The sequence below is a fragment of the Ailuropoda melanoleuca genome, chromosome 7 (assembly GCF_002007445.2).
Source record: "Ailuropoda melanoleuca isolate Jingjing chromosome 7, ASM200744v2, whole genome shotgun sequence".
Classification (NCBI taxonomy): domain Eukaryota; kingdom Metazoa; phylum Chordata; class Mammalia; order Carnivora; family Ursidae; genus Ailuropoda; species Ailuropoda melanoleuca.
The window spans coordinates 31,233,620-31,304,420 of NC_048224.1; the positions used below are offsets into that span (position 1 = coordinate 31,233,620).

The window sequence follows — 70,801 nt, forward strand, 5'->3', positions numbered from 1 at the left end:
AAATCAAAATCTAAGCCAAATTAAATAATTATTAATATCTCTATGTGTTCCCATCTCTCTCATTTTGTGGTGTGTGTGTGTGTGTGTGTGTGTGGTGTGTGTGTAACAGGACGCTTTGGCTGTTTGAGGCCAGCAGAGACCTCACTGCAATTTCCCACCATTGTGTATTTGCATTCATTGCAATGCTGAGGCTTTTATTTTGGAACTATAGAACATTTGGGTCGGAGGCAGGGTGAACAAAGACAAGGAAAAACTAAAGGGAACAGGATGGCGTGTGTCTCATCCTACCCGCTGAATGGGGAAGAGACTCTGTGATTAGAGTCGGAAATAGAACAGATGATTTGCAGGGAAGTCAGGTCTCCACCATTTCCCTCATTGCTTTTCACTAATGGGGGCATATATAAACAATTTCAATTGGGAAATCAGTCCCCAAAATAACCGGGGGATATTTCCACTGGGACTGTTTCTGCTTTGGGGAAGGGTGGCTCAAAACACCATATTTGGACATACATATAAAATAATGATATTTTAAATTCATTCAATCCTCCAACTGATTCTTTGAGTGCTGTATTAGTTTCCTATTGCTGTTGTAACAAATTACCACAAACTTAAAACAACACAAATGTATTATCTTATAATTCTGAAGGTCGGAAGTCTGCCTTATGGACTGAAATCAAGATGTTAGTGGAGCTGATTATTTCTGGGGGTTTTAAGGAAGAATCTGCTTCCTCATCTTTTCCAGGTTCTGGAGGCTGCCCACCTTCTTGGCTCATGGCCCTGCTTCACATCACCTTTACTTCCCTTTCTTCCATCATCCCGTCATTTTCTTCCTCCTTTAACCTTCCTGCCTCCCTCTTATTAAGGACCCTTGTGATTACGTTCAGGGCTCACCTGGGTAATCCAGGATAATCTTCCTGTTTCGGTCTGTTGGGTTTGTTGTAACAAAATGCCATAGACTAATGGCTTATAGACAACAAACATTTATTTCTGACAGTTCTGGAGGCTGGGAAGTCCAACATCACAGTGCTAGCAAATTTGGTGTCTGGTGAGGGCCAGCTTCCTCGTTGTTGGCCATCTTCTCACTGTAACCTCAGATGGCAGAGGGGCAAGCCAGCTCTCTGCCATCTCTTTGATAAGGGCACTAATCCCAACTGTAAGGGTTCTACCCTCATGACCTAATCACCTCCCAAAGGCCCCACCTCCTAATATCATCACCTTCGGGGTTAGGATTTCAACATATGAATTTGGGGGGCACACAAAAATTCAGATCTCCCCATCTCAAGATCCTTGAGTTAATTACATCTTTGCTATATAAAGTAACATATTTATAGGTTCCAGGGATTAGGATGTGGCCATCCTTGGGGGCCATTATTCAGCCTACTACAAGTGCCTACTATTTGCCAGGCACAACTGTTTAAGTTCCAGAGAGATAGCAGTGATTAAAATAAGAAAGTTCTGAGCCTCAACAGAGTTGGAACCTAATGAATAGGTGAGGAAAGTGATCAGACTGTGCAAATCTTATAAACCATAGTCACGTGATTAGATTTTATTCCAAGTGCAAGGGAAAGCCAGGAGGTAGCATTATTCAGTTTGTGTTTTTAAAAGATCGCTCTAGGGGCACCTGGGTAGCTCAGTTGGTTAAGAATCCCACTCTTGATTTTGGCTCAGGTCATGATCTCAGGGTCGTGAGATCGAGCCCCACTTTGGGCTCTGTGTTGAGCTTGGAGCCCACTTAAGATTCTCTCTCTCCCTCTCTCTCTGCCACTTCCCCCGCAGCCGCATGCACATTCTTTCTCTTTAAAATAAATAAATAAATAATAAAAGATCACTCTAATTGCTATAAAGTGAATGAAAGTTACTGGAAGGGTCCCCTTCACTATCTACCCTTTATAGCCAGCTGAGTGCTTAGGGTCCTCTAACATTTAGGGTTGGGTCATGGTGGAGGAAGCAAGCAAGTGAGCCTTAAAAGAATGAGTCTGTGAGGCAGGAAGAAAAGTGGGACATTGTGATGGTATCATAGGAACCAAGAGAAAATTCTTCAAGAAGGGATTAATCAGTTGTGTCAAAGTGTTAGAGATGAGGACACCATGTGGGTGAGCAACAAGGCTGGAGTCTATTGAGATGCTACAGACAGCAGTTTCTCAGTGGGGAGTTGAGGGCAGAAGCCAGACTGGAGAAGGTTAAGGAGCAAGTGGAATAAAGGCAATGTCAGTAAACGGAGGAGTGAGTGAGGAGGTAAGAGCAACTGAATGTTGGAGAATGGAAAGCAGCTGGAAGGAGGGGAGAGTGGAGATGGGCTAGGTGTAGGTTCTGCTGTGGTTCCAACCAGGGCAATGGTTGGTTCTGCTGGCTCCCTCCGTTGAGAAAAATCCTGGAGGCAGCAAGAACTAGAGAAACACCTGTGGTGGGATGGGAGGCTGGCTTTTCCTGGGGTGTGTGTGGGGAGTGAGGACTTTGAACTAGGCACAGGAGGTAGCCAGGCATTGCGGTGGGAGGATGAAGTAGGACAAAAGCTGTGGGAATCCTGTCCTTGCTTCTCCCATCACTTTGAGACAAACTGCCTTGTGTCTCTACCTGCAATAACTCAGAGCTCAGGCCCAGATGTCGATATCACACAGTAGGGCTGGAGTCTTATGTGTATAAGGAGTTAAGGAAATAGATGGGATTGACTCACTCTGGGCAATAACTTTCTCACCCTTCCCCTTCCAAACTCCAGGACTGGTGAGCAACATTTTTGGAAGTATCACTCCCAAATGTTCTCCCTGGAAGGAAAAAATTGAAGTCTTGACCTGAGAAATTATTTTGAAAGGTGACTGTGATTAACTTAGTTGTTTTTTTTTTGTTTGTTTGTTTTTTGTTTTTTTGGTTCCTGGTCTCTCCACTTAAGGCCTCATTCATCATAACCAGGAGCTGACATGAGGGCTGGCCTTTCCCCTAATATATTGCCTTATATGTGTGCAGGCAAATCTAAGCCCACTGGCCAAAATAACATGACATTTGAGAAGAAGAACTATTTCAAAAGAGAGACAATATACTAGGTTATAAATTCCATCAGAAGGTAATAGAACAAATAGACCAGTAATTTTAAAGTAGGTAGAATAAACATACTAAAAGAGATAAGACAGGATGTTAATAATATCAAATAACAAGAAAATGTAAAAAAAAAAAAAGAATTAGAGAGAAATATTATATACAAAAAAATAGGTGAAATAGCAGAATGGATAAAGTTGAGGAAGACCAGATTGAAGAGTTTTCCAGAAACAAATAAGAATGGACAATATAAAAGAGAAGCTGAAAGATACAGAGGTTAGAAGTAAGAGTTCCAGAAAGACAGAGAGGGAAAAAAACAAGAAAGGAGAATATATTGAAAAAAATAAAAGATAAATTGTTTTTAAAGATAAATTTTTGAAATAAAAAAAGATGAAAAGTCATGTCAAAGAGAAGAGGTAAATAAAACCCCACAATATAATATATTTTAGGGACATTTAAGAAGAATATAAAAGGCAAAGAAAAATTCTAAAAGCTTATAGGGATGAACGGATCTTATACAAAGGAACAAATATCAGGCTGCCATGGGATTTTTCAATAGCAATCATGGAAGCAATCAGACAATGCAGTAGGATTTCAAATGATTAAAGGAAGAAAAGTTAGAATCCCGATTTTATATCCAGCGAACCATTGTTCAGATAGCTGGGCATGACAAAACTCTTCTCAAGTACAGGCAGTCCTCACTTCGCGCAAAAGTGCCGGACCACAAGAACGTTTGTGCAAGTGGGAGCCACACGGAACTAAATTTAATAATCAGAAAAGTTATGATTGCTTCATGACCTTAAGCATTTTTGCCAAGGGGCGCCTGGGTGGCTCAGTCGGTTAAGTGTCTGCCTGCGGCTCAGGTCATGATCTCAGGGTCCTGGGATCCAGCCCCACACCAGGCTCCTTGCTCAGCAGGGAGCCTCCTTCTCCCTCTCCCTCTGCCTATCACTCCCCCTGCTTGTGCTCTCTCTCTGTCAAATAAATAAACAAAATCTTTTAAAAACATTTGCCAAAACACTAAAAACTGTCTTACCATTGGTTGGGAATGTATGGGGAAATGAAAAACACAAACTAATATTTATTTAGTGCACTGTAATGTAAATGTTAGAAACATTGAGAATTAAATATTTAATTTCTTTGTAAAAAAAAGTATCAAAAGTTGTTTGATTAGTGCTTACCTTTTTCTTTTCTTCATATAAATTATGATATAGAGGAGTTCATCTGTCTTCAACTCTTGATTGGCCACTTTGAGATTTTCTGTCTTCCCTTGCATAAATTCTTGTTGGTGTTGCCTTTGAGAAAGGTTTTCCTCATCACCAAATACTATGGCCTAATCGTCATAACCACCTGGGTGTCCTGATTTCCTGACTCTGACCTTAAACAACACTTAAGATTTCTTCATGTCCTCCTAGCATGACCATGCAGCTTTCTAGCAAGTCAGCCACAAACAAGTGAGTATATGCAATGAAATGGAATGTAAGTTTCCAGTAACCAATCATAACAGAAAACGATGTACTCATTCATTCATGCTTCATAAACTGAGCTGTAACTACTGAGAGCTGAACTTCCTAACCACCTTCCCTAGGAAGTCTCTCTGTTCTGGAACAACATGTTTCTTGCTCAATAAAAGAGTCATATTAAGTGAAGTGCTCTGAATGTTCTTTTGGCAGAAACAATGAGTGGGATGGGGGGAATACTGTGTGGTTGAGTGTGAAGTTCTTGTCGAGGTCCTTGTTTTGTTTGGGGAGGTTTGCCATCCAGCCCAATGACAGCCATGAGCAATGTGTTTCCCAGGACTCACCTCTGACTCTCCTCGAAGCTATTAAATCAATTCTGTGAGGAGGCCGCTAGACTGATGTGGCTCTCATGCTGTGGTGGTCTACTTAAGCAGACCAAAATCTAAGCCTGTGAATGCCCCAAGCTTCCGGAAATGAAAAAGCTAAGGGCCACCGATCACAAACAGCCAACTGGGCTTTTAGCTACAGCCAATCAGTAATTTCCTTACTTTGCTTACTCCTTTTCTCTATAATAATCTTTCTGCCAGTTCTTCTTGGTAGAGCACTCCTAACTGCTTGCAGTTTGACACTGCCTGATCGGAATAGATTTTTGCTCAAATAAACTCTTACAGTTTTTAAAAAAGATTTATTTATTTATTTGAGAGAGAGAGAAAGAGAGAGAGAGCGCGGGTTGGGGGGCAGAGGGAGAGGGAGAGAGAAAGAGTCTTAAACAGACTCCGTGCTGAGTGCAGAGCCAGAAGCAGGGGTTCGACCTCATGACCCTGAGATCATGACCTGAGCAAAACCAAGAATCAGATGCTTAACCCACTGCACCACCCAGGTGCCCTACTCTTACAGCTTTTAATATGTCTCAGTTTTTTTTAACAAAGCGTAAGCCAGGCTCTATTCAGCTCCTTGTTGTAGGAGGAGAGAAAGTCTTTTAACAATGGCAACAATGCTCTCTCTTGCAATAGGTAGGTTTGTGCTTGCTCAGTATTCAAACCCTTTCATATTATTTGTATATAAATAGCTGCTAAATAAAACATTTGATTTAGAAATTGGAGTGAATGGTAAATGCTGTGGAAACAGAAAGAGGTGTAACTCCTCACCTGGTAGCACCTTGGTTTTAAATGTTTCTCATTTCTTATAAAAGTGGATACTCTACACATTGTCCTGTAATCTGTGTACTCCGTTCAGCAGCACGTTGTAACCGTACTTCATATGAAGAAATGCAGCTCTATATCACAATGTTAATGGCTATAGAGAATTCTATATTATGGACATCCCATCATGTATTTAGATTGATTCTAAAATTTTGAAATTACAAATAATGCTGTGATAAACATTTCTGTATAGTCATATGTAAACAATTATTTGCTTTTATTTATTTTTTAGAATACCTTATTAGAATTATGCGTTCTAATTGTTGGGTCACTGGGTATGACTTACATTTTAAACTTTTAATACAAGTTGACAGATTGGCAATCATTTTAAAAAGTAGGACAGTCTTCACAAGAACAAAAAATATATATAAAACAAGATGTTCTTCAGATACTTTAGCATTTAGTAGCAGCTTGAAACCACACATCTCTGCTGTTATTCTACATGTTAAGGCCACATTTCAAATAACCTGATCAAATTAGGCTTGGTGATCACTCAGGGGTAAATGTCCACACACATCATTATTAGCTTAATAAAAATAAACACAAGCCAAAAAAAGACCATACTATATAGGTCATAGAGGGAACTAGTCTTCAAGGTCAACTGACATTTGAAATGTCAATACAATGTCAAAATGTTCTCCATGGCTTAGACATGTTCAAGGAACAATATCTTTATCGCTATACTTTTGAAATGCCTATTACCCTGGCATCCAATTACTTTTAAAGCCTTATGCAATTACAGGCTGCAAATAAATCCAGCTTCTAGGCTGGTACATAAATTGTAATTTGAGGTTTGGGTTCCATAACGAAAGCATAGTGACTTAATCTATTGTGAAGGGAAAATGTTACCAGCCAGGATTATGCTTAGTAGAAAAGATAGGGAAGGGATGTTCCCTCCCACCTGCTCCAAATGAAATCACGTGTCTCCTGCTTTGTGACTCCCTTCAACAGGAAATGATACCACCATCCTGCAGTAAAGATCAAGCTAGCTTCAAATTCTAAGAGCTACCTGTGAGAGGTAACACATCGACTTAAATTCACAGTAGTCAGTGTGTCTGTGTGTGTGTGTAAGGTCAGAGTGTTTCCTGAGGTTCTGAGAGTGACAAAGGGGGAGTTGGCAGAGTGCCAGAAGTCTCAGGAGGCGATGTGGCTGATGTTGGCCGGGAAGACTTTACATGAGCTGAGGTGCTTGGGGCAGTCTCTGTTGACTTCACAACTATAGAAAACTGTATAATTGCACTCATCATCGGTGTAGTCAGCCTTATTATTCCTCTGAGGTGGGGAAGCGGTGTTCAAGGGCAAGATTGAAACATATAGTTCTGCCGCAAGACCTTCTTTTTTTTTTTTTTAAAGTAGGTCCCAAAAGGGGTCTTGAACTCACAACCCTGAGACCAAGCATCCCATGCCTAACCAAATGAGCCACCCAGGCACCCCAAGACCTCCTTTTAACTGGATTGGCTGCTATGCCTTCAGGCACTAGAAATTCATAACTGAATGTATTGGAATGAATGTGAGTAACATCTTAATACGTGTAGTTTGTTAGGGTCAATGAAGGTTTAAATTGATACACTATGTCTGTTATATTGGTATGAATTCTTCTTTACTGATCTCAGAATTATTTAAAAGCTAGACATACATAATCATTATGAGCCACACAGGACAGCACATGTACAAAATAAATAATAAATAATAAATAATAAATAATAAATAATAAATAATAATAAATAATAAATAATAATAATAAATAATAAATAATAATAAATAATAAATAATAAATAATAATAAATAATAAATAATAATAAATAATAAATAATAAATAATAATAAATAATAAATAATAATAATAAATAATAAATAATATTTTTCAAACTTAAGTAACTTAAGTAATGTACAGGCCCCTCTCTAAAGGACAACAAATTTCTCATGGACCACCTCGTGCTTACATAAACTATTTTTATTATAATGTTAGTTAAAACACGTATAAACATACTCGTGGTATAAATGCCTGTGCTCCTATAGCTACACAAATCAGAACATATACAAATTAAACATAAAGAAAATCAAATAAGCTTCACATGAACAATATTGGACATGAGGCTTGATGTTGCTTTGCTGACATTAAGACCATATTTGTACTGTGAACCTGGTGTGATATAGATTCTTTGGAGTTCATCGACCCAGCTCACCACTCTTGACTGCCCTCTGGGGAAGATGCCCGATACCTGTTCATGTGGATTCTTTTGGGACTTCTATAAACTCCAAGGGTGAGGGAGAGTGTGCCTGGAAACCTGACTGTCCAAATTTGTGCTCAGAGGGATTGAACTGGACAAGCACAATTATCCTGGCCTGGGATAATGATTATTTGTGTGTGTGTGTGTGAGAACATTTAAGTTCTATGTCTCTTAGCAAATTTTGATTATACAATACAGTTTAATTTTAAAAATGAAAATGGGATCATCCTATTCATGATGTCATGGTGCTCGTGTTAGCACTAGAAAGTTAGACACATTTTCCATTGTGAAGCCGTTCCATAACTTCAGCCGGCTCTTCTTGATAGGTCCCATCAAGATTAAAATAATATCTCTACTCTTGCTCGTTTTGATTCCAGATTACGAAGTAGCATTCTGATTATTTATAAATGTGGTTTTATGCACAGACCAGCTACAAGGAACATAAATGTCTTGGTCTTGTTGAAATAATTAACAAATCGGCATTTTGGCTATAACATTGCATATAAGTTTGGATAATGCATGTTTTATTTAGTCCCTGATCACCCTCGGGAGTTCCTAAAATTGTAATCAGTTTTGTGTACTTGCCCTGGAGTGGGAAATAGGTGACTTCACCTATATAATACCACTTGGGGAGGAAACTTTATACTGATCAGCCAGGCTTCTCTAGGGATGCCTCCTCCTTCCATTGTATTTCAAGTTTTAACACTACCTTCATCGTCAGAGCTAATGGGTTTGAGCAACAAGAGCTGGGACATAATCTGGCAAGTCTTAGTCAAAGGAATAGAGACTTGAATTGGACCTTAAAAGACAGATATGATTTAGATGGTTGACCTAGGTGGGTCAGTCACCTGTTCACTTCTGAAAGACATTATTGCAAGATGCTACTCAGTACAACCATCAGGAAGCTTTGAAAAAAGAAAGATTTATTTCTTCCTGGGTTACTCTACAACATATTGGAAAGGCAGCAAAAAAACTATCCTTATTTGCAGATGCTAGGATTGTCCTCCACCCTCTGCCCTTCCCCCATATCCAGGAGACTCAACATAAAGTTTTCTAAGATAATAAGTCAAGTGCAAAAAAAATATACAGCTGTCCTATATAGCACTTATAAACAATTGGAAAAATATAATGTAAAAAGTCTTATTATTGAAAGCAACAAAACCTGGGGACTATCTAGCTATAAACTTGATAAGTGACTTGAAAGACTTATAAGAAGAAAGCCATAAAATCTTACTAAAACAGAAAGGAAGACCAGAAATAATGGAGAGGTATGATGTGTTTCTGGTTGGGAAGACTAAATATTAGAACATTTCATTTCTCCCTAAATTATTCTATAAATAGAATGCACTATATCAACATCTCAGTGGAATTTTGTTTGTAAAGTTTACAGACTGTTTTGATTCCCTGATCCTTCCATAGGCCCTATCCCCAAATACCATCACATTGGGGGAGACATATGAGTTTGGGGGGTACACAATTCAGTCCATGGCATTGGGTTTTTGAAAGAATTGGGAAATGAGGTCTTCTTCCATTCTCCCCTCTGCAGGAGAAAACACAGCCCATAACTTTGGAGTAAAATAAAATGACCTCTTTACAAATTGCCATCTGAAGCATCAAGAGAGTGCCTGTGTGCTGGGAATAGGACCACCTTCCAGCAAGACTCCATGTTCATTTGCAGGAGTCAGGTGGGAGCCCAGACCTCTGTGTCCCTTAGCGAGACTCCAAAGTGGCATTCTTGGGGCACCTGGGTGGCTCAGTCGTTAAGCGTCTGCCTTCAGCCCAGGGAGTGATCCCGGGGTCCTGGGATCGAGCCCCGCGTCAGGTTCCCTGCTCTGCTGGGAGCCTGCTTTTTCCTCTCCCACTCCCCCTGCTTGTGTTCCCTCTCTCACTGGCTGTCTCTCTCTCTCTGTCAAATAAATAAATAGCACACAGTACAACACAAAGTGACATTCTTTGAACTCTCAGTTTTGGGACCTCTAGCACCAGTTATCACTATGCTTTGGTCGTCCAGTGGGTGCTGTGGTGTGCTGTAGACATAATGGAAATCAAAATCATAAAAATATTAGTAACCTAAACATAGCATAAAAATGTAAAAGATCAATTCTATGACTCTACCACAGACACAATGTAGTTTTTGAGGAGAGCATTAAATGAAGGGTGGCTTCTTTGACAGTTTGTGACTATATCAGCTCTCATGCTTCCTGGCTCCCTGGACTAAAGTGACAAACACGATCCACAGAAATCATACAAAGAGGGCATAACATAGTGCACCTGGTGATCTGGGGAGAAGGAGGCAGGGATGTGGGGAAGAAGAAAGATGTGTGGCAATGGTGAATGTCAACGAGTGAGGGGAAGCTGAGAACAAGAGGAGTGGGCTGGTTTCTGCAGAATGCTCTCAATCAGGCAGACCTGCATATCGTCACTTAGAGCAGTGTTCCTCAAACCTGTACAAAAGGGGAGGGCATAATTAACAAAAGTAAGATCTTGGATTTCCAGAAAATTTTCCTCTGGAGATTCTGATTCACTAAGTCTGGAACAGGGGTCATGGAACCTATATGTTTATATTTAACAAGTGATAGTCGGGCTAGAAAAAATACAACTTGACTGAAAGTAAGGATAGATAAAGGAATTATGTTTAGCACACAAATAGCCCAATCTAGAGTTCTAGGAATATTTGAATGCATGGAGATATAACAATAATCTTACAACAGAACATTTGTAAGGAGCATAGACAAAATGGTAAACAAAAATCCAGAGCATCTTAACCTTGTCCTTTAGGAGAGCATTAAGCCCACCCTAAATAGCTGGCCAGATTTCTAAGAGTTAAATTGAAGACCTGACAGAAGACTGCAGTACTCTGCAACCAAAGCTTTAGGAGAACTGGGGATGAAAGCATGTCACCTGCTGCCACCTCGTGGCTGAATTGTGTAGTTAATAAAGACCTGTCGCAAGCCGGAATAGCAAATGCTGGTCTACTATTGATGAGGACCAAACTTCTGTTTCTATCCTTTTTTCTTTGGATTACGATGTTGAACAGGAGGTAGCTGGCTGTCAGATATAGGGAATATGTTCAATGTCATCCTCCCCTTGGTCTATTCCATTTCCCCAATATTTAGGGTGAGACTACCTCTTTGAACCAGACAGGCTATGTCAGAGGTAATATGAAATGTCTTATTCTCAAGGTGTCAGACGGCTGACTGGGGCTTTCAGAAAAGATAGATCTCACCAGTAGCTGGAGAATATGGTCTTCTACATGATGAGAACTGAAAGGCTCTATAAAGATGTGCTCTCTTCTCAATTTTTGTCTGAGCATGGGTTGAAGTTAGGGTTGAAGTTAGCACTCTGAAGTGTGGGTTGAAGTTAGGGGTGTCCTCACCATTTCCCTGAGACTCTTTTAGTTCTGCCCAGCTCTGTGTTGGCTTCATTATCAAGCTGGTTGGCAAGAAGTTTCCAGCAGTTTCAGTCCTCACACAAAAAATTTAGAAGATAAGTAAATTGCTTCAATTGTAGTATTCCAAGCAATTAACCCTGATCAAATAGTTCATTGTTAAGACCAGGACTTTGCTTGGGGAATGAGACTTACTATTTATATTAAGACAATCTTTAGAGATGAAAGTGAAGTTAGCTTCACCTAAGATGTAGGGAATAAAAGGGGCTAAATGGATACTTGAATAAAATCCTGGTTGTGTTCTGTTAGGAAAGCAAGGGGAGGAGGGATGGATGTTGGGTAGGCAACCAAAAATGTTCATTTAGTGTTAGTGATTGATTTGTCACAGTACACCACACAGGTGATGATACTCAAATGAAACTCAACTAGTGTGAGGGAACTGATATTAGTGGGGATTATAGTAAACAGAAGAGGAAGCACTACTCGGTTCTAGGCAATGTGACCATGCAAGAATATAAGAATATACGAACATGTTAGAACTTAAACATTTTCAAGAGGAGTTGATAATCTGAATTTTTATGTCAAATTTCCTATTTTTTGTTTTGTTTTCTTTTGTTTTAAAGATTTTATTTATTTGTCAGAGAGAGAGCAGGGGCAGCAGCAGGCAGAGGAAGAAGCAGGCTCCCCACTGAACAGGGAGCCCGACGTGGGATTCGATCCCAGGATCCTGGGACCATGACCTGAGCTGAAGGCAGATGCTTAACCAACTGACCTGCCCAGGCATCCCTCAAATATCCTATTTTAAATGTTGGAAACTAAGTTGGTTTTTGTTTTTAACCACAAAGGGCATACAGTACTGTCCAAAATAAACAAAGCTTGCCCGTTGACGAAATACAGCCTGTGAAACTCTAGTTTACAAACTTCAGGCTAGAAGAACCATTGCTTGTCATTCAGTGGTCCTGTGGGTGCAAGGCTTACCAAGAGCAAAGCAGCCAGAGGAGAGAGATCAGAGTTAGTGTCATTATCTTATCCAATACATTTCAGCAGGTAGGTCTGATGCCAGCAGGCCAGGTCAAGGGAACCAGAGGGGTTCCGCAGGACCAGCCAAGAGGATGCTTGGCTTCATGAAGGATGGAAATCAAACTTCAGCCAGCAGCAAGTGAGAGCAGGGTTTATTGAGGAGAGAGAGCAGATAGAGAAGGAACATCCCGGAAACCCAGAAAGGAAAGGAACATGAGTCTTGTCTCTGTTTGGGGCCTGGGGCTTTATTGAGGATGGTGGTCTAGTGTATGTATCTTCTCAGGCATCCAGTTACCGGTTAGAACAAAGACAAGGGCCCAGGTGTTATTTTTTAGAACCAGGGGTCTTGGCATTGAGATGTCTAGCTCCAGTTGTCTGGAATACTCATATGAGAGCTTCCTCCAGTCATTCTCAGCGGGTCCTTCCTTAGATGCTATCTGTACTAGAGAAATCATTAACTCCTTGTCCTTTACAAGGAAGACATACAGTATTTGCATTACAAGGCATGTGAAAAGTGGGGTGGGGTGCAGATCCTAGCAAGAATAGAAGCAGGAAAAGGAACGAAAAGCAGATTTTCATAGAGTCCTAAAGTTTCCCTATCTCAGGTCCCTATAACGCAGTTCTCAGGCTTCTGCTTCACCTAACAAAATCTGAATTCCACTGGAGCCAGTTACTCCTTTCCTGACTAGGTAAACTACTCTGATATCCCGAACCACAAACACCTGTTTGCCTTACTTCATGAACAGGTAAGACCCAGTGGGTACGGGAACCAAGCTCTATACTACCAGAAATCCAGTGTGGCCTAGGTTTGACCCTTTTTTCAAAGCTGCCTAAGTTCCATTGGTTCTTTATCTTTTCTTAAGATACAGCCATCATTCTTGCATCTCTGGACCCCTATCTGATGTCATCAGGTAGTTTTTCATAGTTGTGTGAGGCATGCAGTTTTTTATTGATAAGTTAGATTGACCACCTTCCTATCATTAAAACATAGGCATTTAGTTTAATTGAATGGAAAATAGCAGTTATTGACTAAAAATCAATGCCTAATTAGCTTAAAATAGACTAATGTTGAGATCAGAAACTACTTATTGATTTATGTTTCTTATCTTTTCCCTGGTCAATTTCTTGTTCCAAAGAAGCAAAAACGCAGTAACAGTCAATCCTGTTTGCACCCTAGAATCTCGGAGGTGGAAGAGCGATAGAGGACGGCTTTCTAAAAAATGCCCATGCCAGGCTCTACACTTGGACCAAAACTCCCCCAAATAATTCTAATGTGTTGGCAGGGCTGTATATAGTTCCCTGTAAGAAAAACCTACAAGCCCCGAAACCCATCAAATCTTTTGGATTTTCCGCAGAACCCTTCATTTCAGCACTAATGGGCCCCGTGTAACAACTTCCTGAGGTGCCTGAGGCTAGGTCTTTCCGCCCGGAGATTGACGGGACCATCAGCCAATCGGCAGTCTGAACGAGTCTCCTTAGCATTTTTTTCAGTAGGAAAACTAGGCCGCAGTAACAGGCCAACGAGCCGAAAAAGCCAGGGGTGCTCTCGCCAGCGATAACGGGGAGGGGGGTGCACGTTGAGGTCAGCTGCTTCCCGTTGCTAGAGAGACGACACTTGCTTCCGGGCGTTGGGCGCCCTCGCGGGGCGTCACTTCCGCCCGGCCGCACTGAGGCACCTTCCTCTTTTCTTTCCCTTCTTCCTTTCCTTGGTCCCGCCTCCCGGAAGCTTCGATGGGACCTCGCCTGCGGGTCAGGGTTGAGAAGTGGAGCGCTGAGCGGACCTTGGTGAATAACTGCCCGAGTTCCGCTCCCCAGCGGCGCGAGTTGTTAGAACCCAGGTTAGATCTCGGCCAAGGGCGCTGCGGGACTGTGCGGGCCCTCGGGAATCTCCACCCTCTCCGGCTCCGGGGCTTCCCTCTCTTGGGCCTGTAATTGGCGGCGCGGGAGGCTGGGGTTCTTGCCCCTTCGCGAGTCGGGGTACGGCCCTAGTCTTGCTCCTCTGTGTCCTCTCTCCTGGCGAGCTCCGACTCAGGTTACTGCCGCCAATAACCCCTTCTCCTGGAGCTTGAATCGGAAGCAGGTTAGTGTGTAGTCTGGGTGATGGCAGGGCTGCTTTCTAAATCAGCAAAGTGCTTTAGCATCCATTTCTCCTCCTTTGAGCTCCGAAACCCTGGGAGGCAGTTTAGGCAGTCAGAATATTTGTTCGCCTCCACTGTATGTATGAGGAAACCGAAGCTCTTGGAGAACTCCTTCAAGGCAACACGGCTCCCTGAGAGGTAGAATTGTGATTCACTGACAGGTCGGGGCTCCCTAGGGTTGCACGAAATCCTGAGGGGAACGTTTGGAAATAGGAGAGAAACTGCAAATATAAGAAAGGGAGCCAATATTTCTAAGTGCGTTCTTCGTGTTAGGCATTATGCTATGTTCTTTCTACACGTATTTATTCCTTGAAAGGGGCATAGTAATTATACACGCGTATTCCTGGCTTAGGAAATTGAACCCCAGTGATGATACACGACTTGTTCAAATTAATGATTTAGTAGACATTTCTGAGATCTCTTTCTGCTTTGTGATTTTTTTTTCCCAACACAATAGAATTAGTTCCTGTCCCAATCAAACTAATTTTCTGATTCTGGCATTTTAGGAAGTGAGATTTCTCTGACATTTTTCGTGGTGCCTTCATCTTTTGCTCATTGTCTTATTTCTTACCAGCATCCTATTTAGAAATTGGTGGTTGTGTAAATTCAGCCCTGATTCTTACTCCAGTTTACTTTTTTTCTTTCCAAGAGGAATTTGGGGATTGTGTTACTTGGTATGTCGTTAATGGATTTCGGTTAAAAGGCTGGCCAGAAAAATTGCTAGTTTTTACATTTTAGGTGATCTCTTTATTGTTGCTCTTCTTGCATATATTACCTAAGTTTCTGGGGTTTTTTTCCCCCTCCAGGAAGACTGCCATCATCTGGTGCCAAGATGTCAGGAATTGGAAACAAAAGAGCAGCTGGAGAGCCTGGCACATCCATGCCTCCGGAGAAGAAGACAGCTGTCGAAGATTCAGGGACCACAGTGGAGACAATTAAGCTCGGGGGTGTCTCTTCAACGGTATGTGGAAACAGAGCTGTGAGGGTTTGCTTTTCTTTTCTCAATTGCAACCTGAAAGTAAGACTTTATGGAAGCCTTCTGGTGTGAGAGAAATTTGTTTGAAAAGAGGGAAATAAAACAGCCAGACGTAGGTGAAATGATCTAGTGGTCAGTTCAGAAAAGAGTATATTGACATTTGATCTTTATTTTCAAAGATATGTTTCTAATCTCTGGAGAGTGTGGTGCCTGATACTCATTAATTATAGGCATTTAGCAGTGGGAAACTGTACATTCATTTTTCATTCACTGAAAAGTTAGGTGCTAGGTACTAAGAGGCAGTGTAGCAAAATCACTGAGAGAGTGATGAAGCGTCAGAGTCTGAGGCCAGACTACCTGGAATTTACTCTCAGCACTATGACTTCCTAGCTGCATACCCTTTTGTTTTCCTCCCTCTGCCTCTTCTCCTTGTGTATAAAATGTAATTATCTCATTGGGTTGTTGAGAGGATAAAACTAAAGAGCCCCTGTTAAGGCTTAAAACATTACCTTTAATATGGTAAGTATGCAATATGTGTGAGCTATTAATAATTATTATTGGGCTTGATATTATGAATATAATGGTGAATAAAATAGACTCTCTCCTTGCTATTACAGAGTTGACAGTTTCCTTAGACTGTTATACACCGGAAGCTTAGAGTAATGTTATGTGTTCGTTAGACATCAGAAGCTCACTGTAATGGGTTTGGATCTAGATCAGAGTCTGTGTTCTAGAGCTCAGCCATGGCGATATGGTGTTAAAATGCTTTACATTTGTATAGCTTATAAAACCACGTCTCTTATTTATTTGAATTAGGCTCAGGATCAGAGAGAATAATGGGAACATTCAGAGTAAATTGTTGATGAAGTGTCATTTCTGAGTCGCCCTGGGGTTCTGCTACTCCGTACTCTGCCAGGAGGTGATTTTGTCGTAACACTGAATCACATCATGCATCCCAAGGACATTTGCTAACTCAGTAAATATAAATATTTGTTGAGCATCTGTTATTTGCCGGATACTCTGCTTTACACTGAAGACAGCCCCTGGACTTCAGTTTGTAAGGTGGCACTGCCAAGGGAACAGATTGTTCTAATAGTTATGAGTGGGAGATGTGCTGCTCATAGGGATAAATAGCCCCATGCTCTAAGGGAAGCAGAGAGGCTACATCCCAGTTTGGACTTTATCCACAAGGTAGTGAGGAGCCATTGGAAGGTCTTTAAGCAGGAGAGTAACATGCTCTGACTTATACTTGGAGAACAGGTTGTAGAGGAGCAAGGTATATGAGTTCAGTTAACAAAGTTGTTCCCTTATTCCTTGTACCTCTTCTTTCAATTTCATCTCTTTAAGAGTGGGGAGCTAGGGCATATATCCACTGATTCCTACCCCAGTTGGTTGAAGTTTGCCCTTAAAGGCAATATCTCTTTCTCTGCACTTCAGGGCTGCTGTAGTGAGCCAGCTGAGGTTGTGGAACAAAAAATGAAAAGACTCAGGGCAGCTTGAGGTGGGAACGCTGGCAGTGTGGATGGAGCTGTCCACCATGGCTGTGCTGAAGTCTGGTAGGCTAGCAGGACATGGCATGGGGCACGGAAGTGTCCACTACAGGAGGCTGTTGCAGTAATCTTGATGAGGGATCATGGTGGCTTGGGTCACTGTGGAGGTAGTGTTGACAAGATTTGCTGATGGATTGGATAGTTTATGAGATCCGAGAATTTTGGCAGTGCAGACTGTTCACTTACTGAGCTGGGGAGAAGTATGAGAGGAGCAGATTTTTTGGGAAGCTGTGGAGGATAAGGCAGGACTTTGATTTTGGACATGCAAATTTGGGATACTTATTAGACAGCTGAGCGGGTAGGTGGTTGGATACCATAATCTGCAGTCTGAGGAGAGGTCTGGGCTAACGCTGTGCATTTGGGAGTCATCATCTTGTAGGAGTTATTTAAGTCAATGAGACTGGAGGTGAGTGTAGATAAGGAAGGGGTTTGACTGACAACAGAGCCCTGAAGCACTGTGATATTTTCATGTCAAGGTGATGAGATGAGACTAACCAAAGAGACAGAAAATGAAGCAGGAGGAGAACAAGAGAAAGTGGGGAGTCAGAAACCAAATGAAGAGAGTGTTTCAGGAAGGAGTTGTTCAGGTGCTGCGGCTGGTTTGAGTAAGGAAAGCACTGAGTGAGGGGAGCACTGAGACATTAGGTTTAGCAGTAGAAGGTTCTCGGGAGCCTTGATGAGAACTGTGTTCATGGAGTGATGGTGCTTTCTAGCACCTGATCACAGTGAGCTGAAGAGAAGAGAGAGGAATTAGGGAAAAGAGAAACCATGCTTTGCAAGAGTATTGATATAAAGCAAAATATATAAAATGGGGCATTAGCCAGAGGGAAGTGTGGGGTTGAGGGAAGGTGGTTTTGTTTTTAAAGTAGGAGCTATTACAGCATGTTGATTGAAATGATTTGGTAGAAATGATAAAATTGATGAAGTAGCAGAAAGAGTAGATGGTTGTTGGTGTGATTTCCACGAATAGGGGAGAGAGCATGTGATTCAACGTACAAGTGGGGGATTGGCCTTAACTAGGAGCAGAGACAGTCGATCCGTAGCAACAAAGAGGAAGGCTGTGGTTATGAGTTCAGATGTCGGTAGGTTGGTAGCTGCAGGTATGGGAGATAGATGTGGACATTCTCTTCTGATTGCTTCTGTTTTTTTTTCAGTGAAATCAGAGGCGACTCATCTGAGAGTGAGGATGGGGGAGGAAGTGTTGGAGGTTTGAAGAGACAGGAGAAGGTATGAAGTAGTCATCTTGAAGAGGGCATGTACTAGAGAGATCAAGTATTGTTGCTGGGCAGCACTGAGGACCTTCTTGACTCTATGATCATGACTTAAAAGTGAGCCCAGGCAGCGTGGTACTTTATGTTTTGTGGTCACATTCAGCTGCATGGATGTAGGCCTGGAGGAGTGGAGAGTTGGATGTTACAAGGGGTGAGGTTTTTACCAGGTAAGTGTGAAGAAGGAGCAAGGAAGGAGGAGGTCAGAAAAGGGCGTAATTATGACTGATCGCAGAATTTAAGTTCAGTAAAGAAGGGAGTGAGGAAGTGAGAGAAATAAAGGATGGGAAAGGTATAGAACTAATGGATTGTAGATCCTGGAGGAGGTGAAGAAGTGTAGGAGTCAGGAAACTAGAGAGAGTGAGCTGGAAAAGTAGATGGTAATTGTGGAGAGTGGAGTGTTTGAAATTGAGCTTATAGAGAGCATACACGTACAGCCAAGACTAAGAATAACTGGGAGTTTGGTGGCTGAGGGAGGAGGACAGGATCATTGGAGGAAAAGAAGTCAGTGACTTGTTGATTTGAGATAGAGGAAAGATCATCTATATGGGAATTGAAATCAGTAAGAACTGTGACAGGAGTAGCTTTGGAGAGTGTTATAAGCTAGGTGCTAAAGCTTCAGGAAATGTGGGGAAGTGATCTGGGCATTTATAGACCGTGCAGGAAGGCAGGGTGCCAGGTGGTGCAGACCAGTGGCATGAGCTGCAAAGCAAGGAGGTTTCAGGGAGGCAGGCCTGGAAGTGGCAGTGGAGAATAAGGAGGATGCCTGCCCGTCTCCAGGCCCAGGGCAGTGCTGGGCAACAGTATTCTCATCCAGGTTTCAGTTAAAGCAAGACAGGGAAAGGAAGGCTCAGAGAAGAGGTTGAGGATTTCATTTATTAATAGTATTAATAAGCTGTACATTTGGGAAACTCTTGACTAACCAAAATGGAAGAAAGAAAATAAAAGCAACACAAGAAATTGGTGCTCTGATAAACAGTTCTTATTTTAAAATATTTATGAATTTCAGGTAAAGTAAAAATGTAATCCTTTCCAATCCTGTTTCTTTGCCTGGGATACTTCCCCCACCCTTCCTTTTTAAAAATTTTTTTTTAACTTTATTTTTTAAAGATTTTATTTATTTATTTGACAGAGAGAGAGACAGCCAGTGAGAAAGGGAACACAGGCAGGGGGAGTGGGGGAGAAAGAAGCAGGCTTCCAGCGCAGAGCATGGAGCCTGATATGGGGCTGGATCCCAGGACCCTGGGATCACACTCTGAGCCGAAGGCAGACACTTAACGACTGAGCCACCCAGGCGCCCCTCCCCCCACCCTTCCCACCTCTAGCCCCTGCCTTGTCCTATGGAAGGAATTAGGGAGAAGAGTGAAAGATATTGAGAGAGGTGTGGAATTACTGATGAAGTGATATTTTTGCAGAAACAGAAAAGAATGAGATCCTGAGTACAAGTTGAAGTCGGGGTATGGAAGATAGTGGAGACAGAAGGGACTGACAAGGAAAAAGAGAATTCAAGGTTCTGGGAGATCTAGATGAGGATCGGTATATGGGGATAAGGGCACGAGGTACCTGGAAGAATAAGGTTTTATTCAAGGAATTTAAGATCTCATTTGTGGTACAGTTCCGGATAATGACAGGAGTCCAAGCTGTGACTTTTGAAATGTGTGGCCTAAGCACAGTGGGGGAGATACTCACTGGAGTTAAGGAATTCAGAACGCAGCCTAGACGCTGGAAGATTCGATGGTTGTCCATGTGTGTATTGTGCTCACTGGATACGTTGGCAGGGACTGGGGCAGAGAAGGACTCAGGTGCCAAGGTTCTTGAATGAGTGAGGGGCAGTGCTGAGGAGATAGATGGCAGGCTGGATGGTGGAGCCTCACAGGACTTTGTGAGTGTCCATGAGAAGAGACCAGTGAGATGGGTGAGCTCTAACTTCTAGTATATTAGTGTCATTCTTTCTTCCCCTCATCGTAGATTCTTTCCTTCCCCAGTTCCTACTTATCCAGTTATTTGTTGTAAGATTTTTAAAAATGAATAGCTTTAGTCATAGGAAATTACTAATTAATATGACCCTGTTGAGTTTAACAGCTGATTTGCCTGATTTCTTTGTGGAGACTAATAAGATTGGCTTCCCGGGGCAGGAGGAGCTAGACATTCGAACACTGCAAACCAAAAATCGCAAGCTGGCAGAAATGCTGGATCAGCGGCAAGCCATTGAAGATGAACTCCGTGAGCACATTGAAAAACTGGAACGAAGACAGGCCACTGATGATGCCTCACTGCTGATCGTCAACCGGTACTGGAGTCAGGTAGCTTTATATGCTCGGATTTTTGTTTGAGCATTTTAGTTCGCCTTAGCACTCTCTTCATTTCCCAAGTTGTGTTCTTTTGTTTTTTCATAACTGTGCCCACCCTTCTCCAGTTTGATGAAAACATCCGAATCATCCTTAAACGTTACGATCTGGAGCAGGGTTTGGGAGATCTCCTCACAGAACGAAAAGCCCTTGTTGTGCCGGAACCAGAACCGGACTCTGATAGCAATCAGGAGCGGAAAGATGACCGAGAGAGAGGTGAGTATGCGTGGTGTGTGCTACCACCACATGCTACGGTGGGTTTTCGAAGTAGAGCTTTGCATTTAGGATTGCCATTTGAAGAAAGAAAGATTTTGATATTTCCAGTTTTATAACGTTGACAGCTTCTTTTTTTCCCCCGGTATCCTCAGGGGAAGGGCAAGAGCCAGCTTTCTCTTTCCTTGCTACTTTGGCCAGCAGTTCCAGTGAAGAAATGGAATCTCAGCTGCAGGAGCGTGTGGAGTCCTCCCGCCGCGCTGTGTCCCAGATCGTGACTGTCTATGATAAATTACAGGAGAAAGTGGAGCTCTTATCGCGGAAGCTGAGCAGTGGAGGTGAGGCAGGAGCCAGGAGACTGGGAGAAAAGGGGGAGGAATAAGAGCTCACCTTTACATGCTCATTTGTAGTTTGCAGACTTATGTATTTATTTTTGATTAAATTCCTTGGAATCCAATCTCCAGTATTGCCAGTAATACTAGTAATGTCGTTGCTATGGCATGTTAATATTTTACAAGTGCTTCGTAGTTTGAGCCACATGATGGTCCTGTAAGAAGCTGAGGAAAGCCCCATTCTGATACGCTCTTCTAATTAAACACTTTTTTAAGTAGCAAAATTAATTTTATTGTTTAAGGAGTAGCTCTGTTTCTGGATATTTATGTAGTATTGGCCATTGATTTATTAGTGATAATAATTTATTTTGAATATTTTATTTTAAGTATTGGCAATTATATTTTAAAAAGTTTTGTTTATTAGATACTGAACTGTGACTTCAAAGAATCAGTTTTTTTAAAAAGATTTATTTATTTATTTAAAGATTTATTTATTTATTTATGTATTTGGGAGAGGGAGAGTGAGCAAGACAGAGAGCACAATAGGGGGAGGGAAAGAGGGAGAAGCAGGCTCCCCACTGAGCAGGGAGCTGACACAGGGCTCGATCCCAGGACCCTGGGATTATCACCTGAGCCGAAGGCAGGCGCTTAACCAACTGAGCCAATGGGGCACTCCTAAAGGTAATTATTTACTTGAGAGAGAGAGGTGGAGGGGAAGAGAATGGGAAGGACAGAGGGAGGGAGAGAATCTTAGGCCCCATGCCCAGTGTAGAGCCAGACCTAGGGCTCAGTGTCACAACCCTGAGATCATGACCTGAGCTGAAATCAAGAGTCAGACACTTAATCGAATGAGCCACACAGCTGTCCCCAGAGTCAGTTTTAATATGTCGTTTTTGGTTTATCTGATATCTCTAACATTTTCAGAAAGAATTGGCTCAGGTTTTAGAGTTGTTAGATGGTCTCGGTGTTTAAAAAGATAAACGGAGGGCAGCTGGGTAGCTCAGTTGGTTAAGCGTCCAACTCTTGATTTTTGGCTCAGGTTATGAGATCGAGCCCTGCCTTGGGCTCTGTGCTGGGCATGGAGCTTGCTTTAGATTCTTTTACTCCCTCTCCCTATGCCCCTCCCCCCTCTCAAAAAATAAAAAGATTAAAGAAAATATTATATGGATAGAGAAGTGTCTATTTGAAATAATTATGTTACTAGTCAGTGTTAATGGAGAAACTTGCACAGTATAGTAAAGTATTTATGTAGCTAGGTTGCATCTTCTTAAATGCCCTGATTTCACATTTTTAATAATAATAATGGTCTAGTTGTAATACCATAATTTCTCTGATTATTATTGAGATGTTTAACCTTTTGGGGCACCTGGCTGGCTTAGTGGAGCATGTAACTCTTGATCTCAGGGTAATGAGTTCAAGCCCCCCATTGGGTATGGAGCCTACTTAAAAAAAAAAAAAAGATGTTTAACCTTTTATTTCTGAAAGTAATAGGTTGAATGTAATGAGCCACTGGGTGGGCAAATAAGAATTTTATTACTCTGTACTTTTCTTTAAAGACTTTATTTGAGAGAGAGAGAGCACAAGTTTGGGGCAGAGGGAGAAGCAGACTCCCAACTGAGGAGGGAGCCCGGTGCCGGGGCTCCATTCCTGAGCCACCCAGGTGCCCCCATCTGTAATTTTTTTCAAAGATACTTGGGCTAAATTATTAACAGAATTTAAAGATGAGGGATGTAAAAGACTTGTGAAAATTTGATGGGAGAGGGTTTCTTTTGCTTTTCGAGAAGTGCATTTGCATATTTGTATGTTTTATTACCTGGATACCAGTTTTAGAATATACAAATCAGAAATACATAAAAGTAGACTATAAAGGTAGCCTCCCATCCCACTTCTCGAAGATAACCATTGTAAGCAGTGTGGTTCGTGTCCTCCCAGACTTTTATATTACATCCACTTGTGGGTTCCCAGCTAAGCTTTGTGTCCTGGTGCAGTGCCTTAGCTCACTCTTCTGTTTCTCCAGGGTCTAGCACTGTATCTGGTATGTAGTGCGTGCTTAGTTATGGTGAATAAGTGGCTATAAATCCTCCCTGTGCTCCAGTGTAAACTGAGCTGGGTGTTACTTCTTTCTCTCTTGGCTGTCCTACAACAGTTGGATGGTATGGTTAAATCCGAGTAGTATGCCGCACGGATAAACCATATGCATTATGATACATACCATATGCATATTATATGCAGATGATGTGCCATCTGCAGAGGTTATGCCAGTGTTAAACTTGACTCAATAAATGAATATCAAGTAAAATAATTGTTTTTAAAAAGGAACTAAAATGAGTAATATACTGAACAGTATTTTAAGATTATTTTTGATGGCATGCATTTTAAGGTTAGAGTTTAGGTTAAAAATAGAAACATTAATCATAAGTTACAAATCGCTGAGCTATTTATTGTAGCGTAAAAGTCAATTGCCAGGGGCACCTGGGTGGCTCAGTCGGTTGAGCGTCTGCCTTCGGCTCAGGTCATGATCCTGGGGTCCTGGGATTGAGCCTGCATTGAGCTCTCTGCTCAGTGGGGAGCCTGCTTCTACCTCTCCCTCTGCCCGCCCCCCCCCGCCCTGCTCGTGTTCTCGCATACTCTGACCATGCTGTCTCTCTCAAATAAATAAATAAATCTTTTTAAAAAGAGGCAATTGCCATTGATAAGCTGAACTTGCTAAGAGATAAATATCTATAAAGTAGATATGGCAGTTCATTTTTTCTCCATGTTTATTTTATCCTTGATTCAAGTGAATTGCATTTATCAGCTTGTTTATTAATTCACTAAGTATTTACTGAGCTCTTATTGTATTCTAGGCCTTGTTCTGAGTATCTCAGGATATTAAAAGGACTAAAATTCAGCTCCTAGTTCTTAACTTGGGTTATGAACCAGAATCACTTTGAGAGCTTTTGGAGCGTATGTTTTTTTGGCCCTGCGCATGGGTATTCTTATTTAGTAGGTGTGGGATGGGTCCTCAGAAGGTGTCTAATCTTCAGAGTTCCACAAGTGATTCTACAGGCAATCCTTGTTGAAAACCGCAAAAGCCACCACATGACCAGTCTGTTCTGTATGGTGTTTCTCAGTGATGCCAGGGGGTAGTAGGAGAGCCCACAATTTTTCCTTCTGGTAACTGTCTCTCCAGGGCACTATATATCCTGAGAGTATCTGGTTTCACTTACTAACATTTGGATTTGACCTATTATATTTGTGACTCTAGTTTTAAACATATTAACTCAGTGTAATAAGTTCTGTAAATTTATCTACCTTCTTTGTAAATTATAGTATACATTTTGGCTTTTGAGCTTCAGGAGTGCCCCTAGCATCATATTCCAGAATATGTTAAGTAATTTGAGGCTGTTAATCTTTACCCTTCGTGATTTTATAGGTGCTCATTTGAACAAGGAAATTTCTGCCCTCTGCCCCGCCCCTTCTCTCTTTCAACAGAGAGATGCTTCATGTTGGTCTTAGTGAATAGTAGGAATTCGTGATGGCCTTATGAAATAGAGTTTTATTGCTATGAAGTCTGACACTGACGAGAGATACCTCTGTCTTATCTGCAATTCTGAAATGCAGTTTTTTGGGTGATTTTGTCTTATCCAAATAAAGTTACAGAACCTCCATTTCTTTTCTCACGGCATTTTGACTTTGTAGAAAGGGATGGGCGTCAGGTGACCTTGGCTCTGTGTCATCCTCTACTGAAGCACAAGGTTGGCTCATTTCCTTAAGCAAGTCATGTAAGGTCTGGGTACTTAATCAGTCATGTGAAGATAATAAAAACCAGTCTATTCCTTGAAGGTTTTCAGGAAAATAAAGTGACATGCATGTTGATGTTTTGGTGGGATGCGCAGTTTTAAAATTTGACACTAAAGTTGCTAAACTAAAGTGCAGTTCTTCTCCCTCAGATAATCTGATCGTGGAGGAGGCGGTGCAGGAGCTGAATTCCTTCCTTGGACAGGAGAACATGAGGCTGCAGGAACTGACAGACCTCCTTCAGGAGAAGCATCGCACCATGTCTCAGGAGGTACTTGACCCGAGAGGAGAGATGGTACTTTCTAGTAGCCGGTGGCAGACATTGACTCAGAATTTTGAGTGCTTTGAGGGTCATCTGACTGTAGACAGCTTATTTTTATATTGAAGAGCACACAGGGTAGGCTAGAGCAGCCAGGTCTGAGAAATCAAAATCTGAGGAAAGGTTAAGGAGGAAAAAAGAATCGAATGTTTCTCCTAGATGTGTGCCTCTGTTAATAGACAACTTTACGATGTTAGTTTTTAGGAAGAAATATCATCATGTGGGGTTTTGTGAAACAACACACCAAATCCCCAGGTAATGAATCACCCCAAATATAAAATATCATGTACAATGTTATTGGGGAATGGGTTGGTAGAAATTCATCTGAGAAGGGGGCAGTAGGAACTGTACTGATGATGGCCTGGGAACTTGAGGAATGTGGGTTTTCAGTCCAGACTTGGACATAAATAGTGCCATGACCAAACCATGTCAGGATTTGGGTGTTTATTGACTTATATACAGTGCCTGAGATAGAGTGATAATAGGTCTTTCAGATTTGTCTGACACTCCTGATTATCATTTCAGTTTAGTTGAAAGGATATTGTGCTGAAATTTGACATACTTTAGTTTGGCCACCCACGCCCCGTGCTTATTAGTTAGTGGTTACCATCTACTTAGTGCCTAGCACTTCAGTACTTGATGAGTATCGTTTCTGATGGTCGAACAAGTCCCATCTTACTGCTAAGGGGACAAATTCAAGGAGGTTGGTAACTGGTCTGAACACACAGCCAGCAAGTGATTGAACTGTGATTTGGATGTAGGTCTGTTTTACCTCAAAGCCCATGTTCTTCATTATGCTCTTGTAAACTTGAGTGCCAAGGTCCATGCTGGCTGTTTGCATGAGAAACATCTGGGAAGTTTATTAGTACAGGTGGGTTCTCGTCAGCCTTAGAAAGGGTTAGAGTATAGCAGGGTTTATAAATAGGTTGGGGTATAGTAGAAAAATAGAATAACTTTCTGTCATGTTTGAGACATAAATTAGGTGTGACCAAGATGAGAAGGTTGACTTCTTCTGGCCTTTTCCCAAATCTTACGTAGCATTACTATGCTGGAAAGAGACATTGCTTTGCTCGGCTGAGCTGATGTCCGCCGTGGCTTTCGTGGATGGTGGTTGATGTTGCCTGTCAGCTGGGTGGGAGCTCACCTTCGGTTGCCCACTGGAACGCCTGCATGTTGCTTCGCCAACGTGAGCGTTTCGGGGTTGTTGGGCTTCTTACGTGGCAGCTGGCTTCTTCCAGAGAATGAATGTCCCAAGAACAGCTGGCAGAACCTGTGTGGCCTTTCAGACATAGCCTCAAAGTTATGTAGTATCGTTTCCAGTGGGTCACTGAAGTTGACTCAGATTCAAGAGGAGGGGACAGTGCCACCACCCCTTGAAGGGAGGACTACCAAAGATTCTGGGCACCATTTTTTACAACCAACACAAAGGGTATATATAGATTAATGTGAACATGTAACAATTTTGTAATTAGAGTTTTCATGATTTCATTTTTATACTCTGCATTAGGAAGAAGGTGAAGCAGCTTCTATTTAAATTTTGTCTATAATGATACATAAGCAAGGGTTAATTTCGTGAGATTTGGGGTATGAGGTAGTGATGGAAGGTATTGCTCTTCTAACTCAGTCTTTTTTTGGATTTCTTTTTCTGGACACCTGTCTTTGGGATGTAGTTCTCCAAGTTGCAGAGTAAAGTTGAGACAGCTGAGTCACGGGTGTCTGTCCTCGAGTCCATGATCGATGACCTGCAGTGGGATATTGACAAAATTCGAAAGAGGGAACAACGACTCAACCGACACTTAGCAGAAGTCCTAGAACGGGCAAGTGCTGTTTCATTCACAGTTTAGAGACTAGAATCATTTTTAAGGCAGTCTACTCAGAAGGGATGGACCTGGGCGGTAGTACCTGGGGACAAAATGGACTCTTGAAAGTACTTTGGTTATCAGAATAAAGTCTTAGGGTCTCCTCTCACTAAAGAATCTTTGTCCTTTCTGTAGGTGAATTCGAAAGGTTATAAGGTGTACGGAGCGGGGAGCAGTCTCTATGGCGGCACAATCACTATCAATGCCCGGAAGGTAAAATCCGAGACTCACTTGGGACACGTCTTTGCCCTCGTGTCAGCTGTCATGCTTGGTACTTAGGAGTTCACAAGGGGCAGAGTGGAGTTGTGCTAGAAGAATGGCAAGGTGAAGGTGGAAGCTTAGGAGTGGGAACAATTTAAAAATTCTTTTTCTTTATGCTCATTTTGCTATTTTCCTGCTTCTCTCCAGTTTGAGGAAATGAATGCAGAGCTTGAGGAGAACAAAGAGCTGGCTCAGAACCGTCACTGTGAGCTGGAGAAACTTCGGCAAGACTTGGAGGAGGTCACTACCCAAAACGAGAAGCTGAAGGTAGGAGACACCTTTCTGAAGGGCCGTAAAATGAAACTTTTCGCTGATCAACTCATGTGCATACTGGTTGGCCCTCATAACTAATGAGGGAATAGAAAAATGTGAGTTTTGTTGGTATATCTGTTCATTTACTTGTTATTTGTACCGTTTCAGAACATGTGTACTTGTTCTGAAAAGGATCTAAAACAACCTGCGAAGATACATAGACTGAATCGAGGTGCTCTAACTTAGGAGTTGTTGAGAAGAATGAGGAGTAGGGTAAACTGGGGTGATGATCCAATATGGATTTTGAAAAAATGGGGCTTGTATACAAGATACATGCAAGGAGCACATACATCCTGTGGCAGGGCAGGCCACTCACGTGTCAGTAATTGCCCGATGTGGGCCATAGAATTTGGCTCTGCAGTTCCTAGCTGCCAAAACAGAGAAAGAAACATGATCAGTGATGGTTCCTGTTGGTTTTCAAAGCTGCCTGTTAGAATTTTCTCTCCCCAGGTTCTTGGGAGGCGGGAAGAAAGTGGATTCTGAAAGTCTTCCCACCCCTCTTTCAGCCATAACCATGTGTCTTCTATAATTTGATTTGTTTCTAGGTAAATAAAGATATTTGAACTGAAAAAAAAAAAAACCCAACCTGAGTTAAATCAATTAAATTGTTTGGGTAATTAAAGCAATCCGTTGCTTAAGAAAAGCATGACTATTTTTGATACAATGTCAAAAATATATTTCTCTGTGACTGTTAATAAAAAGAACAAGTTAGTGATGGGGGTCCTCAACTTTGTTTTAAGAATTCAACATCTTGACACATTTCATAGGGTTTTTCTGTGTCCCTACGTCGGACAAATTTCACAAGGCTCTTCTAGTGTCGTTGGGTGTAGGTTGATACATAATGTAAAATACATATTGATTAAAACAGTTGTTGGGAACGCAGGTACCTGGTGTCACCTCTTGGCTGGTCGGATTTAATTTGATGTAGATTTTACAGAACTAGAAGGGTGGGCAGATATAATCCATAATCTTCATAAAGCTTGTCTCAATTCAGGACACCTCGGTGGCTCAGTCAGTGAAGCGCCTGCCTTAGGCTCAGATCATGATCCCAGAGTCCTGGGATCGAGTCCTGCATCCGGCTACTTGCTCAGCGGGGAGTCTGCTTCTCTCTGCCGGCCACTCCCCCTGCATGTGCGTGCACGCGCTCTCTCTCTCTCTGACAAATAAATAAAATCTTAAAAAACAAAAACAACAAAACAAAACAAGCTTGTCTTAATTGCACAAGACATCACGGAGTTAAGGTTTTATTTGCTGTCTAGCATCCAGGGCGCAGGCGCTAGCTTCTGCTTCTGACTCGTTCTTGGGCCCCCTCAGGTGGAGCTGCGCAGCGCGGTGGAGGAGGCGGTGAAGGAGACCCCGGAGTACCGCTGCATGCAGTCACAGTTCTCCGTCCTGTACAACGAGAGCCTGCAGTTGAAAGCGCACTTGGATGAGGCTCGGACGCTGCTTCATGGCACCAGGGGGACCCACCAGCGCCAGGTTGAGCTCATTGAGGTAACAGCCTCGCTGTGTCTTCTATATATAAGCTTTTCTGCCTCATAAATTTTATAATTTTACCCTCTCGTGAGCAATTATCGCTCATTCGGCAGGCGTGCCTGGAGTGGCCGTAGGTCTTTACCTGCTGGGTGGTGGGCGTCCTGCCATCCGGGATCATACAGCCTGGTGGGGAGAGAAGTGACCATTAGAATGCGGTGTGGGACAACAGAGGCGTACCCAAAAGAGGCAGTGATAAAGGAGACAGAGCATCTGATTTGACTGTGGAACCTCCCTGATAACCACTTGCCAGAGTGAAGTGTGAATCTTAAGTTTACTGGAAGAAAACAAATTTTGTATAAATACAAGTTTACTGGCAGAAAAAATAGGAGGGCATTCCCAGCAGTGAGAAGAACACATTTAAAAATAGTTTAGTATGGCCGGAGCCCTATGTGCCTGGGTGAGAGTAATGGGTAGAAACTGCCTCACTGTCCATAAGCCGTTATAGTGTGTCAGGGCAAATGTAAATCCTTTTTTATTTAAGCCAGATACTTCAATTCATGTGTTCACTTCTGTACTTTCCATAGTCCTTAAGGTAATGTTTGTCATAGTTGGTCTTTTACTGTATGTCTGACAAATGAATTGAATTTAATATATCTTACCTTGCATACGTTTATATCCCGTTTTACTGTTTAGTACTTGTAAATTGTAACATTCTCACAGGTAGGGGCTATTTCCCTTATTTCTTTAATATCCTTCCAGTTCTCAAATCCGTTTTTGTAGCTGCCTGGTACTCATTAAATATCAGTTGAAGTGGAACTTTTCAGAGTCATTCCTCTTAGTATTTCCTTTTTTTCTTCTTAGATCCTTATAGGTCAAAATTAGGAAACGTAGTAACAGAATATGATAATGTTTCCACATTTGGATAAGAATTTTTGATTGGTTCCTTTCTTGTGCATAGCGAGATGAGGTTAGTCTTCATAAGAAGCTGAGGACCGAAGTGATCCAGCTGGAAGATACGCTGGCCCAGGTCCGCAAGGAGTATGAGATGCTGAGGATAGAATTTGAGCAGACCCTTGCTGCCAACGAGCAAGCAGGTATGATGATTCTCACCCCGCCCTGCAGTTTGCTGCACATGCCTGCCTTGTGTGGTTACCTGGACTTGTTAGTATTAAGTGGAGCTCAGATGTCTGAAAGACCCTTAAATCAAAGCCTGGAATTCATTTTGGCTCACAGCCTGGGTGTTTGTTTTTCAGCTCAGATTGGCCAGTTTTGTTGTCTTCTGAGAAGGAATCTTTCTTTTGGTAATTGTCCCCATTTCTCAGAGGTCCCTGATGTGTTCTGCACTGTCCCTCCTTGTGCCTTTGCCCTTATCACAGTTCTTCATAACATTGCCATTGCTGTGTTTAAGGCCCCATAAACCGGGAGATGCGCCACCTCATCAGTAGCCTCCAGAATCACAACCACCAGCTGAAGGGCGAGGTCCTGAGGTATAAGCGGAAACTGAGAGAAGCCCAGTCTGACCTGAACAAGGTGAGCCGGGGGGTAGAAGAAGTGCGATCTGCTGTTCCGTTTGTGTAGCCGGTTTCGAGGGAGGCGAGCAGGGTGGTTGCCATAAGTGATGTGCTTCCTTCTCGTCTCTGTCCCCCAGACCCGTCTGCGCAGTGGCACTGCCCTCCTGCAGTCTCAGTCCAGTACCGAGGACCCAAAGGACGAGCCCGCGGAGCTGAAGCAAGATCCCGAGGACTTACCTGTCCAGTCCTCCGTGTCAAAGGCATCTCAGGAGGAAGTCAATGAAATTAAGTCCAAACGGGACGAGGAAGAACGAGAACGAGAAAGGAGGGAGAAAGAGAGGGAGCGAGAAAGAGAGCGGGAGAAGGAAAAGGAGAGGGAACGAGAGAAGCAGAAACTGAAAGAGTCAGAGAAAGAAAGAGACTCTGCTAAGGATAAAGAGAAAGGGAAACATGACGACGGGAGGAAAAAAGAAGCAGAAGTTATCAAACAATTGAAGATTGAACTTAAGTAAGAGCAGAATTTAGAGTAACTGTTTCTGACTCAGAAGCTGAGGTTAGGATGTCACGCATGAAATGTTTGGTTGATGGCATGACTTACAGACCATTGTAGTATCTCGGGTGTAACTAAATGTACAATTAGTTGTGCTCTCAATTCTTTTTTTTTTTTAAGATTTTATTTATTTATTTGATAGAGACAGCCAGCGAGAGAGGGAATACAAGCACGGAGAGTGGGAGAGGAAGAGGCAGGCTCCCAGCGGAGGAGCCCGATGTGGGGCTCGATCCCAGAACACTGGGATCACGCCCTGAGCTGAAGGCAGACGCTTAACGACTGCGCTACCCAGGCGCCCCTGCTCTCAATTCTTAATCAGGTGTACAGTCAAAATGGTTTGCATGGGCTCTTGCATAGTCTGGTTCGGTGGTCAGGTCTCAGTAAACCCTGCACTGTAGCCTTACTCTTCATGAATCCAAATTAAGGGACAGGGTGTCACGATTTAAGCAATACTTTTGAGAATTATTGAAATTAAATACTGGCAGATGGCTGGCATGAACTGTAATTTAAATCATACCGGGTAGAGTTTGTATCACTATAACTTGGACAATGTTGATCTGTTTGCCTGGCAGTTAACTAGTCTGTGTATGTATCCGATCATTTTAAGAGATGTCTCAGGAGGTTTACTCCTGCAGGCATTGAAATGGTAGGAGAGACCTGTCGGTTAATGAAACACCAACATAACGTCACATGCTGCCCCTTCTCTTCCTGCATCACACCAGTAACTTCTCTGGTAGAACTGGTTATGTCTTACTTCCCATTGGTCGTGGTTGTGCCTTCACTGATACTTGAATTTGAAGGACAACTGTGCTCAAAACTTTTGGACTTCGGGTGGCTCAGTTGTTGAGCGTCTGCCTTCAGCTCAGGTCATAATCCCAGGGTCCTGGGATCGAGCCCCACATCGGGCTCCTCGCTCGGCGGCAAGCCTGCTTCTCCCTCTCCCACTCCCACTGCTAGCGTTCCCTCTCTCACTGTGTCTCTGTCTGTTCAATAAATGAATAAAATCTTTAAAAAACGAAACAAAAACATTTGAACTTCTTTGGTATATAAAAGTATAGTTAAGAGGTTTGATAATTTAGTAGGAGATGAAATTTCAGTCTTCAGCTGATGGCTAATCACTCCACTATCGAATCTAGTTTTCTCCCTTTTTTTCCATTCCTTCCTCTTGCTCTCTCTAAGGCACACGTTTTTTGAAAAAGTGTGGTATCAGAATCATCTGGGTGACTTATTTAAAATATATTCCTGGACCCCATCACAGACCACTGAATCTCAGTTTCTAAGAGTGGGAGCCCAGAATTTTGCCTCTTTAATTATGGCTTTATAAGTTGGAGAACTTGGTCTGAAGGGAGAAATGATTCCGTTAGCTAGCTTGCTTTTCTATACTTTCTAAGTATATGCACAAGTCTCCTGATGGTCTGTGCAGGAGTTTTGTCTTTTAGAGCTGTGACGTAAGGTGTGCATGGAACTGTTGTAAACTATTTTGTCAATCCCAAATTCCCTTGCTCTGATGTCCTGTGTTTTCTTCTTATACTCTTTCCTTCCCTCTGCCACCCTCATCATAGGAAGGCACAAGAGAGCCAAAAGGAGATGAAACTATTGCTAGATATGTATCGCTCTGCCCCAAAGGAACAGAGAGACAAAGTTCAGCTGATGGCGGCTGAGAAGAAGTCAAAGGCCGAGGTAATCTAGTTTGCCATTACGTGTCATTCTGGTTACAGTCTGCATTGGTGGGATTTTCCTTCACATTTCTGAAGGAGGTAGTTTCTTTCTTCATCTTTAAAGTTAGCGTTTAAAAATCAGCAGCATTTTCTTCTCTTTCAGAGACCATCCAAAATAAAACAGATTTCTGTATTCTCCCCTAGGTGGTAAGGTGTATCACAATTTCTGGGAATAGGAGTAACCTTTCCAGACCTTTTATTCTCTCTTTCCCATGAATGCTCTTCCCATAAATCATTGTTACAGTGAGTCACTATTCAGATTACTTTTGGGAAGAATGTCATACTCTCTTAAAATTTGGGGACCTTTAACAAAGGGTGAGAACCACTGTCCTAAAGAGAGGTGCACGTGCACTCCTCACCAGCGTTGCTTGTACAAGTGTGTCGTGGGGGAACGGAGTGAAGTTACAGCGGTGTTGTGATGTGGCCTGCCAGTATAGCGCTTCTCTCCCTTTCGAATTCTGTCAAGGTTTTTTGGTGTTGTGGGTCCTCCATTTGCACAGGGATTCATTGATTTTTGAAATTGTATTACAGCTCCTTCTTCTTGTATGTGTAATTCCTTACCTTCTGTAGTTGGAAGATCTAAGGCAAAGACTCAAGGATCTAGAGGATAAGGAGAAAAAGGAGAACAAGAAAATGGCTGACGAGGATGCCTTGAGGAAGATCCGGGCGGTAGAGGAGCAGATAGAGTACCTGCAGAAGAAGCTGGCCATGGCCAAGCAGGTGGGAGCGCTCTCTTGTTTAGTTAGGTTTTTAAGGAAACGTTACTTTCAAGAAAGTTATCGACAGTGCAGTTTGCTCTTTCATTCCAGTCTTTTTCTTTTTGTGACTATGTTTTTCTCCTATATGTACATTTGTTTTTACACTGAAGTCTTTCATTCCTTATTATTTTGTTTGATGTATTTGTGAGGCAGGAAATTTATTTTTTTTTTCAAATGGGTAGCCAGTTGTTCAAATATTGTTTATTGAGGGATCTGTCCTTCCTTTGCTGATCTGGAATCACAGATATAGTGAGTCTAAATGAAAACTACGTATATATATATACACACACACATATATATGGTTTTATATATATAAAAGGTTATATATATATAAGGTTTTATATATGGAAAAGGTTATATATACATAAGGTTTTATATATATAAAAGGTTATATATATATATAAGGTTTTATATACATTATGATTACAAATGTACAAAACTAAGAAAAACATGTCCCCAAATAGGTTATAAATAAATAACTACTGTGTTAAGTGTGGTTGTTTCTGGGTCATGGAAGTATGGAGACTTTTCTCCTTCTCACAATGTACATATATTTCTTTATTTTTAAGTCCCAGTGAGTTTTATTAACTTTTTGTTTTCAAGAATAAAGATATCAAAAGTGGAAAAACTATACATGTTCACTGTGAGAAACACCTTCAGTGTGTCTAAGAAATAGCAAAATGGTAGAGTGAAGGAGTTTTAGTGGTGACTTGATCATTAAGTACCTTGAGAAGAAGAACTTTATTAGAACCTGTATGCATTTCTTTTATAAAAAGTGGGGTTTTGTCTTTTCTTAAATCTGGTGATTTCCAATTTTCTCTCTCTCACTCTTTCTTTAAAAATAATAATTATCAGGGTGGCTGGGTGGCTTAGTCGGTTAAGGGTCTGACTTTGTCTCAGGCCCTGATTTCAGGGTCGTGGGATCAAGCCCCACGTTGGGCTCCATGCTCAGTGGGAGTCTGCTTGTCCCTCTCCCTCCGCCCCTCCCCCCCAAATGAATAAATAAAGTCCTAAAAAAAAATAAAAATAATAATTATCAGGAAATTGTACTACTATAGGTTCTAGTAAAAGTGGAGAGACATGCTGTGTTCTTACATAGGATAACTCATTATCTTAAAAATGTTAATTCTTTCTAAGTTTTAATGTATAAATTTAATATTATCCAAATACAAATACTGATTTTTGGTTTTGTTGATTTTGGTACTAAGAGCAGTTTTTAAAGTACATATGGAAAAGTAAACAAGAATGGCCAGTAAAACTGAACAAGAAGAGCATTAGCAGTTCCTGTCTCCATCAGATGTAAAAACAGGGAGTTTCAGTGGGTAAAATAGCTCGAGACTAATAAACTGCTAGGACTGAATAGAAAGCCCAGAAATAAACCAAAGTACACATGTGTATTTCATATGTGCCAAAGATACAGTTTAAAGTCAGTGGGGAAAAGGAGGGCTATTAAATGTGGGAGGGCAAAAAGAAATACTAATACTGGAAAAAAGTTGGAAAACTACTCACTCTACACAGGATAATTTCCAAATGGATTATAGCTATAATATTAAAGAATTTAGTCCATTAGAAGAAAACAGATAAATTCCTTTATAAATCTGGAATGGAGGAGACCTTTTTAACTATTAATAAAACTCTAAAAAAAAATGGAAAGAATTGATCATTTCAACTTATGAAAAAACCCACAAAACTTCCATCTGGCAGAAACCACTATTCACAAAGCCGAAAGATAAATGACAAACAGGGAAAAAAATATTCTAACTCTTAGCACAAAAGGGCTTATCTTTGTACTGTATAAAAACTCCCCAAAAATGATAGACAAGAAAACCCAACACTCTCGTAGAAGAATAGGCAAAAGATATGACTCGTTCCCAGAAAAGGATACAAATGGCTCTTACACATCTGAAAAGATGTTCATTCCCCTCATCACGCAAAATGTAAGTCAAAAATATCTTTAGGTACTGTTCTTCACCCATCAGATTGTTGTGCAGTACTGTTGGAAAGTCTGTAGTGAAACTTGGTATTACGGGTGTGGAAAAGTATGAGAAAATGTGAGATTTCATGATAGAGTTCCCTTCACCAACTGCTGCTTGGGTCAGTTTGCCGCATTATGGTGTGTAGAAGTTTTGTCTACGCTGACTGAGTGTAAATGAGCTGAGCATCAGACCATCAGTGCTAGTGGCTTTGGATGATAAGGGCTTCTTGTGTATTCCTCGGGCTAACCTAAGTGACAAAACAGCTGCTTCAAACTGAGTCTCTCTGTCACTAGGTTAATCTATTTCTGAATGAACACTGGGAAAAGTTTAGTTTCCAGCGCTCATTTCTTTGGAGTTAGGAGATTCTAGTAAAATGAGGGTTCTTCCTCCGTATTTCAGGAAGAAGAGGCTCTCCTCTCAGAGATGGATGTTACAGGCCAGGCCTTTGAAGACATGCAAGAGCAAAACATCCGTTTAATGCAGCAGTTGCGGGAGAAGGACGATGCGAATTTCAAGCTCATGTCCGAGCGCATCAAGTCCAATCAGATCCACAAGTTGCTTAAAGAAGAGAAGGAGGAGCTGGCTGACCAGGTTTTGACTCTAAAGACCCAGGTAATTCGAATAGAGGGTGCCAGAATTCTGTTGAGGTAGGGTACTTTCTACATGAAACTGTGCATTAAAGAATGTTTATTATGGCATTTTTTTAAATAAGAAAAACCCCCTGAAAACTAAATGTTATATTGCTAGCATTCTGGTAAATAAATTATATATCCCTGCAAAGGAGTACAGTGTAGCTGTTAAATATGGATCTGCTAATATGGAAAATGTTACCATTAAGTGATTTGTTTTATTTTCCCTTTTATGTTAAAAATGTGTACATCTTTGTGTGTGTGCTGTGTAGAAGGCTGTGTGAGAAACAGTGGTTGCCTGATTATCTCTGGATGTTGGGATGAGTCTGTGGGTGTGTGACTTTACTTTTTACCTTTCATGTTGACTCCATGTTGTGCGTGAATTTCAAGAAAAAGACTGCTTTAGAACTTCTAGCTGTTCTGAGATACACGTGGCCTTTGAGCTGTAGTTTACCTCTTCTAGTATGAATTGCCAGGCTTTGAGAGTTAGTATGGCTGAAGAAGGTGAATATCTGTTTTGCTTTTGGCAATTTGGAGAATTTTCCGTGGTTTCCTAGACTCTTGCTTGAATCATCAACAATGAATTTTTTTTTTGGTATGTAAAGTAAAGAATCTTTTAAGTATTGTGGTCTTGCATGTATTTTGAAGCATTCATGGATAAAGACAGTGATGGTTTGAGATTTCTAACAGACTCTCTTTTTTGTGGGCCCACTGATTAACAGCACCTAGTTAGTTAATAGTTTTTTCTTTCCTGTTTGTGTTAAAATCTGATTTTTCTTTTTCAAAGGTTGATGCCCAGTTACAGGTAGTAAGGAAATTGGAAGAGAAGGAACATCTGTTACAAAGCAACATTGGCACGGGGGAGAAGGAGCTGGGTCTTAGGACTCAAGCCTTAGAGATGAATAAACGCAAGGTAGGATTGCTTACTCTGTAATCTAAAGTGTCAGGGGCGCCTGCGTGGCTTAGTTGGTTAAGTGTCTTCCTTCGGCTCAGGTCATGATCCCGGGGGGTGGGGGTCCTTGCTTAGTGGGGAGTCTGCTTCTCCCTCTCTCTCTCTCTCTCTCTCTCTCTGTGTCAAATAAATAAATAAAGTCTTAAAAATAAATAAATAAAGTGACACTTCGTCTCAGAGAAGCAAATAAGTAGGACCCTGATGAAATTATAGGTTCCCCTTCTTCCTTGGACCAGGTTAACATTGGCCTCCCTAGAAATAAGCTGACACTGTTCGTACGTCCCGTGTAGGCGATGGAGGCAGCCCAGCTGGCAGATGACCTCAAAGCGCAGCTGGAGTTGGCTCAGAAGAAGCTCCATGATTTTCAGGATGAGATTGTGGAGAACAGTGTCACCAAAGAAAAGGACATGTTCAATTTCAAACGAGCCCAGGCAAGAGCGATTGTGTTTTCTTTACGTTTCACCTTTTAGGTATTTTCTGAGCTCTGAAATGTTATGAAAGAGTCATTGGTTTGATGTGTATCATTTTGTACTTGATTATAAGTTCCTTGAGTGAAGAGACCAAGTCTGTTTTCTCACTGTCCTTTCCCTGTCATGGTGCCTGTGACCTGATGGGCATGAAATAAATATTTATTAATTGAATGAATTGGTGAATTCTTAAAGAAGTAGCAACATACCAAATTAGAGGATTTTAAAGTTCTGTAATTTTTCTCTTTTTGGCATGTCAAATGTTTCTCATGATGACTTTCTATCCTTATGCATATGTCTGTAAATTATTTTAATCCACTCTACCTTCAGCTTGAAAGTAATGACCTTAAGATAAAGTTGCCTATCAAGTCTTCACCGTTTTTTTGTTTTGTTTTTTTTAATTCTTAGACTGTATTTTTACAGAACTACATTGACAGTAGTTTGGTGATAGGATTATTGTTTTGTGCTCTGGAACAAAAGGTATTTGCCATTTGCAGTTCTCTGCATTCCTAAGAGATAATTGGCTGGGAAAGGACAGAAAGTCCTTTCTTTGCCGAGCAGAAAGTTCAAGTTGGAGCAATTTTTTTCTCTTTCAGAAATGGCAGGTCTGGAGGAGTGTGTCTAATGAATATGCTGTCTTACCACAGGAGGACATCTCTCGACTTCGAAGGAAGCTGGAGACCACAAAGAAACCAGACAATGTGCCCAAATGTGATGAGATCCTGATGGAGGAGATTAAGGATTACAAGGTTAGGAGAACTGCCTCAGTGATACCTTTGTGTTCTTTTTGTTCAGGCCTGAAGTGGCTGCTCATAGACTGGGAGAAGAAGTACTGAACTTGTTTACATGAAGGGAACCAGAGGATGGCTTCTTTTAGCGGGGGAAGTGGCACTCTTGTCTTAGCGCTTAGTGGGTTTCCCACTTGTTTGCTTCCGTAGGAGTCATTTAAACCTTTACGGTCAATCAGACTCTGACTTTTTTTTTTTTTTTTAGGCACGCCTGACCTGTCCGTGTTGCAACATGCGTAAAAAGGACGCCGTACTGACCAAGTGTTTTCATGTTTTCTGCTTTGAGTGTGTGAAGACACGCTATGACACCCGTCAGCGCAAATGTCCTAAGTGTAATGCCGCGTTTGGTGCCAATGATTTCCATCGTATCTACATTGGTTAAGCCAAGCCAAGAGAAGACGAGGGAGTGGCTGGACAGGGACTTTTGGTGGATTAACCACCAAACCTCTACCTCTTCTCTCCTTGACTGTCACCTACAGGACGGTTTATCTGTCAATGACCTTTCCTTCACAGACTTTACGTCCAGGGTCTCCTCTCTAATAGCTAGATGACTTCAGGGAAAAGGACTGGTAAAGGCAAGTCTTGGGTTTTTAGAATGAATTAGAAACAAACAACTCTCATTTGTCTTCCCCACCAGCTTCTTTTTTCCTGCTTTTCGATTTCTCAGCATTTTCTTCTTCTTCAGGCTTACTGTATAATCTTGGATTTCCATTCCTCCTGAAGAAGTAAATTGGTATTTTTGACACGGAGAAGGGAACAAAGAAGAGTGGAGATATATGGCTGTTTTGGGGGCTGAGGGGGATCTTTTAGAAATAAGCTGTCTATGGGCACAAACATTTCTTGATTTGGGTAGTAAACTTTTTGTAAAGTTGGATTATAAAATGGTATAATTGTACTACTTTTTCCTGGATGGTTTGAAGCCTTAATGAAATTATGTCCAGGATGATTCAGTCCATTTCCTATTCACTAACAAAGTAACTTGTTAAGGTCAGGTGGGTTCCATGTTGGAGTTATTTAAGTTTCGAATGTCCTACTCATTAAAAAGTCTTTAAATTTCTTGCGGCCGGAATAATTTTAAATTCAGTAGTCCTTTTTATCTTACAATGAAATCAAGATTGAAGAGGATGGGAAAGGGACTGAGATGATGAAGAGATCTTCTGGGTACTCTGGGAACTTGATACAGGGAGGGCTTAGTGAGCTATGAATTACTCTCATCTGCCTCTCCACAGGGATTGCTGTGATCCCTGTTTTCTGGAAGATTCTCTGTACTGTTTCTGTAGGACTTTATACTCCACAAGCTTCAATTAAAGAAGGATTCCGTTTGTTTTAGTGTTTATGTTTTTCTTGAGCAGCAGGTGGTTTGGGTTTAGATATTTACTGTTCGTGACACTTGGCTAGGGAAGCTGGCTGCCCAGCATCGGGGGACCACAGCCTGTGGAATATTGTGGCAGAAACCACTAGCCCCATGGGAAGCTGGATCTAGAGGAAGTTCCTCTAGTTGGGAAGAGCAGGGAGCCTCTAGTCCCAACTAGTTTGAAGTCCTGGCAACATAGAGAGCTCTTAGAGACACTTTGAGATAATTACCAAAAACGGTGATTTTTGGACAATCTGGTTTTTTACTACAGAAGAGCCAGTGAATGGGCTTCAGGAATACTCACAAATTGTATACAAAATTTGTTATATGTACATTATTCATAGCTTATTTTCAGATTTTTAAAGGAAATTTGAAATCTCAAAATCCTCCAAAAAAATCACAGTGCCTGGGTGGCTCAGTTGGTTAAGTGTCTGACTCTTGATTTGGCTCAGGTCATGATCTCAGTGTCCTGGGATCAAGCCCCACATCAGGCTCCTTGGTCACTGGGGAGTCTGCTTGAGGATTCTCTCTCCCTGTCCCTTTGCCCCCCCACATGCTCTCTCTCTGTCTCTCCAAAATAAATAAATCTTTTAAAAAATATGTATTTGAGAGAGAGACAGAGAGAGCATGAGCAGGGGGAGGGGCAGAAGGAGAGGGAGAAGCAGATTCCCTGCTGAGCAGGGAGCCCAACGTGGGGTTCGATCCCAGGACCCTGAGATCATGACCTGAGCTGAAGGCAGACACTTAACCAACTTAGCCCACCCAGGTGCCCCTAAAATAAATAAATCTTTTTTAAAAAAAGAATCATTCCTCTAGATCCATAAGGAACTCTTTAGAAAATTTATTTAATGCTTATATAGAATGCCAACCTCAAGGATTATTGGAGAAGTACTAGAGTTTTCCCTTTCTAAACTCTTTTTTCCAGGTCTTGCGGGGATGTTCTTTTTTTCTTTACTATCTTTTGTTGTTGTCTTGTAAACTGTCTTGGCAGTTTGGATCAAAATCAGGGTTGATGAGCTCTAAGGCATATATCTTAACTACATGGTTGGCTCTTACATTCTTACCTCCATAGGGATCTGTTTCAAAGGTGCTCAGCTGTTTCGGCTAGCTGTTGCATTCTTACATGAATTTCCATTGGGATTCCTTGTTTGTTTGGTTTTTTAAATCTCTGTCCAGATCCACAGGCATCTTTGTTCTTCAAGGTCAGGAGTTCTGTGCACATAGTACTATGTGATGCCACTTGAGTGCTGAATGTGATTTGTTGTTTTTTTTTTTTTTTAAAGATTTTATTTATTTATTTGACAGAGATAGAGACAGCCAGCGAGAGAGGGAACACGCAGGGGGAGTGGGAGAGGAAGAAGCAGGCTCATAGCGGAGGAGCCTGAATGTGGGGCTCGATCCCATAATGCTGGGATCACGCCCTGAGCCGAAGGCAGACGCTTAACTGCTGTGCCACCCAGGCGCCCCTGAATGTGATTTGATATTGTGAGGATTCAAGTCAGAACTCTGGAGTCTGATATTGTGGGGATTCGTGGGAAGGTTCTGAAGAATAGAGAAATGATGACTTGTCTTCTTTTACACCTACTGGGACAGTGATGCTCACTTCTTGAAGGAAGCTGTATTCTGCTCTCATCAATTTCCACGATCATTTATTGGTGTGGAATGCCTTTAAATTTTGGTGTTTAAGGTTTTTGCTGAGGATTATCAATTGATAGATAAACTCAAGTACCAGTGAGTATGCTACCGGTGAGTATGCAGAGAAGTTTCGACTAGTTCTTACCACGAAAGTCTACCTGATACAACATAAGACAGCTACATTGAGAGTAAGTAGAAACTGGTGGGTTGTGTACATGTTGGATTGGGTTTACATAATAGCAGATCTCTGGTATGGAAATAACCTAAACATTTCCTAGATCTGTAATTGTCCCAACACAGAAAAATATTGAGTTTTACTTTCTGGGGATTTCTCCCCAAGATTGGTCTCTTCCTAATGTAAGGTATGAAGGTCTTATTTGTAGCATACTTTGCAGGTTAGGACATAGAAAGAGCAGTGTCTTAACAACGTAGTCCCAAGTATCCAGCAGCAGGCCTGGCACTCGCATGGAAGGTCCACATGGTTAAGTTAATTCAGCTCCTTGCTTCTGCTAACAGTTCCTGAGAAGTCCGCTTTAATTGGACCAGTGTGTAATTCAAACCTGACTCATTTTTTTTCACCCCCTAAGTGGAAGCAATTTTTCCTTATATTTTTAAGTAATTCTTCAAATTTGGATTATCCTGAAATATATAAATTTAAATTTCCTTTTGTGGTTATAACAAAAGAAATTATTGTGAATTCTGAAACTGATAGCTCTGTTTGAGGCAATCCGTGATAGCTATGGTTTCTTTTATAGGTTTAGTCTTGTTTTTTTTTTTTCTTTTTGAGGGAAATTGTAGACAAAGTTGGAAGCATAGTATATTTGCATTAATAGAGTAACAGTATGCTCTGAGGATTTCAGCTTACTGGAATCTACAGAATGGAATGGTTTGAAAGCTAGGATGTGGGAGCTAAAAGGGACCTCAAACCATGTACTTTTAAATTTTTTTTAATTTAAATTCAATCAGGCAACATATAGTACATCATTAGTTTTTGATGTAGTGTTCAGTGATTAGGTACGTATAACACCCAGTGCTCATCACATCACGTGCCCTCCTTAATGCCCATCACCCAGTTACCCCATCTGCCCACACACCTCCCCTTTGGCAGTCCTCAGTTTGTTTCCTAGAGTCAGAAGTCTCTCATGGTTTGTCTCCCTCTCTGATTCCTTCCCATTCAGTTTTCCCTCCCCTCCCCTATGATCCTCTGCACTATTATATTCCACATGAGTGAAACCATATAGCTGTCTTTCTCTGCTTGACTTATTTCCCTTAGCATAATCCCTTCCAGTTCCATCCATGTTGATGTAAATGGTAGGTATTCATCCTGATGGCTGAGTAATATTCCATTGTATATATGAACCACATCTTCTTTATCTCTTTGTCAGTTGAAGGGCATCTCACCTCCTTCCAGTTTGGCAATCATGTTTACATTGCTGCTATAAACATTGGGGTGCATGTGCCCTTTCTTTTCACTCCATCTGTATCTTTGGATAAATACCTGGTCGTGCAATTGCTGGGTCATAGGGTAGTTCTATTTTTAACTTCTTGAGGAACCTCCATCCTGTTTTCCAGAGTGGCTGTACTGGCTTGTATTCCCCATGTCCTTATTTTAGAGATGAGGAAACAAGTCCCAGGGTCACTCAGTTTAGCAGCAGAATCATGTGGTAATCAGACCACTGTTTTTTCTTTTACTCTAAGTGGAGACAGGTACCAATAGAATGCGTGTCATCAGGAAGATAATAAATGAAAATACCTTGAGTCTTCTAAGTGTTTCTGAAGATTTCTAATTTAAGTAGGCTCTCTGCCAGGCCCTAGATTAGGACTGCATTTTTCTTCCCCTATTCATTGAGAGTTCCCATAGCACTTTGTTCCAGAGTAGAACTGAACCAAAGGGATCTTCGATTTCTCCCAGCCCAGCCTGTGTTTTTGGTGTTTGCTGTGATTCCAGGCACTGCGCTAAACATGTTTCTGGTGAAGTCAGGCTTAGGATGAGTATGGCCCTGCCTCTTACTAGAAGGTTACTTCAGCTCTCTGTTTCATAAAATAATAACTACGTCATAGAATTGTATTGAGGATGAAATGAGGCAATACATTCATAACGTTTAGCAGAATGCCTGGCAACTAGTAAATGCTCAAAATCTTAACTTTTATTATTACAAATAAATTGAGAGGTCAATTTTTCTTCTACATTTTCTCCCCACTTTCAGGAAAAATAAGATTGACATGTTTAGAATCTAGACTGTATGTGTTTATTTATGTCTATCTCTAAGTCCACCTGTCCTGGTTAAATGATGTCATGGCCAAGTCATGCCCAGGCATCAGAAAGTTAACTTCATTTGCTCACTGCCCTACAAACAAATTGAACACGTGAACGATAGCCAGTTCCACCCAGCAGTGAGGACCCTGATCTTTTACTGTCACCCTCTTTAGCCCAAAATCCTTTAGTGGTTTCTGTAGTCTTGGGATCCAGATCCAATTTAGCATAGGGATTTTGCCTCTGCTTTTCTCTCTGCAGCCCTTACAGCTTGTTACCCACCCGTGCTTTATGTTTCTGTCATATTGAACTACTGGATGTTCTGAAGTTTTTTGATTGTCATAGTTTTCCAACTCTGGAACTAAGCACATTCTGTTTCTTTTACCTGGGGTGCCTGTTGCCCTCTGCTCAATTTCTCTGCTGTGTGTAGGTGTGCACACACACAGGATAAGTGTCTTTTTGCCTCCACAGTACCTGATGTGCATTTATCAGACTGTTCGCCACATTGTTTTGCCAGTTTGTGTTTCCCCACTGGACTGAGCTCCATGGGGTCAGAATCTGCCTTTTGTCTTTCCCTTGCCAGCAGCTAGCCCAATGCCGGGTCAGAATAAGCATCCAAACAAGGAATGACTGAATGATGCAAAACGACCTTGGGTAAGTTGGCAGCTGAATTAGGTTACAGCAGGTTTGTATTTGCATGAGATTTGACTTGGGTATAATCCAGAAGAATGTGTGTGAAGAATGCATCCCGCTAGCGGGTTCACGCTGGCTGGCTGGCCAGCCGCTAACACTGCCACGTGTGTCAGAAACCACAGCGTGCCTGAGAGCACAGGACTGCTGAAGGATTTTCAGCTGTATTTGTACCAGTTCTCGGCTGGGCCAGAAAGCCAAAGAGACACCTGCAACAGCTCTTTCTGTGAGACTTGGGGGCCACAGTGTTGGGTTCAGTGGACGTGGCAGTGCAGGTGCAGTCCGTGTGTCGGCTTCCTTCTCCGTGGAGCTGGGGGCCAAGCTGAGGCATGGGCCGGCGGCGCTGTGGCAGGAAGACTGAAGGGGGCTGGAGCAAGGAGGGGGGTTGTAAGGCAGCAGTCAGAATCCTGACAGTGTAAAATGGTGTTTTGGAATTTTACTGCCTGTGTGTGACTCTGTCTCAGCCACTCCTCTTACTAGTTGTGTGACCTTGGACAACTTCCGTAATTCCCTGAGCTTTAGTTTTCCCATCTGTAAACTGGAGGTCTGGTTTATCTACTGTAGACTAGGTCTAGAGAACCTGTGTCATGGGGTTTTAGTGAAGCTGAAATAAAGTAAGTGCTCAATAAATGTTAGCTACTATAGTAATGTCTATGGACAGGTTGTGAAAAGGACAGATTGTGAGAAGGCCCCTGAGCTCAGAGACCGTGACCACCTTACTACTCACTCTTGTGTCTCCAGCGCTTGGCATGTAAACACAGGCTATGTAGCAGGTGGGTGGCTAGGGTGGCCGGGGCAGAATTTTTTAGAGATCTCTCAGTATTGTGGCTTTTCATAGAATGTCTCTCAGACGAAGCCATTTCGATTGTACTTTGTGATGCCTGCGCTCTGAGTTTTCTCGGCATATTTTGTGCCACGTCAACTCTACTAAGGAAACAAGTGTAAATCATAGCATGAGTGGTTCTATTGTGAGGAAGGGGCTGGTACCACGTCCGCGTTTGAATCCCCCAAGACAATGCCAGCAGGACATCAGAAAATGAAGTTTCTATCTGAACATTTATTCCACAGTCATAGAAACTGAAGATGGAAAAGACCTGAGAACATCTAGTCCATCCATATGGTTGTACAAGAAAAGTGGCTGGAGCAAAACAGCCTGTTCACTTCATGCTCACAAGACAGCATTTCAGTTCTTCCTGGACTGGAGCGATTGCACACACGTTAAAATGAAGACACAATGCAAACACTCTTTACAAACTTTAAGAAAATACTTCTAAGTACATTATTTTCATAAAACGATTGGGAACTAAACTAAAAAGAGTGAGGGAGTCCGGGATTAGATGGGTGGCGTCGGTGGGTGAAGAAAGGAATAATCAACAGAGCAGCTAGTGGAGTGGGTTTGATGACTAAAACACAAGTTCTGTCCATGACAGGATGCATTTTCTGGTTTGCTTATCAAAAATGGGAGGAAGAGAGGCTCTAACGTAGTTTCTTTCCCCTTCATTCTTTATCCACACCAAGGAAGAGCTTATTGGCTCCAAGGCCGTTAGACCCAGCACCAACACCGAGAAGCCCACTGCCCCGATGTAGCTGGGCTTTCCTTGGCAGTTGCTTCACTGACCACCGCTCCGGTGGGCACGGAAGCAGCAGCTCCTGCGCAGGGTTTGTGCAACAGCAAGATCCATGAAGAATGGCGTCGTCTCCGGCGCGTCAAGACCTCCACTGATTAGTGTCCCTGGGCTGCCTCACTCGTCTGTCCCGTTTTTTCAACTCGTCTTTAACTGTTGGTGGGATCCCCTTGCCGCTCCTCTACCCCGAGGCATCCACACTCTGGGGCCCTTGTTGTTATTTACACGAAGCACGGAGCCCTATCTGTTCCCGCGCACCCCACCATATTTTATCGTGTGCTTCCTGTGCCAGGAACGTCCCCTTGGAAAACGGGGTAGGCTGTGCGACACAATCCGGTCACCCGGTTGCCCAGCACCGGGGCCTGGAAAAGAACAGACCTTCCTGATCTCGTGCGATAGGAGCCGGAAGAGGAGGCAAGGGAGCACGCCCTACCTCTTCCTTTTTTACTGAAATACCAGCCTCCCCCTGGAAACTTGGCTCTTTGTGGTTTTTGAGACCGAGGGGAGTTGAAAGAACAGGTGGGGCAGAACAGAAAGGAGGGTTTTCAAAGGACCCACCATTTCACGAACTCTATAAAACACAACACACTTTCACACACTGCAAAACACTGTTCAGTCACTACCGATAACGACAACCACCGCTACCGAGACCGCTTCATTCCACCACAAGCAATTACGCGGTTTCTCTCCATCCGGAAAGCAGGCATTTCCGGCGGTGCAGGCGGCAGCAAGCCCGCTTCCAGCCCCTGCTGCTGCTGCTTGCCGCGCCCCGGCCGGATTTTGGCCGAGGGGTGACCCAGAAGGTACCGGGGAAGCCGAGCACTGGCCGTCTGGCTTCTTACCACGGCTCCGAATGCCTCAGGAGAGAAGCTGAAGGGAAAACCCGATATACAAAAATCCAAACTTACAAAACAGATACGTGAAGGGATAATTGCATTACAAAAGGATTCTTTACAAAAGAGTTCACCTCTGGGTTCCTTTAAATAGCCAGCTTCTCAAGTACAGTCAGGAGGAGCAGAGTTACAAAAGTGCCCGAGTCCATCGGGAGCGTGGCCGCCACGTGGAGTGGAGCAGGCGCCCGCACGGGAGGCCGCGCAGAGCAGGACGCCCGCCCGAGTCTGCCGCATCCTCGGCGCTTGCTGGGGGGGGGGGGCGTCGCTACGAGGCTTCGTCTTCCAAAGGCAGTTGCAAATCTACGTTGGCGCCTGGGGGACACAGGGGAGGACAGGGTTTTTCAAAGCAGTATTGTCCTTTCCGTTTCCAGGGCTCCCCTTGTTCCCCACTGTTTCATCTGCGAGGTTAGAAGCTTCTTGCCTCCCTCATCAGTGTCTCTGCCTCCACCCACCCCAGGGTTTTCTCAAGACAATTAACTAAAGTGTTATCTAATTACAGCTGAAGGTGTTGTCTTTCCCTGGGGGACTGGGGAGCTCCGGGTGGAAATGCAGGAGAAATTTTGTGATTGCAGACTTTCCAGAGATGCGCGGCTGTTCCAGAGCATACTGTGAATTCGTGGTGGGCATCCCAACTGACGAGGCCCGAGCAAAGTAAATGATAAGCGAGGAAGTCTCGTCCTAAGTGGTGCCCAGGGGTGGGAGCGGCTGTATGGAAGGTGAATCAGCAGGTGTGTGCTAAATGTAAAAACCTCTCAAAAAGGCTCTTACTTCTCCCCAGGCCTGAAGCAGCCATCCTTCTAGAACGGTGTTTCTTGAAGAGTAATTTTTGGATCACACGTGTCAGTCACCTGGGGGAGTTGGTTAACACGTTTCTGAGCCAGACTACCCACCTCACCCCATCTTCTGGGGAGAAGGGCCCTGGCAGTCAGCATTCTAATGGACTCCTAGATGCTTCCCATCTACACTAGCACTGGGAACTGATGTCCCATAGTTCCCCATGATTTTTCCTTCCTTCCTGCATGTCCAAGCCACTGCAATTGGGACAGAGATGCCTAGGCAGAGGGGAAGCCAGGTTACTGATAATCAGTTCCTTGGGGGCATCGGATGGAGTCTGGGGGAGAACGGGAGGGACCGCACCTGGTCACAGCCCCGCAGGGAGGAGAAGGTGTGGGGCTGGGAGACTGAGAAGGACTGCACAGGGGACCGTCCTAAATGTTAAAGCTTGTGGTCTTTGCAGGGGAGGTCCGCTTTAGGGATTCTTAAAACTAAGAGGCAAATGCTGATTTGAAAATGGGCTAGCATGTGGTTTGCAGAGCCTTTTCACTTAACCCACAGTGCCAGCTGGGTTGGCATTGCCATACCCCATATGGGTAATGAGCAGGGGTAGTCCGGTTTCGTCTAAGGGCACGTCCTTGCTTTGCTTTGCTTTCCTTTAGAAAAGGCACACACTGTAGTGGAGATGCTTAGTTAGACTAGAAGTAGAGTCCTAGTCCTTCCTTAGCCAAACTGTTGTTCTGGTCCAGAGCCTCCGTTCTTCAACATGGTATACATTTTTAATGCCTCTTCTGCCTGTCCTCTGTTCCCGCTTGCCACACCCCTGTCCCCTTTCATAGTGGCACGTAAGCCGTTCCTACTCCTGTTGGTCAGGATGGTGCTGGAGATGCGAGCCCCTCTCAAAATCGGGGCTCGTGCCTGATCCAATCAATCCTCGGTCTGCTGTGATGCTAGTGAGTTTGCTTCATTGTTTACATACCCACACCTCTGCCTCTCATCTAGCTTCCTATTCAGAATGCAGGAGCAAATCTAGTTGCGGGAGTTCTATCAAATGCTAAAACCCTGGATAATCCTGTTCTACACTAAGATTAAAACATTTTGTCTCTTGTTGGTGAGAGTGCAGAGCAAGGGCTAAAACCCAGAACTACTAGTATGGTACCCAGTGAGGAGCCAGGGTCGCCTGGTCATTCATAGATCCTTTCCACGGAGTTTTGTCCTGACTAATTTACCATCCCTGCTCTGAAAGACCCCTACCCTGGAGAGCTAGGGAGTCAGCGTGGGAAGAGCTGTGGCTGATTTTTAGGCCAGGATGGGCAGACTTGACCTCTAAGAGACACCTAGACCTCCGCTTCCCCACACTTCCATCAGCATTACAAAAGAGCATTACAAAGGGTCTCAAGGGCTCAGAGGAAGGCTGGGAACTGGGAAGGGGAGCAGTGTGGTCCCCTAGGACTCACAAGTCCAGTTTGTCCTTTGATACTCTTCCAGCTCCGTTTTCCTGCTCACAGCCAGCTGCAGCTCCTGACGGATCACCTGAATCTGCTTCTCGAGCTCGGAGAGTTCCTGCATCACTGAGTTCCGGGCTCCGTTTAGGGAGTCCGCCTTCCCATTGGTGGTCAGCGAGGCAGGGAGCTCTCTTCTCCTTGGAGGGAGCGGGATGTCCTGGTGGGGCCGACTGCTCAGCTGGTTTTGTCCTCCCTCATCACTAAAGATGTATTTTCGTTGGTTATCCTGACTCAGATTGGAAGTATTCCACACAGTGAGCTGACGGGGTCCCACACTCGACCTAGGAAACAGAGACACTTCAGATTTAAATTCCATTCTGCGGCTCTCAAAGTGCTGTTCCCCAGCTGTTGGCCGTTTCAAACTGTGAATATGGAGCTCGATATGCAGTCAGAGGACAGATTGCCACGGACAGACTGCCTGCTGCAGTGGCACAGGGACAAAAAGAGCCATTATTACCATTCTTTCCAGCTGAAGTTCAAGGTCTTACCAAGTCTTATGCTCCCCTGAAATTGGAACAGATGTATCGTCTGGAGGGCTGATGGACCGGGGTGTGCCATATTCTTGTATGAAGAACCTCAGATGTCTTTCCACTCCCTTCCTGCCAGTGAGGCTCAGAGCACAGCACCGCCTTGAACTGTTCTCTGGCTACAAAGATGGTGCCTGAGTAAAAGTGAGAACCTGTTTATTCACCGGCTGGACTCTAAGCATAAGCCGGCTGGTAGATACTCTAAAACGGCTCACTCATCCCCTGTCCCACAGGAGGACCCTGAAGTCTACTACTTGAGTTTGGGGAGAATAAAAACATACAAGCTGCAGGTTTCAGCAAAAAGTTTTCCATCATGGGGATGATTTTATGTGGGCCGAGAATGACAGCTCAGGTCTGAAACTTTAAAAGAAACCCCAAGAAAGCCTCAAATTCGTGCTGGAATAATGCAAGTCAATAGAAACAGATTCACAGTCGTCTTTCAGGCTTGTGTCAAACCACCTGCCACCATCTCTGAGAGAGGGTTGCAGATGGCCAGAGTTACTGATGGACAGGCACCGGGGGGCGGGGGGGGGCGTGATTTGGGGCCTGAAAGAAACTTTGACAGTTAGATGCAATGAGAAGAGTTTCCTGCTACAAGAACAGACTAGAGCCCTAAACAGAACTGTGGATTTCCTCTAGTCTTGGAAGAGGAGGAGGGTTACGACCACTTTTGCCACCCACCACAGGGCAAACCTACGTGGAAACACTCTATTAAGTCCTTGTGTTTCTGTCCCCGTCCATGGAACTGAATCTTTATTTCTGGACTGCTTCTTTCCCAGAGAAGAAGGGGAGGGGCAAAGGAAGGGCTAATAAAGTCTTGATTCAGTTACATGGATGAGAACAGAAACACAAGGACTTAACAGGATGCTTCTGTTGCATTTTGCCCTGCAGGTGACTACAGAAATGGTCATAATCCTTTGTTCCTCCTTTGAAGCCAAGTCCCTAGGTAACGGGACTTTGCAGCTCAACTTTATCAAGGAGAATTCAAGGGGAGAAAGTCTGGCTTTCCCTCCCCCCCGGAATTTAATCTGGTTTCCTGACTTGTTTTGGCCAAACTAGCAGAAATGACAGGCGGGCGTTCCATGCCTAAACTTTGAAGAAGCCTCGTGCACGTCCCCCTCGGGGCTCTCTCAGAGCCCTGCTGCTGCAATATGAAGGAATCCACACTAGTCTGCTGATGATAACAGGGTGGAGAGAATCCCCAGTCTTCCCAGTGGACCCCTCTGGGGCCATAGACCAGCCAGCCCTTAGCTGCTTTCCCCCTCCCCACCAGCTGGCTGCAGACAATGAGCAAATGTAGCCAAGATCAGCCAAGTCCGAACCAGACCAGTAAACTGCACAGCTGACCCACAGATTGCTAACTTGCTGTTGTTTGAAAAATTAAGTTACTGAGATAATATTCTCATACAGGAAGAACTAAGATACATGCCCCAAGCCATTAAACCACACATTCCAATCTCCCCTGCAGTTCCTTTACCTTTCTCAGAGTTTAAGTGGCATATAAGGAGCGGGTAACACCACAGCTTAGCTTTCCTGTGTCCTGGGCTCGGTAAAAGTCTATAATGTACCCACTTATGGCTCCTCTGGCTTTAAACCTAGGTCAGGGTGCAGTTATAATTTTACTTCTAGTTGTACAGTTCCCTTTAATTTTTCCTTCAAATCTCTTCCAACTGAGTTTGAAAAATTTCAAGACAATCTTGTTTGTGTGTGTTACATGGTTTACAATTTTTGTGTATCCTGGGACAAGGGGAAAGGGAAAATGGGGGTGTATTGGTGAAGTACAGACCAACACTTATATGAAATCCCAGGTTGAATAAACCAAAGACTATGCAGTATCTTGCAATATTTATTTATTTTCTTTGCTTTAAATAGAAAAGGAGCATCATCTACTTTTGTATTATGGCCCAGAACTTCTTTCAGCCTTTCCTCCAATCCACATGTTAATAATTTGCTCATCTATCTCTTGTTTTAACTCAAAAAAATCTTTATTCTCCAGCAGATGCACACACATCCACCATCCCTGGTCCTCAGGGCCACACTCATCTGCATTCACCCACTCATCTATTGTTTTACTCATTCTATAAATACGGAGCACGCTGGAGGAAGGCCGAATTGTAGCAGACACAGGCGTTTGCATAGATACTCTTCCAAAAAAAGGGGGAAAGAGTTTTCAACCCAGCAGACCTAATTGCAGTACCACAGAATGATTCATAGGGAGAACCTGGGAGTAGGGCATCTGCACATTTTCCTGGCATCTAGGCAACCACAGAAATCAGGTAAGTCGAGCTAGCCAATTGGGTTTTCTCCAGAGCTTTGTACACATGTCTGGGAATAGAATATAGAAGAATAAGCAGAAGCTGGATTCCATGACAGACTCGAGTTGCTAGCATAACAAGTGCCCTGGTAATCGACATGTAACTCTGGGCCACCTGTGAATGGAAGACGACAGATGTCAGATGTCAGATGTGGCGTCTAATTGGAGGCCTCTTCAGTGTTTTGTTCTGTTTTCTATCAAACCTTCCTCAGCCTTAGCGTGTAAGGTGACCAGTGGGTGAACTGCGTTTGTCACTAGAAATGAGCCAAACGAGCTTCCACAGACCAATTCTGTAAACTTGGAGTCAATATTCCACTAGAGCCTTCAGAAGAGACATGACAGCTGTGGGGCCTCGAACACTCACTGCCTTTGAAAGGTCACAGCTGGGTGCTGGGCTGGAGGGAGGTGGCACAGGACGTGTGGGCCCAACATAAGCCAGGAGGGCATGTTCTGCCTTAGCTCCTTCTCAAAATAAGGGGCTCCAGAAGGGAACCTGCCAAGAAAAGTGGATACATTGAGTGAAAGGCACATTTGGTTCTCAGCTGAGGTGAGAGAGATGTGACTAGGAATCACATCACGGTTGGAAACGGGATCACTGGGCTTCCTGTTTCTATTACGGATGGTAAACAAATGCTTTGTCATGAGACCGATGTCTTCGCCACCTTGTCGTCTTGTATTCCTCTGGTTAAAAAATTGCGTAAAAAATTATTACAGAAAAAATATACGTAACATGACATAGAGCAGCTGTGACCTGATTAGTCTCCAGCATGTCACTGACAGGGCTGCGACATGATCCAGGAATACCACAGACTGAGAGGGCGGGAGGTGCTCACTGACTGGAAAGAGAGGCTTCGAGAGAGAACGGAAATGATTCTGACAAGCTAGGTGCAAACTGGAGACAAGAGGACAGCAGCAGTCCCAAAGGAGGTATCAACAATGAGAAAGAATGATGCTTTTCACCCCCTTTCCCCTTTTCCTCTATTATGACTCAGAAGTGTGAGTGGCAGATTTCAAAATGACCCAGGAAGCCAAGCTTCGAGCTGAAGACCTGCCACCGAAGACGGAGTAGCTTGGAGAGGCTGCCCGGAATGGAGGCCTCCGGGCGAAAGAAAGTAGGAGAAGGGCCGCTCCAGGCAGCAGGCGGCAGAGGCCAGCCAGGAGCCAGGCCGGACCCTTCTGGCATCTTGAGCCGCACCAGTCGCCCACAGGCTGTGTGTGGGGAAGGTGTCCTCTGTGCATTTAATGCTTGTTACTCCCTATCGATGAGATGCTTTCCTGGGGAGCTTGTAGTAAGAGTGCCAGGAAATGGATTAAGCAGAACATGTCTGCTGCATATTTCAAATATTCCGAGGACTGCTGGAAAGGGGTGGCGAGCGGACACATGCCAGAAAGGCTATCCGGCACAAAACGAATGGCCTGCTGGACTCGTGAATTCAGGCTTGTGTAACAGTAACAAGAGCTAAAAAGGCTTTGTTTCCAGGGCCTTACATGTATGATCTCATGTAATCCTTATAGCAGCTCTAGGAAGTGGGTACTGTTTTTATCTCCATTTCACAAACGAGGACATGGAGGCACAGAAAAGTTAAAGAGATAGCTTGTTATGCCACACGTATGGGAAGGGTCTGTGACAGGTTAGGATCCAGACGCATGACTCTGGAGACCACAGCCACACCTCTAACCATGATGTACGTGGCCTCTGCTGCATTTCCCTGTCCCTATATGTACAGATACTTTTTTTCTTCTCTGTTCTACTTCTGTCTGAAACCACATATATTTTTACAGATTGTATTATCAACAACTTGGTCCTGATTTGATCTGAATTATTTATACATAATTTCCCCTTTGAGCAGGGAGTCCCAGTTACATCTCTCCACTTCTATTTTCACAAACATAAAGACACCTGGCGCTGGCCCCTTCTTACCTCTTTTCCACACGTTTAGTCTTGAAACGTGGCTGCTTTTCCTCTACAAATGATGTGTTTAGTGCTCTATGTAATCTCTGGCAGAAAGAACAGATTCACAGGCAGAGATCATTAGAAACACACAGTCTGGGGACAAAGTACCACCTGAATTTAATTATCTCATTGTTACAAATCTTGACCTCCTTAAACAAATTTCCAGGGATGCCCGAAAACAGATCAGCCTGCAGCCCTAAATCTCAAGAGAACCAAATTTTAATCTAAGTTATTATTCTATCTAGGGGGGATAAAGTCATTTGAAGGAAGCTTTAGAGATGCTCTGGGTCATAGAAAGGTATGTGATACGAAGGAGTTGTCACAACTAGTGTGTGGCAAAGGGCCTTGTAGAATTGCTACAGTGAGTCAAAAACTTAAGTTAACTTCCTAGCAGCCAAAACAGAGAAGGGAAGAGCCCGGAGAATCCCGCGAGGCACGGCAGCACCCGATGGAGGTCGCCCGTCTGCCCAGTTCCCCTGAGGAGGCCAAATCCTTCCAGGATGAAGCAGGAAGAACAGGGTTCAAAGCGACCAAACCAAGGACTGTGACCTAGCTAGAAAAAAAGGGTCGCTGTCACAGATGAGCGGGGCGGCGGCGGGTGGGGCAGCCTCGGGGGCCAGGCGCGCGGCGACCCGGGGGGCAGCTGCCACTGCTGCCACAGCCCCTCCGCTGCTTCTGTTTCGGCTCTCGGTGCTCACCGCCGTCAGGGAGAGCGGAGCGAGGGCGCGTGGCGGGCGGCGGACGGTCTCCGTGGTCCCTGGGCGTGAGCGCGCCCGTGTCTGGGGACAGGATGACCATCCCGGGCGGCTCGGCCTGCACACCGGCCGACTTCTCACCCCGGGGCCAGTGAAAATGGGGACAGAACCGGGGCCGCTGGGTTCATCTAAAGGGAAATAGGGACTTCAAGCTCACTGAATGAGTTTCCGTTTCGGCGAGGAGAGGCTGTAGGAAATAAATCTCACACCATCTCCTCAGGTTGTCACTACTAAGTGAAACCAGGATAAAACAACTCCACGCTTCCGTGGGGGCAATAGTGGAGGGTTATGAGAAAGGAAGGGAGTTGCGGGACAGGCCAATTTAAGGGGAAAGTCTTAAAGGGATGGAGGGGGCTCCGTCTTCTACACGGAGTTGTCTACACCACCCTGGTTCTCTTGGGGACCTGCCACCCATCTGACGTGGGACGCTGGACTCTGGCACCAGGGGAATCCTGACGGTCACTCCCGGGGCGGCACTCACCTGGCTGGTGTGGAGCCAGTACTGCAGCCGAGATTTGTTCTTGATCCGCGGTAACAACAGCCTGTACACGACGTGCTCCCCGATGGTCGTCAGGATGGACAGACCAAACCCGACGCACAGCAGCACGAAGAGTCCAGAGAAGTGTTTGATGCCCATTTGCAGAGTCTGTGGCAGAACAGGAAAGGAAAGGCCGTGAATGCGAGGCTCCACCCGGCCCCACACTTGTTTTTAGATGCAGATACTTTTTTTCCTGGAGCCCAGTAGAGCTGGAGACTACCCGTCCCCGCCGTGCTCGGCAGGCTTCACTACACTGCGTTGTCAGAGGGGCCCAGCCAGGATGGAGGGCCGCTGCACGGCATGCTTCCTGGGGACCCATGCGCATACAGTCCCACGGCAGGAGGGGTCCCGGGGTCTGGACCACCCTGCAGGCTCTAGAGAGAGACTGAGAGACAGAGGAGAAAGACCAAGGACTGAAACAATTCAACATACTGAAGCACTGGGTAGTTATCAAGGGAAGAACCTCTCTCAGGGGCACAGAATGAGTAGGTTTAAGGGGAAGGGATGATGAGTTCAATAATGTTTACATTTAGATCTGGCAGGAACACGGAGATCACCTACTGCAATGTTCTCATTTTACAGAGGAGGAACCTGGGACCAGGGAAGTGAAGTAAATTCAGGCAGGTCACAAAATTAGACAGCCACAGAGGAGGAAAAAAAAGAGACCTAATAGTTATTGATTGGTTACCTTTTTGCACTGAGATAGGTATTAAAACCACAATTTACAGTTGAAGAAACCGAAACCCTTGCAGCTTTTCAGGGACCAAGCTGGTCTATAAGTCCATGTTTGTTTAGCTGTGAAGCCCGGGCTCTTTCTGCTACACAACAGAACAGCAGCTGGGGCACCTGGGTGGCTCGGTCAGCTGATTTCGGCTCAGGTCATGATCTCAGGGTTGTGAGATCGAGCTCCACATCAGGCTCTGTGCTGGGCGTGCAATCTGGTTGGGATTCCCTCTCTCCCTCTGCCTCTGCCCCTTCTGACCCCTCTTCGCCCCCCAAAAAGCCAGCAGCAGTCACAGCAATGATAGTTACAACAGCTGTATGTGGCAGGTACTTTGCTAAGTGATTGACATACGGGATCTAAGAGAATCCTCACGAGTTCTCTATGAAATGGGTATTATTCAGTCACGGACATCAATGAGTCAATCGTGCAGAAAGACAGACTTTGGACACACTGAGTGGCTACTTCAAGCACGCTTCGAGGTACCACGGGATGAAGATAGGAGGGTTATGTCCCTGCCTTTAATCAGCTTGAGTCTAGGGAGGAAGCAAACATTCATACGCCATGATACAGACACTGATCTGTGCCTTCTCAGTTTTGTGGAGAAGTTGGCTCATAAGGAGGTAGGATGTGGAGGTTTGGGTGGGAAAGTAAGCACTGTGAAGGTCGTAGAAACAGAGGGAAAGGAGTGATGTCTGGCACAGTGATGTGGGGGGTTGTGAAGCAGACCATGGTGGCTGAGGGGTAGGTCTGGTGCAGGAGGCACACACCGTGAGGGAGAAACAGGGCCACACTGAGCAAGCCCTTGGATACCGGTGCTAAGGAGCCTGAAGTCACCCCTCTGCTGGGGGCTTTTGGTCACCATCAAAAATTATTTAACATTTAGTATGTGGAAGGCACAGCTCTGAGCACTTTATCACTGTAGCAACTTGCTTACTGTTCATAACAACCTATAAGGTAGGTACTGTCATCACCTCCATTTTATAGGTGAGGAAACTTAGGAACAAAATAGTTTAGCAACTTGTCCAAGGTCACACAACTTGCCAAGGTTGGAGCTGCGGTTCAAACCCAGGCAGTCTGGCTCCAGAGCCCATACTCTTACTCACCCTCACTTGACCGATGTCAGTGTCCCCCCACTCTCTTGAAGGGGTCTTACTTTCTGTCATTGTCCCCACCTGAATCTTGAAGAAACAGCTAGCCAGACATGGCTCAGGCACGGGTCCACCTCCTGGGTATGCCAGGAAGTCCATCTGGGGGCAGCGTTCAGAGGCAGAACTTGGGGATTTCAGAATCCTGTGGAGTCTGGGCCATGAAATCTTTTTTCCTCCATGACGGTACCTCCAGCAGTGATGGCTGCTAGGATCCCTGGAGAACTAATGACCGGAGGTGAGCAGGGACATAGAGCACGGCCAGGTCTAGGCAGCAAGCACAAGGCAGGACGACTAGGCAGACCACCTGAGTACGAGGCAGAAGCCCAGCCCTAGAGTAAGGAGGAATGCTGGTCTAGGAAAGGCAAGAGGTGTATCGGGCCCCGAAAGCTACGCAAGTACTGGGCTTCTCCTGGGACAAGTGGTGACCAACTGTGTAATGCTGACCTCCATAAAGCAGATTACAAACATGGCCGAAAATAGCCCTTGGGCTGCACCTGTCGTAATGTGTACAGGATGCAGCTATTACATAAGGGTTCAATGAGTTATTACTGCTGTGGATAAAGAACAAAACGGGGGAATTCATTTTTGACTTTAACATCATTTAACGTCCAGCAAAACACTAAACAGACTGGCACTGCTTTCTTCTAAGGTGCTGCCAAGATGAGAGAGAAAAATGTAACTTATAGTGAAACATCTCGCCTTTGAACACATGGTTTTCCCCTCTGTTTTTTGGGGCATGACAATAACTACTCTTATTTTCCTCTTCTTACCTCAATAGCAAATAGGCTGTATTCAGTTTATTTTACACATTTTTTCCTTTAAAGATTTTATTTATTTGACAGAGAGAGAGAGAGGGAAGCATGAGCGGGGGAGCGGCAGGGGGAGAGGGAGGGAAAGAGAGAATCTGGAGCAGACTCAGTGCTGAGCCTGATGTGGGGCTCGATCTCACAACTCTGAAATCATGACCTGAGCCGAAACCAAGGGTCGGACGCTTAACTGACTGAGCCACCCAGGCGCCCCCTCATTTTTTTCTTTAAATTTCTGTTGTTTACAGCCACATACTAATAGACTAATAGATATAGTTACTGTTTCTTTTAAGTTGGGCATCTAATATGTGTGCCAGGCATTGTTATGCATATTATGATCTTATAATAACCGTTTAAGTATTATTATCCCCATTTCACATTCAAGGAAACTGAGTCTCATAGAGATTAACCACGTTCCCCAAGATCTTAAAAGCTAAGGAATGGGGGAGTCAGGCTGTGGATCCAGGACTGTCTGATGCTAAAGCCCGCACTGCCTTTCAAGTGAATACCATTTATAGGTACTCCTTGCCACCTGGACCCCGGGATCATGACCTGAAGCCGAAGGCAGACGCTTAACTGGCTGAGTCACCCAGGTGCCCCCTGTGTCCAAGAGTGTTTTAGTGATATTTAAAGAAACTCGTTGGGGTTTTTAGATGAGGTGGGAATGCTCTGGTGTTTTCTTTGCCACCATTTAAAACAATGGAAAGGACTTCCACCATCTGGAAATTCACTAGCCAGTGTATTTCCAGGAATGGACTAGATTCAGATAAAGGGAGATGCCTGTTTTGGCAAATGTTCTGAGTGGTCTCTGCCCAGATCATGAGTGCTCCCAGTGACACACAGAGGCCAAGATCACCAATTTTGTGCTGCCTAAACCGTGCTTTGCATCTTGCTCTGATGTGGACATTTGAAACATCTGACAGCTGGTGAGATAACTAATTCTGAAAGCTCTGGCAAGAAATGCATTAAAGTATTTCATGCATCATGCCTTAGATGTCACTGAGTCTGAAGAGCTAAGCCTCCCTAGCCCCCGTCTCACATCTTTCAACACACACCAACTACACACTTCCTCTGGTCCTCTAAGGCGTTGGCTACAGTTGTTTTCCATTCCTCTGGCCCCATTCTCTTTTGGACTCATTCCAATCAGGTTTTTTGTCCCAACCTGTAACCTAGACAACTCCTGTCAAAGCCATCAATGACCTCCCTATTACCAAATCCAACAGTTGGTCTTCACCTTATTCACATACCAGGTTGGACGCTATTGGCTACCTTCACTTTCTTATCCAGACTCATGGCTTTAAATCCTACCTATCTACCAATGACTTCTAAATTTATGTCTTCCCCACCTCCCCATTCAGTCTCTCTACCTGGGTATCTAACAGACATCCCAAACTTAACACACTGAAATAAACTAATTTTCCCCGCTGAAAACTGCTCCTCACACAGTCTTTCTCATCAGAAAATCTCTGTCCTTGCTATTGCTCAGGACAAAACCTTCAAGTCATCTTTGACTGCACTCTTTCTTTAGCATTCCATACAGAGTGTGTCTGCAAATATGGCAGACCTCACCTTCAAAGCATACCCAGAATCTGATGCCTTCCCCCCACCTCTACCAACCACTCTGGTCTATGCCACCATCATCGTTCACCTAGACTACTGAAAGTCTTCTCTCTGGTTCCCTGACCCCCTCAGTCTGTCTTCAGCTCTGCATCCACTTGGCTCCTTCAACATCTTGTAGCATTCGATACCCAGCGATGGTTTTCCATCTCATCTAGAGTGAATGTCGGACTCCTTGCAACATCCTGCAAGACCTTTGATGATTTAGTCCAGCACTTCCTAACCGCGTATCTTTCTCTCATTTGTTCACTCTGCTCAGCCACTTGGGCTATCCCTCACTTCTTTAAGTCTATGGAACAGTTGAAGGTCTTCATTTTCTGTTCTCTCTGCCTGTAACTCTTCTGCCAGCAATCAATACTGTTCCTTCCCCTCATTTTCTGCCAAGTCTCTACTCAAACATCATTTATCAGTAAAGTCTACCTTAAGCATGTGGTTAAAAAGGCAAAACCTGCCCTCCTCCCCTAACTTTCCTGGACACAACCTAGCCCTGTTACTCTGTTTTATTTTTCTCCTGACATAATGTATATGAATTTATTGCCTGTTTCCTTTCTCATGTAGAATGTAAGCCCATTTTGTTCAGAGTGGACCCTGCTTGCCTAGAACAGTTCTGAGCATTTACTAGGTGTTCAATTAATATTTTTGAATGGATGGATGAAAGCATATGAAAGCTAGAATCTTTTTTGTATAATGTAAATGTATGCAAATTCCCCCCTCCCCCAAACACTTCTGTATATCTCAGGAGAGTTTTAGAATAATTCTGTGAGGGAGAAAGAGAGAGATGGATATTCTCAACTGATAGATGAGAAAACAGAGAGAGCTCAGAAAACTTGCCATCCTGACTTCATCATGCCAGTGTTCATCACTCTGGGGGACATATATTTATAATTAATAAAATAAAAATGTTAGAGATTGAAGGCAGATTCACCTGGCTTGTGTTGGGCATGTAGCGTGTTGATTTTATTAGCTTAGGACCTTTTCCTTGGGGAACTGCATTCTCCCACTTCGTATAGTTTTGATGAGTCTACCAATTACAGACTCCCGGTTCTTTGGTCCCCTGAGGCCAAGCATGTGACCCAAGGCAAGGCAATTTGCATTTGAGGCAGAGACACTGTCACTGAAAGTGGTTGAGGCGGAGTCATTTCCAATGCCAGTGTCTCAAAGACATAGTCCCCTATTCCCTGCCACTACCATCCCTGGAGTTCTGTGGACCCTGAGGCATCATCAGTTATTCTCCTCCCTACTTCAAAACATCACACTCCCCACTATTCTTTTGAAAATCCCCCTTTTTCTTGCTTCAACTAATCTGTTGCTTGCAACCAAAGAACCTGACCTGTTACTTAAAGGACTAAACTCCTATAGCTCCAAGGTGTAAATAGAACCTGCCTTGAGATAGGCGTTGTTTCTCACACAGGACACTGAAGTGAACGTGTGAGTCTGTTCTAGGAAGATTTCTTTGACATGGTGAGGCTCTGCCTTTCTTTGCACGCCTCCAAAAGCTTGGTGTATAGTAGGTGCTCAATAAATGCTTATTAAATAAAGTATATATCTGACAAGAAACTTAGTTACGATTAATCTCAAGATTTCCAGTACCTATTGAAGTAGGTTTCCCCCAGAGCAAAGTAACTACAAGAACCAGAGGAAATCACTTTATGTGTTAGTGATCTGGTGCATTAAACTTTGCATTATCTCCCGTCTGAGTCTGTAAAGCCCAATCCTGGTGTTCAAACTAATTTTCTTTCTCTTTAGTAAGAACAGGAGTAGGGGAGGAATAATGATTTTACTGAGAGGTAAAGAAAAGAAAGGCAATGGAGCTCCTGAAATACGGATGACTCCTAGAGACTTAGAAACAGGATGTGTAGGAAGCAGATGCTGTTTCTAATTTAGACGACCTGATTTATACACTTTTCCCCCACCCACTATTTTGACCAGAGCAGCAGCAGCTAAACAAATCTGGCAGATTCATTGTTGTGTCTATACCTATGACCCTTTGTGGGGGAGGGACAGAAGACAGAGACCTGAGTGAGGTGTGGGCTCGGACGCACCAAGGACAGCTCCCAGGGCTGCCTGGCTGCAGAGTAGGGTAAGGGTATAAGGTATAATCACTTGGGGTTTCTAAAACAATCTACAATGATCATGAAGAGGGAGAAAGAACATGTTCACTCAGAGGATCTGTAATTTTCTCATCAATGAAGGCAGACTGAAAGATCACGTTTAACAAAAGAAACAAAAGAGGAGATGATTTGCAAAATCCAGCCCGGACAATGCATAAGTGAAGCTAACAGTGCTCACACATTTGGATGGGCAAAATAATCTAGATGGACAGCATACGGTGTCTGTGGGAACATCCCATCACTTCCCAGGCCCTGGGGGCTGGGGTACCTCTGTCTTCTTTAATCGGGAATCTGCTTAACGGCTCCATCAACATATCCTGCCCATGCTACTGAGGAAATGCTCCCTCTCTGTTCCTTGCGTTTCCCAAATTCCCGCTCCTTCTAGGCTTTGGCAACCACTTTTTAGCCTTGGACCTGGTGCTCAATTTGCTACATTAGTTCCATTGTGTGGTCTTCTGGAAATCTTAATTTATTATTAAGACAACTCAGAAAAATATTTCTAAAACTTAGATGTGATTAACCATAATTCTTTTCCTATATACTTTATTTTTTAAAAATATTTTATTTTTAAGTATCTACACCCAACGTGGGGCTCAAACTCACAACCCCAAGATCAAGAGTCACAGGCTTTAACCGACTGAGCCAACCAGGTGTCCCTACAAAATACTTTCAGCTCTTCCAATTTCTCTCCTGAACTGCATAGGAACCATATGCATATGTATTTTCCAGAGTTATGTAAACATAACGTATAACAACTATGCTTTTAAAAAACACTACTTTCTAAAAATGTGTGCATTTACAGTAACTATTTATTAATCTTGGTGGCTTTATATTATCACCTGTTATTTACCATAATTAACCAAACTAATCTCAAACTGTCAGGTGTTTTATTTTCTTTAATATTATTATATATATCTATATTTATAATAAATATTGCTGCAACAAAAAAAACCTTTGTGCATAACATTTAAAAAATCGGTTTTGATTGCCTGAGATATAATATGTAGAGGGTGGGATTAACAGGTCAGATGATGTAACTGTTTTGATGCCTCGCGATGTGTGAGGCAGCCTTCACAGAGCATTGCCTGTTCCTGCTGCTGCCCCAGTGCACAGAGTGCTCACATGCTCGCCAAGCCTGTTTTATATGTAATCACTTTTTCCTGTTTTAAACATTCTGATTTGTATTTACTTAGTGAGGCTATTTTTTGATGTTTGATTTTCCCATCTCCTTTTGTATGAATCGTATAGTTACATCCTTTGCCAATTATGCATTTCAGACGAGGTGAGACTTTTTATAGAAAAAAAGCTATTGGGGCGCCTGGGTGGCACAGTGGTTAAGCTTCTGCCTTCGGCTCAGGGCGTGATCCCGGCGTTATGGGATCGAGTCCCACATCAGGCTCCTCCGCTATGAGCCTGCTTCTTCCTCTCCTACTCCCCCTGCTTGTGTTCCCTCTCTCACTGGCTGTGTCTATCTCTGTCAAATAAATAAATAAAATCTTTAAAAAAAAAAAAAGAAAAAAAGCTATTAACCTCTTTCTTACATGTTATTTATGTTTCTCTAATTTTAAGTTATACCGTTAGCTTTTGTTAGATTTTATTATATGGAAGTTTGAAATTTTATATGGCTATATTTGACTATTGTAAACCCATCTATTGTTTCAGCTGTTAGAAAATACTGGTTGTTGGGATAAATGTTTTATGACCAGTTGCTTTATTTTTGAAAAATAATGAACACTTTAGTCCATCTTGAGCTTCTGTACTAAAGAGTGGAGCACGTCATTTTCCCTTCATTGAGACTTTCCATTTTAGCCACGTGCTTTGGAGGTAACTTAGCCAATAAAAGGTCACTCTCATCTTGGGGTGACATGCACTCCTTTATGCTCACTTTGATTTAAGATCTTCAGATTTTAAAAATATTGGCAAATTAAAAAACTGTGGGGACAAACACCAAGTAAAACTAACAACAACAAAGTGTACTCGTGGGTCAGATTAAGCCTATGAGCTGTCAGACTGTATCCTTTGATGTACACAGCTGTCCTCCTGCTAGTGTCCCTTCAGTGTTGTGGTTTTTCACTGGGAATCAGCTAATGCCTTTAAAGCTGACACATGATTTGCTGCTATTCGCACAGCCACCAGCCCTGGGGATGGCTACAGTAGCCAGTATGAAAGGAGATGGGTCCAGTTCCGATTCTCAGGCTAGTGGCCTGACTCTTACGGTGCCACCTTGTCTTTAAAAACATCCAAGCCTCTCCCTTTTCAAGGCAAGCAAAATAGATAAAACAGAGTAGCCAGATCAACGACATCCTACATGCTAACAAAAAGAATCAATAGCATAAGGGAAGAACAGAGTTTATAACTAAGCAAAAAAATTTCCTGAGAGATTTTTCCCAGAGAATGCCTCTAAAGCATGAGTGAGGATAAACCAACAGTGCTAAAGCCATATTTTCTCCTTTGTTTAAAAAAAAAAAAAAGAAGTGTCTGGTGGTTTGGGATCGCAACATATGGTAGAGAGCAGATACAATCCATTAACACAGGATTCATAACAACATATTGTTACTGATCTCTACAGCTTGGAAGTGTATTGGTTGCTGTTACCAGTTTAATCTAAATACTGTCACTGATTTTTCAAAATGAGATGAAGGTGGAAGATGACTTAAGATTGCCTTGCTTAACTTTTTTTTTTTTTTGCAATATGTAGAACCAAAGAGGTGGGGGCTGCTTGCTCCTTGGCACATAATTCACCCCTTTAGTGAAAACTGAGGTTTGATTTGATTATATTAACAAGACTATCAGAAATATTTGAAGCAGGTAAATATAGGAACCATAAAAATAAGAGGTAATTCAGTGAGTTCAGCGTTTGGGGTCAGAAAGCCTGGTTCAGGGGTGCCTGGGTGGCTCAGTCGGTTAAGCGTCTGACTCTTGGTTTCAGTTCCAGTCATGATCTCATGGGTGGTGGGATCAAGTCCCACGGGCTCTGCACTTGGGCTGGGAGAGAGGGGAGACCTGCTTGAAGATTCTCTCCGTCTGCCCCTCCCCACACTGGTGCACAGGTGTGCACACTCTCTCTCAAAAGAATGAATAAATCTTGGGGCGCCTGGGTGGCACAGCGGTTAAGCATCTGCCTTCGGCTCAGGGCGTGACCGGCGTTATGGGATCGAGTCCCACATCAGGCTCCTCCGCTATGAGCCTGTTTCTTCCTCTCCCACTCCCCCTGCTTGTGTTCCCTCTCTCGCTGGCTGTCTCTATCTCTGTCAAATAAATAAATAAAATCTTTTAAAAAAATGAATAAATCTTAAAAAAAAAAAAAAGCAGCAGCAGCCTGGTTCAAGTTCTTGGTTTGCCACTTACCAGCGGGGAGATCTTGGAGAAGATTCTAGATCTCTCTATAGCATCATGTATTAAACTGAATGATGGCACCTACTTCACAGTGTTATTACGATTAAATGATATAACAACCTCAACAGTATCTGGAACAGTGGTTCATTATCACCCACGGAGTTGTACAGAACTACATTTGTTGGCAACTGGCAACTAACAGAAAAATCATAGCATTCTAACTTGGAAGTAAATATGATCTTTCTTCCCAAATATCCATACAGTCAGATCTTTCCAGCTGCTGAAACTGGAAACAGGCTCTCAGTTCAAGGTCATTGCCATAAAGCTCTGGGTAACTACGTTAAGTAGATTGATCGAGCAATTAGCTTGTTAATTCCAGCCATTCCAGAAGCTGAAATATTTTTCCTCCTCTTGTTAAATTTAAACACGTAATCCAACATGTTTCAAACCCTTGGTCGTAATTTTAAACTTTCCATATTTTAATGTGTACATTGCAGGGTATATAAAAAATGTCTCTGAGAGGCCTTCTCGGCTAGCTTTCCTCACGCATAGTTTCCTCCACAAACTCAAACAGGTTGGGCTAGAACGAGAGTCTTTCTTTCGAACTTTCTCTAGTCAAGATGTCTATTGTTCCCTTGGCAAATGAGGGGGTGGGGAGGACTGTGACATTGTTTCTTTTCTGGATTAGGATTACACAAACAACCAGTTAATTTTAGAGTGGTGTAGTTAAGTACTAAGAAAGGGTTCGAAAAGAAGAAATAAGCATCCTGTTTCCCTTGTGTATCTTGATCTAATGAAAGTGGAATAAGGGGGGAGGGAAGGGAATTAGAATGAACCCACCGTGCTTTAGGCACTCATCTTATTTTTTAGTAGGCTCTACACCCAACATGGGGCTCAAACTCACAACCCGGAGATCAAGAGTTGTATGCTCTACCAACCAAGCCAGCCAGGGACCACTTACATGTTTTATGTTTTTGAATCCTCAAAATAACCATGCAATGGATCCTCGTTTTAATTAGGAGACCTGATACTGAGAGGTTAAGTAACTTGCTCATGCTCAGCTAATACATGTCTGTCATAAGAACCCAGTTGTAAATGAGTCCAAACCCAGGTGTGTCTGAATCTTTCAACGATGTTATCCTGCAATGGGGCTATAACTCATATCACTAAAGGGTTGAGACCATTTATTATTAATAAAACTTTTTAGGACTGCACAGGAATCAAAGGGACAGAGATTCCTATTTTTTGTGGTTCCTAAATAATCTACTAAAGAAAAAGTATGGCAGGAAGCCTTGGTAGATGGGTGCCCTGACAGTAATTAAATTTGTGGATATTTTTCCTAGTTTTGTTTTTTCAAGACTAGCAACTGGCTTCTTCAAAATAGAAGGATAATACTATCTTTCAAACAGATCTTCCTCATCCTGAGAAAAATCACCTGAGTTTTGTCCTATGTAGGGAGAGTAGGTTTCATTGTCCTGGCGTTTGGAGAGCCTTCAGCCCTTCCGTGGGGAGGTATACTGGTTCTCCAAATAAAACAACATGAAACGTTTTTGCTCCTTTCCATGATGTACTAGTTCTACCATGGCCAATTTTTCTTTTTCTTTTTTTTTTTTTTAATAAAGATTTTATTTGTCAGAGAGAGAGCGAGAGAGCCAGTGCAAGCACAAGCTGGGGGAGGGGCAGGCAGAGGGAGAAGCAGGCTCCCCGCTGAGCAGAGAGCCTGACATCCTCAATCCCAGGACCCTGGGATCTCGACCCCAGCTGAAGGCAGATGCTTAACCAACTGAGCCATCCAGGTGTCCCTTCCACGGCCAATTTCAATCTCTCAACATGACATCACTAAACACGGAGCTGGAAAGAGGTGCACACACACTGCCCTTGTCCAGTGTGAACAGGCTCCAGTTCACACCTCGGCTGCAGGTGTATTTGTGTGTGAGGAATTCTGGGCTGAGTGTTCCATTAGAGAAAAGGCTTCCTGGGGGTGAAAGAGCTCTTAGCTTCCCTGCCAGGCCCCAGGTCTCATGTTTAAAACTGAGCTTAGCTAGTACAGAAACAGTCCCCCCCCAGCTGCAGAGACGTGTTTGCCCATCTCTACATCTTTTGCATGTGTCTGGCTCTGTCCTGTGGGAAGAACAGCTCTGAATCTGTCCCTTTCCCTCTAACTGGGGGTGATGGTGGGGCTGAGTCTTGGAGGCAAGAGGTTTCTGGGAAGGTCCCTGCCCTGTTTGGCTTTCTGGGAAGGTCCCTGCCCTGTTTGGCTGGAAGCAATCTTAACTGAATTTCATATTGGGATGGGTAGCCCACCCTGAAAAACTGCTGCTGAGGCTGAGAGTTAGGCCGGGCACTTAGTCTAGGCTTAGCATTTCTTGTAAGAGCCCTGAGCCTAGTTCCTGGTCAGGAGCTAGAACGATGGGACAGGAGGAACCCTCCAGATGGGCTCAGGGATTTCTGGATGCAAGATGGGGAGAAGGCTGCAGCCTAGGAAAGGGAAAGACGGGTTTTCACTGCCCAGAGAGAGCTAATTAAAAGGTGCTCAGCCAAGAGAAATAGATCTGTTCCTGTTGCCACAACAGAAAGTTAACAATCTGTCAAGAGAACCTGGATAGAAGTAAATGAAAACAGTTCACCTAACACCTGATTTAAATTGTGCAATTTCCTCCCGTCTATCATACTATGATAAGTGAAGGCAAAGATATGTATATTTTCTTATTTTTGGATTTTTAAAGAACTTCTTGACTCTTTATAGTTTGGTTTCTGAATCGAAACAAGGAAAAAGTTCAGAAAAGCCTTTCGATTTTCCTTCTCCACCTTGTTCCTTCATCTTGGTCTTCCCCAATCAGGGTATTACCCTGAATCACTGAGAGAAAAAGAACTAACAAACACCGAATTGGTCATGAGGTTCGTGTTAGAAAAATGCAGCTTCACAAAGAGAAACACTTCCAAATAAGTCAGAGAGACAGCTGCTGGGCTGCCTTCAGCTGATCTTAAAAGAGACAGAAAGGGAGTAAGAGTTGGTGGGTGGTGCTCTTAAAAGCTCACACTACCACCACCAACTTCTTGTGGATCTCCAGGCCTCCAACCACAGCACAGAATTCCTCGAAGGATATTTTGCCGTCTCCATCCCGATCCAGGATGATGATGGTTTTGTCCACGAGCTGCTGCAGCTGCCAGTCCTTCAGGTTGTTGCCCACCATCAGCTTCAGCACCTGGAAGAGCTCCCCGTTGGAAATGTAGCCGTCTTTATCAATGTCGTAGATGCTGAAGGCAAACCTCAACTTTTGCTCCTCGTCCCCCCTGACACTGAACTGGGAGGTCCCCAGGATGAACTCCTTGAAGTCCACTTCTCCGTTGCCATCGGTGTCGAAGACGTCGACCACTCGCTGCACCAATGGGTTCTGCTGCAGCTCGGGCAGGGACATGAACTCCTCCATGCTCAGCGCGCCCGAAGAGTCCAAGTCCAGCTTCTTAAACCTCTTGCCCAGCCTTTTGATTTCATCAGAGTTGAAGTGGGAGCACATCTCCTCCGGGTAACTGGCTTCATTTCCCATTGTGGACGCGGGCACCGCTCGCAAGGGCGATGGGCACGGGCGGGTTCAAGCCAGACCAACGGTTGCCTGGCGGGAGAATGGGGGTGGGGGCAGGCTTGGAAGGCACACGGCACCCCTCCCCCACCTCCCACCAGGTAGGAATCAACCAACCTGCTCCCAGAGCTGGAAGCCCGGCAGGGAGGGAAGGGGGAGGAGGTAGGAGAGGGTGGAGCAGGGTGGGGGTTGGGGGGATGAATGCCCACGAGAGTGACAGGCTGACAGGTTGCTCGGCCTTCCTTCCTTCTCTCGGCCAGTTGAGGTTTTCTCCCTAGTTCCCTTGCTAATATTTTATCTTCTCACTTCCTCACTTTTCCTTAGTAAACTCCAAAGGGGCCGTATCCCCATCGCTCCGCATTTCATAAACTGGAGTTCAGCATTATCATGGGGCTCAATGACACTGTTTCAATTTTCTCTGTTATTCCCAGGCATTTTCACCGTTACTCTTTCTGTTTATCACTGCGGAGGGATCCGGATCTTGGGACATTCACTGCAGTAAGTAAATGAAAAGGGCTGACCAATCGCTCCAGAAGAAATTAGGAGCCTGATGGCACTTCCATTTCAGCAAGAGTTTTCAGGGAAAGAACTATGAGATGGTCACGCGCAAAAACAACTGCCAACAGAAATGGGAGTGACGAGTCCTGGGGCTCATGTAGGGCCTCATCTTGCAAATTACACAAGAGGATGGGCTTCTGAGCAGTGTCACACAGCCATTCAGGGAGCTCTCCAGGCATGGGTCATTGACCTTGACCTGGAAGCCCTCACCTATCTGTGAGGTTGTCTATCACTATATTTAACAAAAATCTGTGTTGAGGTTAGGCATCCTATAGACTGTGGAACCACATAGCCCTGAGTTTAAAACCCAAGCATCAGATTTCTCATCTGCAAAGCAGGAATAATATAATGGTGTCATAGTGTTACTTTAGGTTTAGGTGAGAGAACACCTCAAATAATAAAAAAGCCATCTAAAATAGCATGCCAGCGCATAGTAGGTGCTCAATACCTTTGGCACCTTATCTTCTTTCTTGTTCCTTTCTTACTCCTTTATTTGCTTTCTCCGAAGCAGGTGTTTGGCTCTGGCTATATGTGTTTTGTTTTTCTTGAATGTGACAAACTTTGTTTCAAGTTCAAATTTATATCGAACACCTACTGTGTGCCAGGCCTGTGCCAGCTGATGGGTCTTCTGTGGTAAACAAGATACAGCCCCTTGAGAACTATATACAGTTTCGCTATTGGGAAATCTACAATTTAATAAACAGTATGACTGGAAGGATGTAGTGCTATTTGGTCAGTCTTTTATATTTATCATATGTATTCAAAAGGATCAAGAAAAACATGTTTGATTTTCTTTTGTAATTCTGGCATGGTGTTTAATACAAGCACTGGTGTTCAATCATCGTTTTGCTATTTAACAACTCTGTGATCTTGGGCACAATTATTTGAGTCACTGCCATCTGTAAAACTGGAACAACAATTGCTAACTCATAGCATCATTTTCAGGATTAAATAAGATAGCACACATTAAAGAATTAGGCTCAATGCCTAGCACATAGTAGGTACCAAAATGATAGATGTTATAATTATTGCCTACTTTAGCCTTGCCTGGAAAATTTTAAGATTATTTACGTATATGTACATGCAGATATACTCAACTATTGATTTGTTTCCTTCACAAATATTTATTGAACATCTACGTTACAAGAGGCATACAGTGGTGATCTAAAGCAGGTACTTTTCCAGCTGTCTCTGTCCTCATGTTTTGCAGGGAAGATGGACATTAACCAAATTACTATGCCCAGAAATGTTAAAGGGGCACCTGTGGTGAGTGTTGCAGGTAAGATGTAACACAGGAGGAATTTGTGGTGCCAGGGGAGTTCACACAATGAGAATTTGATCTAGTCAGAAAGAACTAAACCTTAACTGGGGAAATGATGACTGAGCTGAAATATCAAGGAACAGAAGAAATGAACTGGATGTTCTGGGCAGGGATGAGTGTTCTGGGAAGAAGGAACTACATGTGCAAAGGTCCAGGGGCAGGAGGAGCATATCAAGTAGGAGAACTTGAGAAAGGCCACTGTTCCCAGAACAGGGAGGTTGCAGGAGAGCACAGTATTAGATGAAGTGAAGAAATGTCTGACCATTCCCT

The 70,801-nt window shown here is 43.5% G+C and overlaps 3 protein-coding genes across 9 annotated transcripts in view; 1 reads left to right on the forward strand and 2 right to left on the reverse strand.

The window, feature by feature from the left end:
- The first annotated feature begins 14,028 nt into the window (after positions 1-14,028).
- Positions 14,029-39,835, forward strand: RNF20 (ring finger protein 20). 4 transcript variants are annotated; one of them, XM_019807196.2, is made up of 20 exons: positions 14,029-14,168; positions 15,279-15,429; positions 20,398-20,565; positions 20,679-20,826; positions 20,979-21,161; positions 25,088-25,206; positions 26,925-27,071; positions 27,249-27,326; positions 27,522-27,641; positions 29,001-29,180; positions 30,121-30,256; positions 30,571-30,692; positions 30,811-31,181; positions 32,786-32,903; positions 33,512-33,661; positions 36,075-36,287; positions 37,092-37,217; positions 37,547-37,687; positions 38,371-38,472; positions 38,717-39,835. In XM_019807196.2, exons 1-20 carry the CDS (start codon positions 14,062-14,064, stop codon positions 38,891-38,893), a joined length of 3,057 nt encoding a protein of 1,018 aa, XP_019662755.1. In that variant the 5' UTR covers positions 14,029-14,061; the 3' UTR covers positions 38,894-39,835. The 4 variants fall into 4 exon arrangements, with proteins under 4 accessions (XP_019662755.1, XP_002926513.1, XP_019662756.1 ...); XM_002926467.4 differs by having other exon boundaries at positions 14,038-14,168; positions 15,275-15,429; positions 38,717-38,893; XM_019807197.2 differs by having other exon boundaries at positions 14,046-14,410; positions 15,275-15,429; positions 38,717-38,893.
- Positions 39,836-45,512: 5,677 nt separating this feature from the next.
- The window catches only part of GRIN3A (glutamate ionotropic receptor NMDA type subunit 3A), a 160,401-nt gene continuing 135,112 nt past the window's right edge, over positions 45,513-70,801 (reverse strand). The window contains exons 7-11 of one of the 4 annotated variants that reach the window (XM_034664213.1): positions 57,226-57,423; positions 55,273-55,437; positions 54,004-54,080; positions 49,194-49,522; positions 45,513-47,274 (exon numbers count right to left, since the gene is read on the reverse strand). In XM_034664213.1, the coding sequence (XP_034520104.1) occupies positions 47,228-47,274; positions 49,194-49,522; positions 54,004-54,080; positions 55,273-55,437; positions 57,226-57,423 (816 nt within the window). In that variant the 3' untranslated portion in view covers positions 45,513-47,227. Of the gene's footprint in view, positions 49,523-50,679; positions 52,576-54,003; positions 54,081-55,272; positions 55,438-57,225; positions 57,424-70,801 lie in introns of those variants that run through there. The other 3 variants (XM_034664214.1, XM_034664215.1, XM_019807203.2) reach the window with 3 other exon arrangements.
- On the reverse strand, positions 67,959-68,784 carry PPP3R2 (protein phosphatase 3 regulatory subunit B, beta). The gene has a single exon (XM_002926466.4). It carries the CDS (start codon positions 68,617-68,619, stop codon positions 68,107-68,109), a length of 513 nt encoding a protein of 170 aa, XP_002926512.1. The 5' UTR covers positions 68,620-68,784; the 3' UTR covers positions 67,959-68,106.

Bases quoted from the DNA above. Each gene is read 5' to 3' on its own strand.
- RNF20 (XM_019807196.2), top strand. From the start codon at position 14,062: ATGGGACCTCGCCTGCGGGTCAGGGTTGAGAAGTGGAGCGCTGAGCGG. The intron at 27,327-27,521 runs GTAAAATCCGAG...GCTTCTCTCCAG, and splicing joins TCACTATCAATGCCCGGAAG to TTTGAGGAAATGAATGCAGA. The intron at 31,182-32,785 runs GTAAGAGCAGAA...CCCTCATCATAG, and splicing joins CAATTGAAGATTGAACTTAA to GAAGGCACAAGAGAGCCAAA.
- PPP3R2 (XM_002926466.4), bottom strand. From the start codon at position 68,619: ATGGGAAATGAAGCCAGTTACCCGGAGGAGATGTGCTCCCACTTCAAC.